Source organism: Jaculus jaculus, chromosome 3 (genome assembly GCF_020740685.1).
Source record: "Jaculus jaculus isolate mJacJac1 chromosome 3, mJacJac1.mat.Y.cur, whole genome shotgun sequence".
Lineage (NCBI taxonomy): Eukaryota > Metazoa > Chordata > Mammalia > Rodentia > Dipodidae > Jaculus > Jaculus jaculus.
Window position 1 is genome coordinate 107,714,174 of NC_059104.1, and position 71,787 is coordinate 107,785,960.

The 71,787-nt window shown below is 42.0% G+C and overlaps 3 protein-coding genes, 1 long non-coding RNA gene, 1 other non-coding gene and 2 pseudogenes across 15 annotated transcripts in view; 3 read left to right on the forward strand and 4 right to left on the reverse strand.

Moving 5' to 3' along the window:
* The first annotated feature begins 3,750 nt into the window (after window positions 1-3,750).
* Window positions 3,751-9,034, forward strand: LOC123459267. The gene is made up of 4 exons (XR_006636167.1): window positions 3,751-3,834; window positions 6,594-6,634; window positions 7,070-7,091; window positions 8,913-9,034. It is a non-coding gene; the product is annotated as an uncharacterized LOC123459267 (long non-coding RNA).
* An 18,882-nt stretch (window positions 9,035-27,916) lies between these two features.
* Window positions 27,917-28,671, reverse strand: LOC123459457 (annotated as a pseudogene).
* Window positions 28,672-28,675: 4 nt separating this feature from the next.
* LOC123459579 (DNA repair and recombination protein RAD54B-like) lies at window positions 28,676-28,988 on the reverse strand. Its single transcript, XM_045146625.1, has one exon. The coding sequence runs from the start codon at window positions 28,976-28,978 to the stop codon at window positions 28,676-28,678; it is 303 nt and encodes a 100-aa protein (XP_045002560.1). The 5' UTR covers window positions 28,979-28,988.
* Window positions 28,989-29,513: 525 nt separating this feature from the next.
* LOC123459458 (cell cycle checkpoint protein RAD1-like) lies at window positions 29,514-31,296 on the forward strand. Its single transcript, XM_045146079.1, has 2 exons — window positions 29,514-29,588; window positions 30,206-31,296. The coding sequence occupies exons 1-2, from the start codon at window positions 29,514-29,516 to the stop codon at window positions 31,139-31,141; spliced, it is 1,011 nt and encodes a 336-aa protein (XP_045002014.1). The 3' UTR covers window positions 31,142-31,296.
* A 1,911-nt stretch (window positions 31,297-33,207) lies between these two features.
* Window positions 33,208-33,351, reverse strand: LOC123459768. The gene has a single exon (XR_006636506.1). It is a non-coding gene; the product is annotated as a small nucleolar RNA SNORD15 (small nucleolar RNA).
* Window positions 33,352-61,847: 28,496 nt separating this feature from the next.
* LOC123459561 (probable ATP-dependent RNA helicase DDX10) overlaps window positions 61,848-71,787 on the reverse strand; it is a 92,983-nt gene continuing 83,043 nt past the window's right edge. For all 11 annotated transcript variants that reach the window (XM_045146541.1, XM_045146535.1, XM_045146542.1 and 8 more), the window contains 2 exons: window positions 71,613-71,787; window positions 61,848-62,026 (listed from right to left, as the gene is read on the reverse strand). The exon at window positions 71,613-71,787 is cut by the window's right edge and continues 418 nt beyond it. In XM_045146541.1, coding sequence (XP_045002476.1) covers window positions 61,863-62,026; window positions 71,613-71,787 — 339 coding nt within the window. In that variant the 3' untranslated portion in view covers window positions 61,848-61,862. The remainder of the gene's footprint in view (window positions 62,027-71,612) is intronic.
* LOC123459562 lies at window positions 64,022-64,630 on the forward strand (annotated as a pseudogene).

Genomic DNA, 71,787 nt, shown 5'->3' on the forward strand with positions numbered 1-71,787 from the left:
GCCCTCAAGCTTACAGTTTTGAGGGAAAGTTTCATCATGGTAGGGAAAGCATCACACAGCAGACACTGGGCATCACAACCCGTCATATCAGCTGGAAGAGAGCAGAAAGAATGATCTAGCTCTGATCACCAAGTGACTAGACTAATAAATCTCAAAATCCAGCCCATAGTTTCACAGTTCCTCTACCAAGTCTCCAACCTCTGAGAGACTCCACCAACTGATCATGGAAGATGAGGCTTAATCACAAACATATGAGGATCTAGTGGGCATTTTACATTCTGATTCCACAGTTGGTGTCTGAATCCTCAGGAAGATTTTCTGTGGACAAAACCCTTCATCTCGACTGGACAAATATATTACATCACTGACATTTCATTCCATAGGTCAAATATGTTTGGGTTTATAAGTATTTGTTATGTTCCTTCACTGATATCATTGGGACCTGGTACTTTCTTTTGGAAATATCATTCAGTTTGCTCAAATATATGGCCTTATTCAGATTTTCCCCTGTGTGAGCCTTGAGGGGATAAGTCCTTCATGTATGTCCATCTCATCTAGGTAAAATTATGGCTACAGCCAGGTGTTGTGGTGCATGTCTTTAATCTCAGCACTTGAGAGGCAGAGGTAGGAGGATATCCATGAGTTCAAACCCACCCTGAGAATATATAGTTAATCCCAGGTCAGCCTGGACCAGAATAAGACCCTACCACAAAAAAAAAACAAAAAAAAATGGTTATAAAACTCTTTAAACTATGCCTTTTTATGCTCTCCATAGTCATGAGATCAGCTGTGATGGCCAGTGTATCTGTGTGGTTGAGGTTTCCTGAGCTCAGGGCTGTCAAGGGTCTGCAGTGTGCTGGCCTTATGTTCCCTGTGACAGTGGGAAAATACATGTTTCTTGCTTCAGTGGCATTTGGAAGTGGGGTTATGTGGCCTGATTTTATTGTATTAATTATGTTTATTTTCTAATTACACACACACAGATATATGTATGTATGTATGTATGTATGTATGTATGTATATTTGGTGTTTTGAGGTAGGGTCCCACCCTAGCCCATGCCAACCTGGTATTCATTTGGTAGTCTCAGAATGGCCTTGAACTTTGTGTTCGTCCTACCTCTTCCTCCTGAGTGCTGATTAAAAGCAAGCACCAACACACTGTCTCAAAACTCATATTTTTTAATTCCTCGTGTTTGAATTACTCTATGGTTTAACATTCCCTTATTAAATCTTTAAATTGTAACTATTTTTAGTGTACATTTTTATGTAAATTAAATTTTAATGTACATTTCAGTTCTAAACACGTATATCTGCAATGTTTTTGTTGCATTCAATTAATTCTAAATTTTTATTTTCTTCAGGTCAATATATTCACAGAGTTTTTTCATCTTTCAACTTGCGTGACTATCCCTTTACACAGTGCACTTCTGTTGGTAAGTGTTTTCAACTCCATCTCTTTGTCAGTTTGTCATTATGACACATATTGGTCTGATACTATAAGCACATGTGGCAGTAATGTACTGGTACACTTGTTTGAGACTGTATTTGTTGTATTGCTTTGAGTTAGGTCTGAAATATTCCAGACATAGAAAGTAGTAGTGAGACATCTATCATTCAGATCCAGTAATGACAGTTCTTCTGGAAATGAGCTCTGAGAAGTACATAACAGTTCTCCTGTGCATGTGTCTTCAAGGTTTGTATTTTTCCACGACAGGGCTGCTACTGTTTAGTCTAATTCTCAACCTAGAGAGTGGAGGATGGCGCAGGAGAGGTTAAGACACCATCAAGCATCTTGATCATGCATCATTCTTCCTACAGTATATAAGAGTTGGTTATTTTCCAGAGTCCCCAAATATCTATGATGTGTTGTGGAGGGGAGACTTTTTGGCAGTCTTTTTTTTTTCACATTCACAGATGTCACTCTGTTGGCTTGAATACTCTTAGATCACAATCTTTGTGAAAATATCCTTTTTTATTAATTAGTTTTGTATTCAGCAAATACAGTTAGTTTGGTACCATTACTAGGCTCATCTGTGACCTACCTCATCCCCTTGGCCCTTCCTTGTTGAGGTATATGGGTCATGCATTGTGGAGTTAGCCCACAATTATGGGTAGGATAAATGTCTCTGCATATCATGACCCAACATGTGGCTCTGACATTCTTTCTGGGCCCCTCTTCCACAAAATTTCCCTGAGCCATGTTGCATTCATTTTTGGTCTGCTTCAGTGGTTCAGAGATGTTGGGGGCCTCTGGGTCTCTGGCTCTCTAATTTGGTAGGAGTTGACTTTTTTCTGTGTTGATCTCCTTCACCTTTGAGCTGGTACCCAGTTCACCAGGAAAACAGCACCCTTGCTTGTTTCGCCAATTTTTCTTAGTTTCAGCTGGGGCCCTTTTGAGGTATGATGGGGTGGCTCTCTCGTTAGGATCTACATCTATCTGAAAAAGAGAAGCACATTCTACAACGGAGAGTAAGTTAGCACCAGGACAAATGAGATAACCCTTACTTTTTATAGCGAATTTAATAGGTGTAGGCCCTCTTGCAGCCCACGATTGAAGGTAGCTTGATAATGGACAGTGGGCTTATGTTTGGATATGGTTCTGACTTGTTTCCCAGCTCCAGCTATGGGTCCTGTACCACTGAGGGGATCAGTTAGCCGAATCAAGAGCAGTTGGTTCCTCACCATGGCTGTGTGCCACTCTTGCACTTGTGTGGGCATCATAAAAGGTTATTTGCTGCTAAGTAGGTTAGACCATTAAATGCTTGGACAGATATTGGTCATTTTCCCCCAGTTGCCCATGTAGCACCTTCTGGCACTAGACGTGCTGACTGTCTGGGGACTGACTCTCTTCCAGCTTCCAGCCACGCCATTCCATTTTACATGTCTACCACATAAGGTGTCTTCAGCAGTAGGGTCTTACCACTAACCTTTGGTGGGTTTGTGACAATATTCTAAGGAGTTTCTGATTAGATGTCACATAGTATGAATTATAATTCGCATATCTTCATGGCTTTAGAATATAACCCATTGGAGCTCAAAACTGATCATTATGAGTGTAGGACATTTACACTAATTTCTGTTATCTTTCCTTTTCAACAGCAGAATGCCAAAGGATAAGTTTCTCATTTCTTTGCTCCTTCTTTTTTAGTGTCTGATTTCACTGACAAGGTTTCTGGATTAACTACTCAATCTAAGCTCTACTGCACAACCATAAACCTCCAAAAGTATTATAAGTAAAATGTGAGCCATTGTGCCAATGACTAAGTTACTCTGTTGTGTTCCTAGATGTAGCAGACAGCTCTACAGAAGTGCAACACTTGGACAAGAAAACCCCAACTGAAGTAAGTGAAAAGGTCAAGCAACATTTCCTTGCCTGAAATTACAATGTTGCTTAATTTCTTGTTTTTGGTTGAGGTTGATATAAAATATGACACCAAGCATTACAGGTACTCAAAGATAGCAGATCAAGTTTTGTGGAATAGGAGACTAATCAATACCAACTATTCTCTTATGCAAATGGACATTTGGAAATGGCAGCATCAGGTTACACACCATACCCTAAGCCTCCTCCTATTTGGAATCTGTGTCTTCTTCTATAATGAAGTATTTCGAATTCATGACATAAAGAGAGTTAGAGATATGTTCTCCATGCAGATATCATAGGTTCCCAATAAAGTATCCTTGTTTTGTAAAGGTTTCACTTTTTCACTGCTTCTTGGATGTCTTCTATATAAGGAAGGGAAGTGATACCATGTGCCCACAAGTCCCATGACTTAATTCTTATGATGTTTTTAATTCTATAATTGCAGATAGACACTGATGAAAATTCAACCGGTAAGTATTATAAAATTGTTTGGAAAAGGAAAACTAGATGTTTGGAATACTTACTGAATTCTCTTTGAAAAGTGATAGTATTTTTCACTTTCTGGATGCTGAAAGGATTGAGGATTTTGGAGAGAAAAACAAACAAGTTCTAGTTCAAGTACAAGTGTCAGGAAGCAGTTGCACACATGCTAGGATTGCTTGGGCTTGTGTACTTGACAATGCTGGGGCCTTGTGTGCTAATATGGCTTTTGATTTTGAATACATGTGTGGTTATGTCTGAGGTTATTTTTCCTCAGTAGATATTTGAAGTTTTAAACACAATTGTCCTCAACAAGTTCCTTAGACAAATCTATGGCAAACAAACTTGAACTCTATGTAAATTATTCATCCAGTCTTCAGTGTATTTATGACTGAAGTTGGCTTGATATAACCCTGATACAGAACCTGAACTCTCATATTTGTATGTAGACAAGTGGAAACATGACTCCAGATGTGTGTACCTATCTGTTCCTCTCTGATTCACACTTGTACTTATGCCTTGTCAGGGAGACACTAGCCTGAGAGCTGAGAGTCTCTAGAGTCTGTGAATTCCTGAGGTACTCCAGGCTCTACTTCATAGATCCTATCTATCCATAGAGTTCCCTCAGTTGTCATATAAACTATACAAGTAACAGAAAGGTGTTTCCACAGACTTTGGAATAATCCTTCATGAGATGAGCCCAAATATAACCTGGTTAAGCCCAGTGCATAGGTTTAGAGATGAAAGCAATCAGCAGGACAACATGAGTTACTTCTGAAAAGTCTTAGGACATGTCATAGAAACTGGCCACAGACATAAAATGTATTCAATAATTTTATGTACTTGACAATTTAACCTTAATATTAAAAATGTCTATTAAAGAACTTACAAGAGGAATAAACAAGAACTGAAAGATTGTTGTCTGCCTGGTTACCATACTGGTTCAGATTCTCTTATGCTTCTGGGTTAGGAGCATCAGTGCCCAAACCCTGCCAACCCCCAGCTGAACATGTCTATGGAGACTGTCTAGTGTGGCCTCTGTAGCCACTTACTCAACAGAAATACAGGGCCTGTGAAATGAAGAATGAAAGGAAAGTTGTGATTATCTTTGTAAGGATTCTTAACACTTTTGTAACTTTTTGTATATTCATGAAACACAGGACATCAGTTAATACAATGGAGTTTCCTAGTATCAGTTCCAGGACCCTGAAAAAAGTTTGTTTAAAGTGCCATGGGGATTATATAGAATGGTGCAGTATAGTAGTAACATAGGCAGATCTGATAGTTTTGGTCCATGTAAAGACCACATGACATTTTTCATTGACTTCCAAATGAGAAGAAGTGACCAGAATGTCACCACATCATAGTATATAGTTAAGGTCTTGTGTGTACTGATCATCTTATACCATCATAATGTGGACTCTGAGCATAAATACAGAGACTTACTTCCACAGTTAAGGCCTGATCCTCTACCCATACTTCTTCCACAAAGGAAGACAGTATAGTCCAGGAAGAAAGAAATGACTACATTCTTCTGGCTATGAGTCTAATGTAGTTACTAATCACCTAGGAAGTCTAAAGGGAGGGCAAAGCTCAGTATGTAGGATGCCCCAAGGCAGCATTCCTTCTGACCTGCTTCTTCATCTACACCCTGCTTTCATAGTAAGTAGTGTGGTGACTGTTTTGTGTGTCCTTTTTAATAAACCAAATAAATGATCTAGAGATGCTTGTTTAGACAGTTGATAAGTAGGCATGAATGTATGTCACACAAACTCAAATCTGTAAAGATTTGGCCATTTTCCATTGCCTAGAAATAAAATGGAAAACTCTATTTGCTACAGCTAAAAATTTAAGTGTTTCTTCCTAGGATAATTTAAATTTTAATTTTATTTCCTGTGCTAAATTTTGTGAATCAGGTCTCTTAGCATCATGTCACATACACAGAAGGCCCTGGGATTTAAGGAAGATGTCACAAAGATCTGCTTCATAGATTGTGACAAAATATCCACTTACTATCCTGATCACAGTGAAACAAAAGAGTGTGCCCACAGTTCATAAAGACAACATGATGTTGAAAATGGTGTGCTAGTATTGAATGGTTGTAGTTTAACTTGAGACTTCTATATTTGAGGATTATGTAGCAAAACTGTAGTATTAGAGATATAATTCATTTGCTAGCATGGAGACCATTTCATCATCAAAAATGCATTTAATCAACTTACATATCCTGTGCAAAATGGCAGCCTATACCAGAATTCTGTATCCAAGTATATTGCAATGGCCTTGTAAATGTCATGAGGACCTTATCAATTTAGATGGTTAAAAACATGAAGGAAGAAAGACAAGAGTTTTCCATTGAATGTCAGTGTACAGTATATGTCATCATGGCTTCATTATTTGTTTTAATTGTGAGACAGGGATTTCATGAAATTCACCATGATTTACCCCAAACCCTTCTGGCTTCACTTTCTGGGTGCTGGAATGACAGACATGTGTCATCCAATTCACTTCACTGTGATTATAGTGTATCATTTATAATGTCTGTAACTGTAAGGCCAAGGTTTCTATGAGTCATTTGTTCCCGCTCCTTTCCCATACTTTTCTAGTCTGGAGGAGAGCCCACCAGCAGCTTAGTCCACAATTGCTAATCATCCACCTCCCTATGCCCTTGTCCATATAACTAAAGCTCCCCAAGTGATCTATAACCACCACTTACCAGCATACTGACAGTTGCTCTGTTTCATCCTAGGTGTGTCATCAGCACAGTCACCAAAGGAACCACAACACGAGGTAAAGCACTTTTCTTCAACTTCTATAGAAATACAGCTCTGTGTTTCAATCAATGAGAATAATTCTTGCACAGACATTTGTAGCTGGTGGTGTGGAGGTAAATTTAACTCTCCAACAAACCAACTCATGACTCTCTAAGACAATTAATGTCACCACATTCTTCTCCATAGAAGGATTTCCCCCAGTAATGATTTTCCTTCTCATAGGAAGGATTTTGCACTGTCTGTGTAAATGGTCTTGAGAAGTACACTGTGCCTGATAAGCATTTTTCCTTTGTAGTGGTGTGTTATGTGACAGTTTTGAGTTGTGTAGCCATTGACTGAGCCTACTGTTCTCCTATCTGTTTGCCTAAGTTATCTAAAGACAGCCAAACCTATGTAAGTAAGTGAGTGGTATATCTTTATCCTCACCTTGTTTCCTTTGCTATACTTGCAGGACTCTAGCAATCTGAAGCCTGGTATGTATTCTAAATTAGTCATGTGTTTAAGAACTATTCTACTGTTTTAGTGCCAAGATCCCTGACCGGAATTCCTGATAGGAATGAGGGTTAGGTGTGGGATTTCATTGAGATGAAATGATTCTTCCATGAAGTCTGTAAGGACAATTAATGTAAAACTAAGGGTGATGTTCAATGAGTCAGTGTTGCCTCACCTGGTGTAGGAAAGATTAGTGATCCACTCTTTCTACTGACTTTCTTGTGGAAGTTAGTAATGCAAATCAATGGAATTTTATAAGTAGTGGGATTGTCAAGTGTGAAGATGGATTAAATGATCATGTTTCTAATTAGATCCAATGAGAGAGAGTACCAGGAATGGTCAGATTATGCCTTCTGCTCTGATGTCAGAGAGTATCTAAAACATGTCAGTGAGCACAAGGAAATACGTGCAGAAGCCTAATGCTTTTATCTTTTCAGAGACATCATTGAGACAGTGGGGTCTTCAAGCTCAGGATTGCCTTGTATGGGCTATTATTTAAATCATTTTTCCCCCAAAGACTTATTCTTCCAGCTCATGCAATTGGAAAACCTCTAAGCCTATCTTATTTCCTCTCAGAAACTGTGGCCATGACATGTTGTGTTGAGTTTTATGCCCTGACCTCTGATACAGGGAATGTGGTGGGTCACAGCTATCACATGACACTGACATGAACCTAGAGATAAGGTCTTCTTGTGTAGGGCCATGGAGAAGCAATGTGTCATGCATTGACTCATGTCCCTCCTCTCTGACCATATCCTGCAAACACTCTTTTCATGATACCTGTTACCCAGAGGTTTCTCCACCATGTTTTTCCTATTTCCTGAGTGACCTGGTAACTTTGGACACTGTGCCTAGCCAGCCACAAAGACTTCAGGATTCCCTCTACCTTCTATTTTTCCTGATCATGGATGCTAGCTAGATATGCCTGAGGAACCTGGCCTAACTGTCTTGCATAGAGTTCCCAAACACAGTTCTCCTGAATGGGCCTTCCTTTAATTACCATTTTCTCTCTTGCTGTCCTTTTTCTCCCACTATATAAGGTATATACCCACCTTCCTCTCTCACAAAACTAACTAGACACACAAATTGAACTGGAAAAAAACAAAACAAAACAAAACAGAACATCCCACATTTTAGGCACAACATGTCCCAAAAGACAATTGTGTCTAAAACTTATTGAATTCAGTGTTTTTACTCAGAGAACAGAGGTAAAAGGCTGCTTTTGACCCATTAAAGCAAGCAGGAGAAATGAACAGAGAGGGAAGACCTCAGTGCCCCAGCATCAGCCAGAAGAGTTATCTCTAGTATGAGACAAGTCCCAGAAAGAGAACCAAAAGTGGCAGAAAATTGTTTCTGACCTTAGGGGCGCCTAGGGTGAAAGGGGAGGAGTCACTCACCTAGCATGGCCAACATAATTCCTCCAGGGACCATTCAGTATTGTGATATAAAATTGAATAAAACTCCTCCATAACTTGACCCTTTCACCCCCCTGTCCCCAATGACAACTGCACTGGAAGATGTCACTGATGAACCACCAACACATACATTAGAGCACAGCAGTGGTGCTGAAAGCTAATCATTCATACCTTCCCCAGAAGCAACTTCTTGACCTGGGGTCCTAGAACATGTATGGAAAGGTTGATTAGAGCCAAGCATCTTATTTATTCAGGTGTTATAAATTTTGCTTATGGATTATATTTATTGTACTCAATTCCTATACTTGTCATGTAAGTGTCACAAGGAAGGAGTTCATTAACCTCTTTTATATGCATCAAATCACTTGAGTGTGCTCTTTTTCCTAGGTCACCACAAGGACTCACCACCTCATGTGGTTGGGGACTCTGGCTTCGCAACCCAAAAATGACACAATTTCAATGCTGGTGGCTCCATCTTCACTGGGATTAAATATTATCCTTGATGGCCACCTCATGTAGATGAAGTCCCTGGTGAAGAGTAAAGCCACCTAAACCAACCCCAAAACCATACTGTGATTATTTTAGGACTAGAGGATGAGTATCACTACTCAGAAAATAAGAAAGATTATGGTAAACCAAACAAATGAAGAGGTTTTAATGAAGACTTTTCTGATAGATAACAATATAAAACAAAACTTACAAGACAACAGGCACCAATTTAACACCTACATTGATTATTTGAAGCTTTCATGGAAGAAAAAAAAAACCATATGTTTAAAGGAAGCTACTTATTGCGAGATCCAACAGTGAAAATGTGACAACAGCATAATAAGCAAAAACACCACCTGAAGAAGGAGGAAGAAAAAAGGAGAAAAAAGCAAAAGTTGAAAAGGAAGACAACCCATGGCCCCCACCACATATGAAGGACAAACTAGGTCCACCGCAACAGAACAACCATGCAGGGCATCCACCCCAGCAGACAGAGCACTCAGGGTTCACACCCTCTCAGGAAGATCACGCAGGGCACCCACCATAGAAGGAAGACTACATGGGGCATGTGCCCCAAGAGGAAGAGCACACAATGCTGCCACCACAAGTGGAAGGCCTTGTTGTCACCCACATTAGGAGTAAGAACTTATGGGGCACCCACCCAAGAAGAAGACCACACCAGAAACAGCACCACAGGTGAAAGACCATGCAGGAACCCCAATCCCAGGAGAAAGTCCTCACAATAGTGCCCACCCTAAGAAGACTGCAGGAGCCCCCATCCCAGGAGGAAAACCTCACAGTAATGCCCACCCTAAGAAAACCATGCAAGAACACCCACCCCAGGAGGAAAACCTCACAGTAAAGCCCACCCTAAGAAGAAGACCATGCAGGAGACTCCACCCCAGGATGAAGGCCTCACAGTAATGTCCACCCTAAGTATATCATGCAAGAACCCCACTCCAGGAAGAAGACCTCATAGTAATGCCCACCCTCAGAAGAAGACCTCAAAGTAATGCCCAACCTAAGAAGAAGACCATGGAGGAGCCCCCACCTCAGGAGGAAAACCTCACAGTAAAGCCCACCCTAAGAACGAGAACATGCAGGAGCCCCCACCCAAGGAGGAAGAACTCACAGTTATGCCCATCCTAAGGTGTTTGTTCATGGATATGTTCTTACAAGTGTGTGAGATTGTGCAATCACTCAGATCCCATATCAAATTGTTAAGGTGAGTTAGCTAGCACACAAGCCCATGGCACAATCTCAGAATTAGGGTCTTGACTTGGAACTCATCCATCCCCTTTGAAAACTACCGGCCCCCTGGGTACTGAGCACATCTCCAAGATGATAAGAAAATCCAATCCAAGTCACCAGGTGGGTTGACCTACTGTTTTCTACTCTCAGAGTAAATATTTTCATATTCTACCCTTTGTGTCTATGCTTGTGAATTTTTTGCTAATTAAAAGTCAAGAGCTTGTGCAGCCTTGGTTGTGGAATTACAGTGCCCAGTGTTCTAACCCCTAAAGTACATCTGTCCAGAGCTGAGGAAAGTTCTGTGGCTCCCAATTCCCATAACACCAAAATACAGACAGATTTACATTTAAAGCACAAATGCTGGCCAGACTATGCTTAGTGCTGTGATATACCCTCTAGCCTTGTTTCCTGAGAAGAGATGGGCATTTGCAATCTCACCCTGCCCCAGGAGCCTATGTCAAGGCTCAGGATCTGTCTCTAAAGTCAGTTGCCGTATCTAACTTTCAAAAACTACTCTCATTTTAAAGAAGTTGTGAGAATTTTATATCCAAGGAATTCCAGAAAGCATTTTTATAATGAGTTTATAGAAACCTTGCTAACAGTTTCAGAATTTCCTGGCTTAGTAGGTAAAGGCACTTGCTTGCAAAGACTGCTGGCCTGAGTTCAATTCCCCAGTACATACAGACAGATACCCAAAGTGTCACAGGCATTTGGAGTTTGTTTGCATAGCAAGAGGCTGTGACTTCATGAACTTTGGCTTCTCAATTAAAACTTGGGGAATCTGGGTAAAAAGATAACAAAATGGGGTGGGTGGAATTCATTCACTTTATCATTAGTAGTCCTTTCCAATGCCTAGATTCCTGTTGGTAAACTCCAACTCAATCACGTGCCAACTATTGTCCTGGAGCTGAAAACTCCAAGAACAGGAACATCCAGCCACTCAGGTCCCAGGTTCCTTTGTGGGACACAGAGTCTTACATAGACCCTGTGTGTGTATGATGGTGAAATAGAAGGGAAGCTTGGGAGCCATGAGGTCACTTAGTAATCTTCCCAGGGTGTCCCAGAAGCAGGGTTGAATGGGAAAGTATTTCCAACTGAACTCTTGGGAGGATGCTGAGCCAGACATTGTAATGATTATGAGATCACAGTATGAAAGGAGGGGCAAGCAGGATTTGGTTGAGGAAGATATCAAATGGCTGTATAATCTTCTCAGTCTTTACCAAAGAGATGTGTTCTCTGGAGAGCAGACTGGCTGACAAATTCCTGAGTCAGCCTGACACTGCCAGGCATCCCTACCCACCTGCTAGGTCTGTGCACATGGAGCTTGCTCATGAATCACCCATGTAGGTCTTTCCTTGGAAGGAGATCTAGGCAACCCAGAAGTATGGTTGCCTCAGTGGAATTTTCATAGAATGAGGAGAATATAAGGCATGACTTGAAAAGCAAGCATCAGGTGGAAAAGTGGAATGTGATGTGTGTTCATATGTAGAACTGTGTATTACATTTCTCATGGCTATGACAAAATACTTGACAAAAGAAATGCAAATACCATCCATCATGGTGGGACAGGCATTGTGGCAGAAGTGAGGCAGGTGGTCATGTTGTGTCTGCAGTCAAGGAGCAGAGAGAAATGAATGTGGGTGCTTAGCTTGCTTTCCTTTTATTCAGTTGGGGACACCAGCCAATGATGGTGCCACCTGTATTCAGGATGAGGCTTTCCTACACAGTAAACAATTCTGAAAACGTCCTCAGAAAACATTCCTGGAAATGTGTCTCCAAAGTGATGTTGACAATCAATATTAACAAATGGAGGACGGGCAGTGGCAGAGGACATTGATGTTAAGGAGTATGGAGGAAGCCACCAGGTTCCTTGTAGGGGCAGAGTATAATGAAAGTGCAAAAATAGAGGGAAGTGGGAAGGGAGGAGGGGCTGGACCTTGCAGGGCCAAATCAAGCAGTTTGCATATGACTCTTCAGGTCTGAATATTAACTTAGGGGTAATTGGAGGGGATATATTGTTGTTGCTACATGAAGGTGGTGCCCTGAGGCATGGAGGCAGAAGACCCAGTTGGCCAACTATTAGCCAAAGAATGTTTTCATTGAAAGATGTCCCCCTAGAACAGTCTCTGATGTCCACATACAGATTGGGATGGCCTAGGATTCCCATTGGCCATAAGGAAGTGGCAATAGACCCCTAGGCCTCAGCAAGGCCTAACAGTGTCTGCCTTTTCACTCCTAGGAGAAGCTAATCATTGCAACAATAGTAACTCCTCCATCCTGCCTCACATCAGTTCCTTATGCACCCCCATCCCCGATCTCCTATCAGTATGAAGCAAATCCCAAATACAATAGCATTTGAGATGTATCCTTCTAAAATGAGAAGACATGTTAAAACATATTACCCAGGCTAGTGAGATGGCTTGGTGGTTAAGGTGCTTGCCTGCAAATCCTAAGGACCTATATTTGACTCTCCAGCTTCCACATTGGCCAGATGCACAAAGGTGAGACAAGGGCAAGGTTGCACATGCCAACTAGATGTCACAAGCATCTGGATTTTGATTGCAATGGCTGAGGCTGTGGAACACCAATTCTCTCTCTCTCTCTCTCTCTCTCTCTCTCTCTCTCTCTCTGTTTCTCTCTGTCTCCCTCCTTTACTAGCTCTAGAATAAAAAATAATAACCCTAGCATTTTGAAGATACCAGGCAATGGCAGTTTTTGGAGGCAGATGTTGTGTGTAGTTGAGAAGAGTACAGAGCTGATCTTGCAGGTTGTGTTCGGGCACTGTTCCTCCCTGAAGCCCTTTGAGCATAAGAATTCTGTTGTTTACTATGTACAAAAGACCTCCATAATAAGAGGAAAAGAGCATGATATCAAAATAAAAGAGAGACTGAAGCCGGGCGTGGTGGCGCACGCCTTTAATCCCAGCACTCGGGAGGCAGAGGTAGGAGGATCGCCATGAGTTCAAGGCCACCCTGAGATGACAGAGTTAATTCCAGGTCAGCCTGGACCAGAGTGAGACCCTACCTCGAAAAACCAAAAAAAAAAAAAAAAAAAAAAGAGAGACTGATTGAGAGAGAGAGAGGGAATATGATGGAGAATGGAGTTTCAAAGGGGAAAGTGGGAGGAGAAAGGGCATTATCATGGGATATTTTTTATAATCTTGGAAGTTGTTAATAAAAAAGTAAAATTAAAAAAAAATTCTGATATTTATTCTGTCTTTCTTGAGTATGATGCAACAGATGAAGAAAATAGTGGGGTTCAGCCTCATTCACTGTTGGTGGGAATATAAGATGGTACAACCACTTTGGAAAGCAATATGAAGACTTCTAAAATGGTTGACAATAGAGTTACCTGTTGGGCCTTGAGAGGCCTGGACGTGAGGCCTAGTGGAACTTCCTGAGCCTAACTGCCTCTGCCCAGCTATGACTCAGCAGGGGGCCAAATGGCCTCTGGCCTGCCACTTCCGCACAGGAAGTTAGAGGCCCCTGCTCATGCGTGCTTACAACCAATCATCTCAAAGGTCACGGTATGCTATTGGCCCTTACATCTCACCCCACCCTAAAGTATCCACCTTTGTTCTCAACATTATATAAACACCCGCCTGTAACAATAAAGTGAGTTCCTGCTTCGAAAGGACTCCCAACTCAGTGTGGTTTTTCTCCTGTGGCCAGGAGAGGTTTCTGGGTCCTCCGACGCTCATCATCCCCTCAACCCCTAGGAAGGAGCGGGAAGGAGCCCAATAGTTACCAACAGACCCAATTATTCCCTTGCTGGGAATTTACCCTAAAAGCTCCACACCTCAGTTCAGAGAGATTTGCTCAACTATGTTTAAAGCTGCTCAATTCATAATTGCTAAGAGCTTGAATCATCCCAGATATCCATCATTAGAGAAATGGATAACTAAGATGTGATACATCTACATGATGGAATTCTACACAGCACTAGGGATAAATGACACAATGAAACTTGAAGAAAAATGGTTGACCTGGAACAGATCATTCTCAGTGAACTCACCAAATAATAGAAAGATAATTGTCACAGGGTCTCACTCATCTGTGACTCCTAACCTCAATCTGCCTGAGATGCTGACATACCTAATAAGTATCCCCGAGGGCTGGACAACAGGAAGGGTGGAGTTGGAGGGGAGGGTAAGTGTTGGGATGAGGGACACGAAACTGGACCCAAATGACAATGGTACCATAAAATTCTCCATCCTATAAGACAGACTAAATGGCTGAACCTTCATCAGGTCCTTAGAGGGAACACCTGAATCACAGGGCTCTGGAGAGGGTATGATGAAGACTAACCTTAGTCTTCTCCTGTTTTTTTTTTTTTCTCTCTCTCTCCCCTCTTCTTTCTCCTTTCTTTGTCACTTTTATATTATTTATCTTTTTCTTTCTTCTCTTCCTTGATGCTGACCTGTAACTCCAGGAATAGCATGTGGTTAACATCCACAATGAGCTACTGAGCAGAGAGACCTACATGGTTTCCCAAAAGACATGTTTATGTCAGAGTACTTGATGACCCACCAAATGTTAGTGGTAAGACTCTACTGCCAAACATGCTACATGCTATTGGTATGGAACATGGAGTGACCTGGCTGGAATCTGGAAAAGAGTCAGTCCTGTGACAGTTAGCTTGTCCAGTGCCAGAAGGTGCTACATGAGCAACTGGGAGAAAATAACCAATATCTGTCCCAATGACTCATGGTCTAAGCTACTCAGCAACAACCAACCTGACATGATTCTCACACAAGTGCAATAGCGGCACACAGCCATGGTGGGTAACCTACTGCTGTTGATTTGGTGAACTGATCTGCTCAATGGAATGGAACCCATAGCTGCAGCTGGGAAACAAGTTAGACACATATCCCCAAACAAGCCTGTTCTCCATTACCAAGCTCCCACCAATCGTGGCTACCACAGGTCCTACACCTATTAAATTCTCTCTAAAATAATAATGGTTATCCCATTTATCTGGTGCTGACGTCACTCTCTATTGCAGAATTTACTTCTCTTCTTCAGGCAGATGGAGAATCTGAGGAGAGAATCAGCACTTTGCACCTCACCAGGACCCCAGCTGAACCCAAGAGTAATTGGCGAAATGAGCTTTACTGATGAACCTGGTACCAACACAAGGGTGAAAGAGATAGACAGAGAGAACACTCACCTCCTACTAAACCAGATATCCAGAGACACAGAGGCTCCCAAGGCCTCATAACTGAAGTAGATCTAAAATGAACCCAACATGGCTCAGGGAAATTTGTGGAAGAGGGGGTGGAAAGATTGTTAGAGCCACAAGTTGGGACATTATGCACAGAGACATTGTGTCTTACCCATAACTGATGGCTAACCCCACAATGCATGATCCACATAACCCAGCAAGGAGGGTCCCTACAGAGCAGGAATGACAGGGAGGAGGCTAACAATGGAACCAATGTTGCTGTATACACACTGTGTACATAACTAGTTTAAAAAAAAGAAAGAAAGAAAGAAAGAAAGAAAAGAAAAAGAAAAAGAAAAAGAAAAAAAGAATGGCGTTCAGGAATGGAGAGGTGGCTCATGGGTTAAGATGCTTGCCTAAAAAGCCTAAAGACCCAGGTTTGATTCCCCAGAAGTACAAGGTGGCGTATGTATTTGGAGTTAGTTTAGAGTGCCTAGAGGCCCTGACATGCCCATTTTTCTTCTCTCTCTCTTTCTCTGGTAAATAATAAAATATTTTTAAAAGAATGTGGTCCAGCCTTCTGATTAAGAAAATATGATCATCTTACCAAAAGCTGAAAATCAGAGGTGGTCTTCAATAAATTCACAAGAAGACAATGCAGAAGAAAAAGATTAAAGACATGACTTGCACCCAGCAGAGAAGGGTGGCAAGAGAGATGATCATGAAAGGACCTCCAGCAATGAAAAGTGGCATGTCTGGCAGCATCTGACCAGGGTACTCAGAACCTCATGGAGGAAGAGAACAGTGCAGAGAGAAAGGGGAACATAAGGTGCTGTGGGGAAGTGGAGATGAGTGAGCCTCCTTTGTGGGCACATGCACCTGGGTGAAGCAAAGTTCCATTGTCTTGGACACAGGAGGCTTTCCTGCTCTGCCTTGGCACTGCACTTAACCCCTTGTCTCTGTGTTCTTCACTGAGTGCAACTAATTTTATATTTGGTGCCATTGTAAGCTTTAACCTGGGTTCGGACATCTTCTTTCCCTTCAGATTGAGACCTCTGACCCATCATTTTGCTTCCCATCCTTGAGTTGCTATAGTGTCTTGATCTAGATCATATTCTACAGTTTGCATTTTGCTGACTGTATCCTCAAAGGGTGTGTTCAATGTGTTTCTATTTTCCTCAGCATAATGTAAGTGGGGTGGGGCAATTTTAAATCATATGAGAGAGATTTGAAGTGGCCTAGGCTTTCTCATTCATGACCACTCAGTGAAACTGTCCCAGCAGCCTGCTAGCAGGTGGCAGAGATGGACCCTGTCCTGCAGGGCTGAAGGCACAGCCAGGAAAACAAAGCCAGAACATGTTTGGGTCTCATACAACTGCTCCTCATTGCCACAGTCTGGGCAGGCCTTGAATTTGTGACCTTCCTGCCTTAGCTCCTAAACAGCTGGGATTACAAGTCTGTATCATTAAGCTGGGTTTTGGCTAACTAATAACAGGAATAACAGAGGGCACAAGTATTCTGGTGTGGTGTTCCAATTCAACTTGGATAGGGTCTCTACCTTCCTCTGATTTCTGCACTGGCTGCCCCATGGTCATGCCCTTGGCAGTTGCTTCCAATGTTGAAAAGTTTTGCATTTCTTATTGACGACAGCTTATTTTCTGCACCAAATACTATGGGTGCTATGGGGGGAGGCTTGCTTTGCTTGGACTTCCTTTGTATGACCCTGCTGAGTGCCGGCCATGGCAAGTTAATGAGCACCATGCTTCATGAACTGAGGAAGAAATGGGATGTCTGAGCAAACAAAAGAAACCAAGATAAGTGTGTTGGCACACACGTTTAATCCCAGTACTCAGAAGGCAGAGGTAGGAGGATCACCAAGAGTTTGAGGCCAACCTGAGACTACATAGGTAATTCCAGGTCAGCCTGAACCAGAGTGAGACCCTACCCCCCTCCATAAAAAGAGGGAGAGAGAGAAAGAAAAGAAAGAGAAATCAAAGGGCAATGTAGCCAAGAGGAAACTACAAAGTAAAAAGTGTCTGCTGTATTTGGCCATCAGGTTGAGGCAGCCCCTGAGGGAAAGCCTCACTGGAGTGGGAGCAAGACACCCAAGTTCTAGGGTTATGGCTAGGGCATGTAAGCACCACTCACTTTCCAGAACCCTTTTTGGCATTTAACAGAATCTTGAGACTGAGTGACTGGTCATAAAGATACATCATTGTATCTTTATGCATTGCATTATTCTATTTTTCTTTGAATAAATGCATAATACTAACTTTATTGTGTTGACTTTAGAAGGGATAGAAAGGATAAGTGGCTATGAAGAACATAAGTTTGAGCAGAGGGCCATTGGTTTTAATCCAAGAGGCTTGAACATGTTTAAATCTTGGTAAGAAGATGTGGATAGGAAGAGAAAGAATTTGAAGAATGATTAAGGGAGAGAAGGATAAAATTACAAATGCACATGGGAGGGTTTGCCTTCATGTGTAGCAAAAACTTTTTTGAGATAGGGTTTAGCTATGTAGCCCAGGCTATGCTTTTACCTGCAATCCTCCTACCTTGGTTTTCCCAAGTCAAGGAAAGACTTTTCTTTGCAGAAAGGAGAACAAAGAGAAGTAAATACATTTGTTTAAAAGGAGGGAAGTGCTGAGCGTGGTAGTACATATAGTGGCCCTAGCACTTTGGAGGTGAGGGCATGAGGAACAAGAGTTCAAGGCCAGCCTTGGGTACATGACACCTTTTGTCAAAACAGTAACAATAAAGCACACAGAGAAATAAAAGCAACAAAAAAGGAGATATGTTTATCCAGGCTGTGGAGCAGAAATCTAAAGAGATCACACATAATGATCTTTCTTTTCTCTATCAAGGAGGCAAGGTGGTTATGAAAAAAGAAAGTTCTGGAACAGCATGTGGAAGTACTAAGAGGCAGAGTAAATAAAGGTGTGTGGTTTTGGACTGCACAAAGATGTCCTTGTCAAGCACTTAGCAGGGGCTAACAATACAGTATCTTGAACTTGGAGCCCAGGGGCTCATTTGTGATGATTCAGTCAGCACATGTATGTCATCCTGTCTCTTGTCATATTTATAAGTCTGGGTGTACAATGAAGTGAAAGCAGGTGTGTTGAAAACCAACCACAGTTGGGATTTGGTCAAGTTGGTGAAAAATTACAATTATGGAGTTGGATGTATTAACAAGAAAGTTAGTGGTGGTTCACTGGATCAGGAAGATGGACTGAAAGGTAAGAAAACAAAGCAGAATGCACAGGGAAATATGTCTAAGAAGATGTGAGGTGTATGTGGTGTCTTGTGCTTGAAATTCCAGTACTCTGGATCCTGTCATAGGAAGATTGTTTGGGCTAGCTGTATGCAGGCACACTGTAAAGCATTATGTCCAATAGAGCTTCCACTCAGAGCCCAGGAAAGAAGATTGTTTAGAGCCAGCCTGGACTTCAGAATGAGATCCTATTGCAAAAAGAGAAGAAAAGAAACAAAAACCAACCAACAAAAGTGTGAATGATGCTGGGCATGGTAGTGCACACCTTTAATCCAAGCACTCAGGAGACAGAGATAGAAGGATTTCCTGCCATGAGTTCAAGGCCACCCTGAGATTGCAGGGTGAATTCCAGGTCAGCCTGAGCTAGAGTAAGACCCTGCCTCGTAAAACAAAATGAACAAACAAAAACAAGAAAGAAAGAAAGAGAAAGAAAGAAAGGAAGAAAGAAAGAAAGAAAGAAAGAAAGAAAGAAAGAAAGAAAGAAAGAAAGAAAGAAAGAAAGAAAGGAAAAGTGTGAAAGATCACAAGTAGAAGAGGAAGAATAGGATCAGGGATCAGAGATTGTCTTGTAGTACCCAGCCCTTAGTATAACTTAATACAATGTGTTCTCATCATGAAGAGTGCAAAGCCAAAATAAATAGCCAAGATCTGAAAGCACAGAAGGTTTATTACCTGTAGCAAGTAAGGAGAGCATGAGAGTTGTCTCCAAAGCCATCCTCTCTCCAAACAAGGGACATACAGTGATTGCATGCAGGAGTTGTATACGGACCAGTCCATTTTTAAGCTTGCTCAGCTAAGGCTATGGAGTCAATCCCTGAGCATCACTTGAATGATGCTGGCTGACAGTCACTTTCCTGGGCTCTGAGTGGAAGCTCCATTGGACACAATGCTTTACAGTGTGCCTGCATACAGCTAGCCCTGGTGACAGGGAGGGCATTCTTGCATGCATAGTAGGTGTCATATTTTCTCTCCTGCCCTGGTATACATGGCAACCACAGTGTCATGCTAGTAACAATAAACTATGACTGAAGAGAAACATGTCTGAGTAGCCTCATTTTCATTGGATTCAAACTGAGAGATATCATCACCTGGAAACTTGCTGCTGGCCTTGGAGGGTTTTGTTGTTAAGGTTTCAAATGAAACTCAGGGCCTTGCACATACACATTCTGCTCTGCAGCCACAACCCCAGCCCCTGCTCTTGGAATATCCTACTCAGCTGGTTTTTCTTGTGGATATTTGAACCCGTCTTTGAACACCAGAAAATTCATAAGGGGGTTGAGACAGAACTCAGCTGTGTGCAATTAAAAAGACACTGTTTCTCTTTGATCCAGATGCATATTGAGTTGTGGTTGGGTGGTGGGAAACATGGAGCTTTTTAAAGAAGGCAAGTCTCAGCCCCACTCCAAGTGCAGTCCCCAAGTCCCCTTCTTCTGCTTCTGGAAACTTCCAGTGCAGGGGAGAGTAGCTCACAGGATGTTTGACATGCCAGTGACAAAAGAGACTAAAACATTGCAAATCCATTTGCTACAAAATTGGGATAAATGCTTAATATGTACTGGGGGGGGGGCAGAAAGAAAGAGGGAGAGAGAGAGAGAGAGAGAGAGAGAGAATCAAATCTTTCTGAACCTCATCCTCTGGTCTGTGGACTTCATTCATCAAATTCATAAGAGAGGAATTCAAAACACCCCAAATTATCAGTGCATTGGGCATATTTTTGTTCAGTGGTCAGGAACCTCCAAATTCCTATACCATTGCTAAGCAAGGCAGGAACCTTCAGGGGAGAATCCTGTGTTAATACACCTTCAAAGTGCTCTTGAGCTAACCTATGCTACAAACAGAAACCCAGAGGAATTCCTGACTATCACTTTTATATATGTGCTTCACAACTTTGAGCTAAACACACCAAAAATAATGTATCTACTACCATTTCTTCTTTTCTCTGTGTGTGTGCGTGTGTGCTTATGTGGTATGGTGTGGGTGTTCTGTCATGCGGCACCTCGCTCACTCACCTGCAGCAGGAGACATTTGCTGCAGTGGCTGGAGTGCAACAGTTCTGCAGCACACTTTTATCCAGTCTATGTTTTGAGCCAGAGTTTCTTGCAGATTCCAAAGCTTGCAGGACTTTGACAATTCTTGGGTCTCCTCTGTGGGAATGGGATACGGGTGTGCATGACTATGTCCAGCTGTTTACATGGGATCTGGAGATTCAAACGCTGGCTGTCTCAGGCATCCTAAGGCCTGCAGGCTTGCACAGAAGTGCAAATAACTGACCTTCATTTTTTTAAATATATGATCTTAAGGACTCATGTTTGGCTCTCCAGGTCTCAGGTACTCCTGATGCATATTGACACAAGCATGCAAGGTTGCACAAGGTCATGCACACATCTGGAGTTTCATTGCAGTGGCTGGAGGCCCTGGCATGCCAACTCTCTTTCTCTCTCCTACTCTGTCGCATAAAAAGGCCATTCAGAGCTTCAGAGATGGCTTAGCAGTTAAGTGCTTGCCTGTGAAGCCTAAGGAACCCAGTTCGAGGCTCGATTCCCCAGGATCCACGTTAGCCAGATGCACAAGGGGGCGCACACATCTGGAGTTCGTTTGCAGTGGCTGGAGGCCTGGCTCGCCCATTCTCTCTCTCTCTACCTCTACCTCTTTCTTTCTCTCTCTCTCTCAGTCACTTTCAAATAAATAAATAAATACAAATACAAAACAAAAAACATTTTTTTTCAGTAGCCAGGTATGGTGGCTCACACCTGTAGTTTTTTTCCTCAATTTTTATTAACATTTTCCATGATTATAAAAAATATCCCATGGTAATACTCTCCCTCCCCTACAAAACAAACAAACAAACATTTTTTTAAAAAAAGGCCATTCATCTGGGCTTGCTTCAAAGGTTTTTTGTTTGTTTGTTTGTTTTTGAAAAACCTTTTGTCTAGCACTCAGGAGGCAGAGGTAGCAGGATTACTGTGAGTTTGAGGCCACCCTGAGAATACAGAGTTAATTCCAGGTCAGCCAGAGCTAGAGTGAGACCCGACCTTGAAAAACCAAAAAACCAAAACACCTTTTGTGCTTCAGTTTTGGAAGGAGTGTGTCAGCCTTCCTGACTAGCCAGAACAGCAGCCTCTTCTGAGCAAGGGTTGCTAGGAAGGTTCACTTTTCACTATTCGTCCTTCCATCTCCTTACCTTGACCCTCCCGCCCATTCTCCCTACACCTCTGCTTGCTTCTTATTTGCTTGTTTCTTTTTTTAACTTTTTATTTTATTTTGTTTGAGCTGCTGCAAAGGAACTCCAGACAGATGTGTCACCTTGTGCATCTGGCTTACATGGGCCTTGGGGAATTGAATAAGTTCTTTGGCTTCACAAGCAAGCACCTTAACTGTTAAGCCATCTCTCCAGTCCTGTTTCTTGTTGGTTATAATCCCTATGTGTTAGGAATAGCAAGTAAAACTTGTAATCCAACACTGAGGATGCACTATTTTCAGCTACATAAAAAATGGTAACTAGTGTGGGCTACATGAGACTCTGTCTCCACAAAGAGCTTCAAACATTCTCTATAGTACCATGAGTAAGATAGAAAGATATTGATCCATCTTGACTCCCTACTTCCATGTGGTGGACACACTCAGTGCTGAGACAGCAGGATCACCTGGAGAGTGTGTGGAGCAGGACAGGGGCCTGCCGAGGCCACACAAGTTCATGCGTCTTATACCCTTGTAGCTCAGGCCAACCTGTTATTCAGTATGGAGTTGCTGTAGTTACATTCTCTGTCCTGGGATAAAGCACCCAACCAAAAGCAGATGGTAGGAGAAAAGGTGGTACTTTGCTTTAAAGATTCAAGGGGAAACTTCGTGATGGCAGGGAAAAGATGGCATGGGCAGAGGCTAGACATCACCTCCTGTGACAGCAGTTGGAAGATAGCACAAAGACAGTGAGCTGAGACAACACTGGCAAGCTGAGGGCCAGCAAAACTCAAGGCCCACCTCCAGGGTCACACCTTCTTCAGCAGTGCTCCACCTCCCAAGTTACCACCAGCTGGAGACTAAGTAACCAGAACATATTAGTCCATGAGGGACATCTAATTCAAGTGACCATAGTAGCCAAGAAGGGGCATCAACTCCTGATACTTTTGCCTTCACCTCCAAGGACTGGATTTATAAGCATTTTCCATGATTCCCAGATCAAGGATCTTTGTTATTCCATGTGGGTTTGCATCAGAATTTCAAGGGTTGGATAGGTGGTGAAAGGGCAACAGGTAGGAAGGGCTGAAGAGGAAGAGACATGAAGAGGGAAAATAGGATAAAAGAAAAACACTTTGGAGTGCTGAAGATAGGGCTCAGTGGGCAAAGGCACTTGCCTGCAAAGCATAATGTCCCAGGTTCCATCTCTAGTATACATGTAAAGCTACATGTACCAAGATGGTGCATGATCTGCAGTGTGTTTGCAATGATAGGAGATCCTATTGCACCAACATATACCCCCTCTCTCACTGCTTGCAAATAAATAAATAAAAGTTTCCTACAAGTCCTCCTTTTGAGCAGGAAGAGCACTTGGCCACTGGTACATCTTTATATTCCACTTAGAGATGTTTAACCAATAAATGCGCATATATTCAAATATATGAAAATATTAATAATTACCTAGTCAAGGGACACAGGACGGTTTGCACCTTTGTTTTTCTAATTGTTTGTAAATGTTATAATAAAAAAGATGGGAAAAAATTCAGGCATGATGTTTCACACCTTTAATCTTAGCACTCGTGAGGCAGAGGTAGGAGGATCACCATGAGTTAGAGGCCACCCTGAAACTACATAGCGAATTCCAGGTCAGCCTGAGATAGGGTGAGACCCTACTTCAAAAAACAAACAAACAAAAAGGTGGAAAGAAGAAAAGAAAGGCACTGGATGACTGTCATGGAAAGTGTCCACATAGGACACTCACACACGGAAGGCAGCAAGTCCTCACTTGTGTGTTCTGGGCAAGGAATAATAAGGAAGCTGTAGTTGAGGTGCGGTCAGCATTACTCTGCTCCCTGGCCCACTGCCCTCAGCCTGACAAGACGGTACTACTCAAATGTGCTGTGACAGTAATAATAGTCAGGGGATCAGTCAAGAGAACTAAATGAGCACTCAATAAATAGGTGACTGTTGTATAAATAATTTAATAAAACTTGTACTGGTTACCAGTGGTGTAACAGTTGTCTGTAAAAACTGGGGACATTAATATGTGGTGTTTGTCCATTTCCATGATGTAAAATTAGCCCTCCATGGATGATTTCAACCTACTGATGACTTACTTATTTAGCTCACACAATTCTTTACTACTTTTGGAGGTGGGGGCAGCTTGAAGTGTTGGGATTATAGGTGTGTGTGCCACCATATCCATCTTACAAAACTCTTGGATGCTTAATAAATAGATAATTATGTGCTGGGTGTTATAACAACATGCCTGAAATCCTACTACTCAGAGGCCTAGGCAGGAAGATAGTGAGTTGAAGATTAGCCTGGGCTACACATGGACACTTGTCTCAAACCAACAAAAACAAACATGAAATATAAGAAAGATATAATTATGAAGGCAATGTGTATTCAGAATACCATGGAGTCTTGCAAATAGCCACTAATGAATAAAAATGAAATAGAACTATACTTGGGACTATTTCTGTGAAGTTCTGTTAAGAACATGATATGCAGAGACATTTCTCCTACCCCTAAATGTAGGCTAACTTCACAATGCACGGCCCATATACCTCAACAAGGAGGGCCCAGAGAGAGGGGATAGGACTTGGGCGAGCCTAACAATGGTACCAACTTGATGGTACTCACTAAGTACAAAACTAATTAATAAAAAATAAATTAATTAAAATAAAAAACAACACTGAGAATAATGACCTGTAATGTCAAATATGCATGCGATGACTAATCGTCACTGTCAGCCTGACTAGATTTGGAATAATCTAGGAGACAACCCTGCATGTGTATTTAGGGAGATTCTAGAGAGGTACAACTGAGGAGAGAGGACTCACCCTGAGTGTGGGCAGCACCGCGCCAGAGGGTAGGATCTTAGTCTGAAGAAAAGGAGAAAGTGAGAGGAGCACCAGCATTTGTCGCTCTCTGTTTCCTGACTGCACTTGCAACATGACCAGGTGCCTCGTGCTTCTGCTGCCCTGTCTTCTTCATCATGGGGGACTGGAGTGTCTGACCATGAACCCAAACAAACCCTTCCTGCAACTGATTTCGTCATTCTGTGTGTGACAGCAATGAGGGAAGTATCCAATCAAAACTTAAAACACTTGAGGGAGGTAATATATACATGTGGAGCAAAACATTGAGGGTATATTTTATGTCACCTACTGGGAGGTTATAAGAGAAGTAGAAGAGAGAAAAAAGAAAAGCATGAATCAAAACCAACGGGAAAACCTGGGTGCCTTACCTGTTTCAGCTATTACTTCAGAATATTATTAACTGACTGACTTATAGACAACTAAAAATTGTTCTCACAGTTCTGGAGGCCATGCAATCAAAGTTCAAAGAATCAGTAGATTCATTGTTGAGCAAGGACCCTCTCCATCCTTAGCTATCTATTTTGATCTATGTTCTCACATGATGGAAGAAGGGTGGCAATTCTCTAGGGATTGTAATAAAGGCCCCAATCTCACTTAAAAGACTCCAGCCTTCCAAAAGTCTCACCTACTAATACCATCTCATTTAGGGTTAGGTTTCGACTCATTTTTCCCACTCTCACACAGACTATAGTGCTTGTGTTTACCCTTTTAAAAGCACACATAGTATTTCAGATATACTTGTGTTTATTTTATCTGAAATTAAGTACATGTACCCAAACAGGCAATAAATGTAAATGTGGTAAGTGGTGAACTGTAACATACAGGCAGCAAGACTTCTGTACAATAATTAAAATATCTGTAAATGGGCTGGAGAGATGGCTTAGCAGTTAAGCACTTGCCTGTGAAGCATAAGGACCCTGGTTTGAGGCTCAATTCACCAGGACCCATGTAAGCCAGTTGCACAAGGCGGCACATGTATCTGGAGTTCGTTTGCAGTGGCTGGAGGCCCTGGCGCACCCATTCTCTCCCTCTCCCTCCGTCTCTCTCTCTCCCTCTCTCTCTCTCTCTCTCTCTCTCTCTCTCTCCCTCTCCTTCTCCCTCCCCCTCTCCCTCCCCCTCCCTCTCTCTCTCCCTCCCTTTCTCCCTCTTTCTCTGTCACTCTCAAATAAATAAAGAAAAATAAACAAAAACATATCTGTAAATGTATCAGTAAAATAGTGAGCTGAAACGAAAGCATTTCTCATGAAGGACAGTATGTCCTTGGGATGGTCTAAATTGGCAACTCGACAGAACGTAGAATCGTCTGGAACATGAGCTTATGGGCATGGCTGTGAGGGGTTGTCTAGACTAGGTAAGCAGCTCCTTCCCTTTTGTGCCTCACTTTGCACTGAATGTGAGCAGGTGCTTCAAGGTTCTGTCCTCTGTCTTCCCTGGCAGGACAGACTATAACCTCAGACTGTAAGCTGAAACAAACCTTTCCTTCATGATGTTTCTTGTCAGGATTTGAATCACAACAATGAGAGAGGAACTAATATGGTCCTGTGTGAGAAATAGGAGGAAGGGGAACCAGGAACTATTAAAAATGCAAACCTATCATCTGATGGAAATTGACTTGGTGTTCCCAGGGGACCACTAAACAGGAAAGGGCTCCACACACAGGTGGGAGCTCTCCACAGGAACCGTGAGACACACCCTGAATTTCTTCGCTATGATTTCTCTGGCAAGAGTCAACCCAGAGTCCGAGAGGCAAGGTTCTCTCCCCCGTCGTCCCATGACAACACAAATTAACCAGGAAATAACTGTAAAGACGTTTGAAAGCAGACTCTCTATGAGTTTAAAATACAGTGAAGCCTCAAGCTGGTGCCCTCTCCATGCTTCAGCGCAGCTGGTCTGGAACATTCGGCACATGGACTGAAGGGGTGGGAAGTGCCTTTGGTTCTTGCTCTCCCTGGCCTGCCCTAGCTACACTAAGGGATTGGGACAACCGAGTGCACAGTCGTCGCTGAAGCTACTCTGCTGCTCACTGACTGCTAAAAGCAAAGACAATGCCTCCACCACAGTCCTTTATTGTCCCTGCTCCCTCTCTCTCTCTCTCTCTCTTTCCGGAATGAATTGTAAGTACTGCTTCATGGCTCTGCATCCTAAATCTCCCTTGATATGGAGAGAGGGGTTGGGAGGAGCCAGGAAGAAACTTCTGAAACACTCATTTCCCAGTTTGGCTGACCCGGGCCCCAGGCTGCGGGGCCCCAGCCACCCCATCCTTCCAAGATCAGAAACAACTGCTACTGTTCCTTTCACTGGCGGGAAAATGATTTCCCTGACAGAGGAAAGCAGCCAAACACTGCAATGGTTCGTACATCTGTCTGGGTTGGGTGCATAGGAATTGTAAGGATCTTTGCAGGAATTGATAAAGTTTTAACACGTACAGACTAAAAACACAGATAATGTATAAGTAGACACCAATAAAGGTTTTTTTAAAAAATGTATTTATTCATTTGCAAGCAGAGAGATAAAAGAAAGACAGACAAAGAATGGGCACAGCAGGGCCTCCCAGCCACTGCAAACAGATGCATGCATCACTTCATGCCTCTGTCTTTACATGAGTACTGGAGAATTGAACTGGGGTCATTAGGCTCTGTAGGCAAGTGCCTTAACTGCTGAGCCATCTCTTCAGCTCATGCGTATTTTCAATCAATAAAAAACAAAAGATCTTTTGTAATGCTAACAACTAAATATCTTAGAAAAAATGTGGAAAGACAATAAAAATATTACCATGCCAATCCTTAAGTTTTAATATCTGAAAAGAAAATTAGAAAAACATGTATAAAATGGATGGGATTATAAAGAAAAGTAAAACATGTCAAAAGTTTTTTTTTTTTCAAATCAGAGTTAATATTTTTATAGGAAGTGTTCGGTTTCAAGATATTCCCAGATTGAGCCGGGCGTGGTGGCGCACGCCTTTAATCCCAGCACTCGGGAGGCAGAGGTAGGAGGATCGCCATGAGTTCAAGGCCACCCTGAGACTACAGAGTTAATTCCAGGTCAACTTGGACCAGAGTGAGACCCTACCTCGAAAAAACAAACAAAAAAAAAGATATTCCCAGATGAAAGTAATTTTGACAAAATTAAAAAGATCAAGTTGATAAACTGAAAAAATCTTAGCAGCTACTATATTCCGGTAAATCATGCCGTAAACGAATTGCTTTAAGCTTCTCCACTTCAATTTTTGCTCTTAGTAGCTCTTCCTCTAGCTGCTGCCTTCTTTTCAATCCATCCCTCTTCTCTTGAACATACAATCCAATTTTTTTTAATTTTTTATTTATTTATTTGAGAGCGACAGACACAGAGAGAAAGACAGATAGAGAGAGAGAGAGAATGGGCGCGCCAGGGCTTCCAGCCTCTGCAAACGAACTCCAGACGCGTGTGCCCCCTTGTGCATCTGGCTAACGTGGGACCTGGGGAACCAAGCCTCGAACCGGGGTCCTTAGGCTTCACAGGCAAACGCTTAACCGCTAAGCCATCTCTCCAGCCCCCAAATTTTTTTTGATTTTCTAAAATTATCTGATGCTCATTTCTTAACATTTGCAGGATCTGAGGGTCATACCCTAGCAGTGACCTAAAATGTTCTCCACTCTCATGGAGAAAAAAAATCATCTCTCCTTGGCACAGAAGATGGAGATGATGTCATTCTCATAACAACAGAAGAAAGTGAGGGTGACAAGGATCTTTCCATAACATGTACTAATTCGTGCTCTTCTTGTGGCTCTACAGTATCACTGTGTTGAGGATTTAAAACCAGTGGAAGAGGTGGTTTAATGTCTTCTTGCTTCACCTCCACTTCAATATCCATGGGATGGTGATCCAGCATTACCTGCAGGGAACTGGTACCAGCTTGTTCAGCCTCATCCAAGTTTGCACTATCTGCAGGGGTTTATTGCCGTCATTGCACGTGCTTGAGAACTAAACTGACCACTGGACTCATCCCCATGGTTAAGTTCCTTACTGCTTTCCTCGGAAGGCAAAACATTTGAACTGCACACACCAGGATCATTTTGGGACTGATGAAAGGCATTACTTGTAGTACCCTGAAATAATTTTATATCTGGATTTGTTCTTGAAATCCCTTCATTCAGATTTGGATTACTTCTTCCTGGAGGTATGAGTTTTGATCTTTTGAAGGAATTCCCCTGCAACTGACTTGGTGCTGCAGATCTTCTCATCTTCAGCAGTACTAACCAAGGGGGAGCTGCGGAGAGCTGGGTGCCTGCGCCGCAGCACCGCAGGGAGAGTCAAGTCTCCCGCCTCCACACAGCCAATGGCCGACCGCGCGCCAGGCGTGCATAGCAGCAGCGGTCCCCCCAATAAAGGGTTTTTATTTATTTCTGAAAAAATAAAAATACAGTGGAGGTTATAGTCACTATCGCATAGTCACAGAGTCACCAAGCACAAGACCTGAGCTTTTGGGAATAAATCTCTTGCATCCCATCATTGTCATTAGGAAACAATAAAGCAGCAATAAAATTTTCTGGTGCCTTAGAACATTGTCCAAAAGTCAAAAGCATACATCCCAGGACCTAGGTATCCAGATTCTTGTACAGGAACCATTGAAGCTCTGGCCAAGCTGAGCCCATGAGTGGGCTGAATGTCCTTATAAATGTATTGTAATGAGGAAAAGTTTCCATAATTTGGCCAAATTATCAGTTTTATTATTTTTTTCATCTGAATCCTCTGTAATTAGGGAGACTTGGAGACTTGATGGGGCTTGTGGACCTAAAAGAGCAGCTTCCATTGAGGGAAAGATCCTGTCTCAGGAAGGAACAGAGAACACAGGTCTCCACACACCCGGACAACATGTACACAAACACATACATATAATGTGCCACACGTACTCTACCAGTATACACACATACAATAAAGTGAAGAAGGGCTGGAGCGGTGCCTTAGTGGTTAAGGTGCTTGCCTATGAAGCCAAAAGACCCAGGCTAGATTCCCCAGGACCCATGTAAGCAAGAAATACAAGGTGGAACATGCGTCTGGAGTCTGTTTGCAGTAGCTGAAGGCCCTGTCATGCCCATTCTCTCCATCTTCCTTTCTCTCCCAAACAAATAAAAGATAAAGTTTAGCCGGGCATGGTGGCGCACGCCTTTAATCCCAGCACTCGGGAGGCAGAGGTAGGAGGATCACCGTGAGTTCGAGGCCACCCTGAGACTACCTAGTGAATTCCAGGTCAGCCTGAGCCAGAGTGAGACCCTACCTCGAAAAACCAAAAAAAAAAAAAAAAAAAAAAAAAGGGATAAAGTTTAAAAAGATACTAAGACCTAAAATGTTCTAAAACGGAATCCCTCTGACCACATTTAAAAAACACATAGCAGGGCGGGAGCGGCCGAGCATGCGCGTCTTGCCGGGGGAGTTACGGGCGCTGAGCCCTCCGGCTTTCCGCCCCGCAGTGCCGGGCTCCTTCACTAGCGGGCTGGCGGGTGTTCAGTGCTCTCTGGGAGGAGCGGGTGTTGGCCTCAGAAGCAGGACCTTCCCTCTGCACCGTGCCTCTGCTAACCCAACAGACCGAAGATGACAGTGATGAGTACAGCTTAGTGGCCAGCCTTGACAACGTCAGCAATCTCTCCACTGTCTTGAAAGCTATCCATTTCAGAGAACATGCCACGTGTTTTGCAACTAAAAATGGACTCAAGGTGACAGTGGAAAATGCAAAATATGTGCAAGCAAATGCTTTTATTCAGGCTGAAGTGTTTCAAGAACTTATGGTTCAGGAAGAGTCTGTTACTTTTCGAATTAATTTAACTATCCTTTTAGACTGTTTATCTATTTTCGGATCAAGTCCTATGCCAGGGACGTTGACTGCACTTCGGATGTGTTACCAAGGTTATGGTCACCCTCTGATGTTGTTTCTCGAGGAAGGAGGAGTGCTGACTGTTTGCAAAACTAACTCTCAAGAGCCTGAGGAGACCCTGGATTTTGATTTCTGCAGCACCAATGTTACCAATAAAATTATCCTGCAGTCAGAGGGACTCCGGGAAGCATTTTCTGAGTTGGACATGACAAGTGAAGTCCTACATATTACCATGTCTCCTAATAAACCCTATTTCAGGTTATCTACTTTTGGAAATGCAGGGAGCTCCCACCTTGACTACCCCAAAGATTCTGATTTGGTGGAAGCATTTCATTGTAATGAGACCCAAGTCAATAGATACAAGATTTCATTACTGAAACCCTCCATGAAGGCATTAGTCTTATCTTGTAAGGTATCTATTCGGACTGATAATCGAGGCTTCCTCTCCCTACAATATATGATCAGAAATGAAGATGGACAAATATGCTTTGTGGAATATTGCTGCTGCCCTGATGAAGACGTTCCTGACTCCTAGTCTTGAGTGAGAGACTTCACTGTGGCCATTTGTGTGCAGTTTATACTGGTTCGAGTACTCATTCTGATCGCAGCACTCTTCACGATTTCTTGTTGGATTGTCTATGGAGCCTGAAGAAGAAAGGAACAAGGTCCCCACAGGCTAGTAGCAGCTGTAGATTGTATAAATAAATGTTTTTATATAGTCCAACCATCACTTACTCGACTGTCCCTGTAGCTCCTTTTGAGCTTATGGGGATTGTTGTGGATCAACATAAATTAAGGTCATTTTGAGAGTCTAAAGATAGAAGGTTGGATGAACTCATGTCTGAAATTTGCTGTTAATTTATATGGCATTGTTAACTTGAATTTTGAACAGGTCGTTAGTGCTGATTCCATCTCTCAGTGTCCCATCCAGACCAATGTCAGATTTACTTGGATACTTTTCAGAAACTTGGAGGTGGCTCAACAATCTTTATTTTAATAAACTTCCCCCAAGAAATTCTAATGTTTGCCAAAGTTTGAGAACCACTGCTCTTGAAGGATAGTCTCGGTTTATAACTTTTAATTGCCCCAAGGTGACTACATGTGACTTCTCCACAAACATTCTGAAGTTGAGGCAATATTAAACCAGTTTGAACAATACTTTCTTTGGTTAAAAAAAAAAAAAAAAACCACACATAGCAAAAATATCACAAATCAACTGATCTTAAATTGATGTGATAAATGCATAAATACACACAAAACACAAAGGTAACTTTTATTTTAAAAAGTAATGAAGCAAAATTTTATAAGATCCATAAACTGCAAGAAACTTTGGGTCACTGTGTTTTTTTTGTCGTTTGTTTGTTTGTTTTTGGTTTTTCGAGGTAGGGTCTCACTCTAGCTCAGGCTGACCAGGAATTCACTATGCAATCTCAGGGTGGCCACAAACTCATGGCCACCCTCCTAGCTCTCCTCCTGAGTTGTGTGATTAAAGGCACACCTGGCTGTTTTTTTAGATTTAAAAAAATTTATTGCAAACAGATGCCTTTCCCCTATATTAAAAAGAAAATGTATGACTGGGAACATTCAGAGACTGGAAAGTAGTTGAGGACCTAGTCCCAAGTTCATTATCAAATGAAGCACCGCTATAGAAAGACGTATTTTTGAAGTTTATTTATATGTTGGGAATAAAAAAATCAAACTGATATTTTGCAGATTTAATTAAGCACATAAAACTGCACTTCTTAATGTATTAATCCATGACCTTTTTGTGAAACTGAGGTGGCAGTGTACCCCTTCCCAAATTCCCAACATCTTGAAACCTACCATTCAGAATACATGAGTTTATGGGGGAACATCTTATTCAAACCATCATATGTTTATTCCTTGTATTATCTTCTCTTGTCCCCTTTCCCCACTCCTGATGGTCTTCCTCTTTCCAAATAGCTACCCATATAATTTCATGCCCCTCTTTAATCTAGATTCTACATGTCAGAGAGATGTTCAGTATGTGTCTTTGTGGGAACTGGTTTATTTTGCTAAACATGATGGTCTCCATCTCTATCCATTTCCCTGTAAACAGTATGGTTTTATTCTTCTTTATAGCTAATAATATTTCATTGTACACAGATAGCAAATTTTCATTATTCATACACCTGTCTTTGGGCACCCAGGGTGATTCCATAATTTGGCTAATATGAATTGTGCTGCAATAAAAATGAGCATACAGCTGGAATCTAAGACTTTCTGATGCTAAAGTTATTTTTCTTTGTGCAAGATTTTATTAAATGTCTTTACAGAGCAATATCCAGCCTCCAGCTGCAGTGGTAAAGACCTTGCTGTGCTGTAGGAACTGGCTGAGACATGGCTGAGAAGGGGGCTGTGGGAAGGATCCCATCTTTGGGTTCCACAATGCTCATGCGGTCAGGCAGGGGCTTCTTATGGCCAATCTTGCCACTTGGGTCCCAGGGCAGCATGATCCTCACTTTGATGCCCAGCACACCTAGTGGACAAAATGATGACCCAGCTGGGTTCCATGGGCCTCCACTACACACCAGGACAGGATGAGCCATAGCTTACTAAGAAGCTCCACTGGAGCTGGAACCTTCTCAGACAAATGCCTCTAACTCAATCAAGGAATAGGCACTTTTGCTAAAGGTGACAATACTCAGCACCCCAGAACATGGCACTGACAAGGACCAAGAGCAGGACATGACCTTTTGACTCATCACCATGTCATCATGGAAGTAAGGTTAATTCTTTAGCCACCAAATGACACTACCTGTCAAAGAACTAGCAAATTATGGAAGTGTGTGTGTGTGTGTGTGTGTGTGTGTGTGTGTGTGTGTACATGTGCTTGTTCACACATGCATTTTGGAGGGGAAGGGTATTGGTTAATTCAGAATTCTCTCTAGAGAGCTATCATTGTGACATGCCACTAATTATAATCACTGATTTGCAAAACATGGGAGGCACTGATCATAGATTTTGTCTATCATCTCAGTCTATCATTCTACTGTTTTGTATCCAAGCCAATATATACCTGGCTAGCTTGGCAAATAAAGGCACTTTTTGTTTTGTTTTATTTTTCAACATGGGGTTTCACTCTAATGCAGGCTGACCTAGAATTCACTATATAGTCTCATGGTAGCCTTGAAGTCACAGTGATCCTCCTACTTCTGCCTCCCAAGTGCTGGGATTAAAGGCATGCAGCACCAACCCTGGCTCGAACAAAGGGACTTTTATGATTAGATGTATAATGAGGTAATACTCTGTAATGTGATGTTCCCATTGCAGGCATGCATGCATAGTAACTCCTGGGTGCCCTCCAGAACTGGAAAAAACTATTGAGCACTATGTATACTTAATAGTTAAAGGCATTTGCTTACAAAGCCTGTTGGCCTGGGTTCAATTTCCTAATGTTCATATAAAGCCAGATACATAGTGGTACATGTCTGGAGTTCACTTGTAGCAGCAGGAGGTCCATTTTCTATCTAAAATGCATGAAAGCAAAGTGTAGTCCAGAGAAAGGGAGATGATAGAGATGAAGGGCTGAGAGGAGGGTTAGTCAAAATTTATAATGTTATTTATTTGAGATAAATTAAACTTCTACCAAATTTTCCCCCATTATGTGAAACATGAAAACTTCCAGATATTTTTGATTCATGGCTAACCAGCAGGTGGCAGTCTAGGATTAAGAGCTGTTTTTCCCTTGGCGTTAGATTGAATTTGCCCTCCAAGTAGTTGGTTTAACTCCCTGTCTAAGTCATTGAGCCCAGCTCAGTTGTTGCTACAGTGTTTGCCCATCATGCACGAAACCTTGAGTTTGGTCCCCAACACTGCATAAAGCCACAAAAAGTTAACTGTGGTCATACACACTTGGCAAGTGGGGTCGGGGGAAGACCAGAAGTTCAAGGTCATCCTGGACCATATAGGATGTTTGAGGCCATCCCAGGTTACATGAGACCCTGTCTTGAGGGAGTGCAAGGAATTAAAAAAAAATAAGCCTATTGGCTGAGAGATTGCTTAGCGGTGAAGGCATTTGCCTGCAAAGCCAAAGGACCTCAGTTTGATTCCCCAGGAACCACAAAAACCAGATGCACATGGAGGTGCATGCCTTTGGAGTTTCTTGGGAGCGGCTTGAGTCCCTGATCCCTCTCTGTGCATCTTTCCCTCTCTCTCTCTCTCAAACAAATGAATAAAAAGAAAAAGTAAAGTTTTAATGAATAAGACTCAAGTGTTACTCATCAAATTCTCTGTAATATTTTTGACTTATTTTTCCACATCCTTTTTAGTAATGATTGTTGAATTTATTGAGTAGGTGAGTTCACTGTACACATTATTTATAATCTGCCCTCAACACATTTTCCAGATGATAAAACTGAATCCAAGAAGGAGTAAATGACTTCCAAGGTGTCACTCATCTGGTAAATGAAGAACAGAAGATACCAGAACCATCAACTGTAGAACATTTCAGTGTCATTTTGATAAATTGCTAAAGGTTGTTTTTGTGTCTTTTTTTGTTTGTTTTTTAAAGAGAACCTGGCATGGTAGCACATGACTATTTTTTTGTTGTTGTTGTTTATTTTTATTTATTTATTTGAGAGTGACAGACAGAGAGAGAAAGAGGCAGAGAGAGAGAGGAGAGTGGGCGCACCAGGGCTGCTTAGCCACTGCAGACGAACTCCAGACGTGTGCACCCCCTTGTGCATCTGGCTAACGCGGGTCCTGGGGAATCGAGCCTCGAACCGGGGTCCTTAGGCTTCACAGGCAAGCACTTAACCGCTAAGCCATCTCTCCAGCCCGTGTCTTTTTTTTAATAGAGGGCAAGAAAGGGAGAAAACATTTTGCAGAAACCCACCCTTCCTTCCTTCCTTCCTTCCTTCCTTCCTTCCTTCCTTCCTTCCTTCCTTCCTTTCTTTCTTTCTTGTCTTTTCTTTTTGAGATAGGGTCTCCCTCTAGCCCAAACTGACCTGGAATTCTAGTTTCATAGTCTCAGGCTAGCCTAAAGCTCATAGGGATCCTCCTACCCCTGCCTCTCCAGTGCTGGGATTAAAGTTTTGTGCTGCCATGGCTGGCTCCTAGAAACCTTTTGAAATGTAATGTGAGAGCTGCCAAAATAATTCCTATGGCTATGCTGAGATGCTTACTTGTGACTCTCCTTTGAAAAGTCCATACCCACACTGGGGCATGTCTTACTTTTGGCAATTCTTTGAAAAAGTTTCTATCCATCTTCTGGGATATGCCTTCCCATCTGAGCACTTTTCTTTCTCTTAAACTCTAGGCTTAAAGTCTACATTAAAATTTTCTTTTATGGGTTGGGGGAGATTGCTTAGTGGTTAAAGACGCTTGCAAAGCCTGTTAAACCAGGTTCTACTTCCCAGTACTTGTGTAAAGCCAGACACAGTGGTACATGTGTCGAAAGTTCATTTATAGCAAGAGGTCCATTTTCTCTCTCAAATAAATGAAAATAAAGTGGAGCCAGAGGAGGGGCTGGAGGAGAGCATGGGGTGGGAGGAGGGCTAATAAAAATTTAAAATGTTCTGAATAAGCCATATGGAAACCTATTTCTTCACTAACTAATAATATGCTTATTAAAAATTAGAGAGTTAGCAGGGCATAGTGGCACATGCCTTTAATCCCAGGCACAGAGGTAGAAGGTCATTGTGACTTTGAGGCCAGGCTGGGAGTACACAGTAAATTCATTTAGTCAAAAAAGAGCAGTAGCTGCCCCAGTTGGGCCTATCACCACTCCAGCCATGGGCTTTTGCCTGCATTTTCAGCACCAGGCATGAATTTTGTCTTGTGAAACAGGCCTCGATTTCAATCAGAAAATCACTTGACTACCTCCATAGCTGACTCCCACTATAAAATCAGTGATACACCTTGCCCCTGGGCAGTGTGTTGCATTCAGTGTTCAGAGCCGATTTCCTCCCAGCAGTCAGTTTAGCACCTCCCAGCACTATGAGAAATAGTCAGTAGGGAGGAAGTTTCTAGCCCACTTTCAGCTTGATTCTCCTGCAACCACAGCATGTGATGTCTTCAGCCAATAAGGTCTACTTGTGATAGGCAGCAGCCCTTGTGGAGGCTTAGCAGTTAAGACACTTGCTTGCAAAACCTAATGACCAGAGTTCAGTTCCTCAGTACCCACATAAAGCCAGATGTAAAGCCAGATGCACAAAATGGCACATGCATCTGGAGTTTGTTTGCAAAGGCTGGAGGCCCTGGCATGCTCATCCTCGGTGTTTTAAAAAAAGCACTGGAAAGTTTCTAAAACAGCCCAGTTTAACAAAGACAAACAATCAGCACAGACATAATATAAAAGGAGACAAACAATTAAAAAAAAACAAAGCACTGGGTTGGAGAGATGGCTCAGTGACTAAGGTGCATGCCTGCAATGCCTATGGACCAAGGTTTGATCCCCCAGTACCCACACGAAGCTAGATGCCTTCACCATATGTGCCTGTGTAGGACAATGATTTATTTAGTTAGTTGAGAAAGAGGGAGAGAGGGGTGAGTACTGCTATTTTAAGACATCATGGAAACCTTAGGAGGTGGGCCTAGCAGGAGCAAGTGGGTTACTTGGGAGTGGGTCTCTGAAAGATACCCGTTTTTTTGCCCATTCCTCCTTTTAAATTTTTCTCATGGGTATTTGTCCCAGTGATAGAAAAACATACTAAAATATGTCAGATAAAATTTTTATGTAATTTTTAATAGGAAAGAACAAACATCCTTATTAAGTTTATTGCTAATTAATCCTATCAAAAGTTTATAAAATGGTATAAAAAATTTTAAGCTGAGTATGGTGGTACACACCTGTAATCCAAGCATTTGAGAGGCAGAAGTAGGAGGATTCAAGGCCACCCTTAATTCCAGGTCAGCCTGGGTGAGTGTGAGACCCTATGTCAAAAGAAAGAGAGAGAGAGAGAGAGAGAGGGAGGGAGATTTTTGAGCATGGCCTAGAAAAACAAAATAGAATATGAAAATATAGAACATTATTTCTGAGCTGGAGAGATGGCTTAGTAGTTAAGGTGCTTGCTTGCAAAGCATGATGTTATGGGTTCAACTTCCCAGATACATAAAGTGGCACATGTATCTGGAGTTCCTCGTATAGCCAGATGCACAAAGTGGAGCATATATTTGGAGTTCCATTGCAGTGGCAGGAGGCCCTGGTTGACCCATTTTTACCTCTTTTCCTCCCCCCTTTCCTTTGAAAAGAAAATAAGAACAAAACATTAAAAATAGGGCTGGCGAGATTGCTCAGTCATTAAGCATAACAACCTGGGTTTGATTCCCCAGGACCCACACAAACCAAATGTACAAGGTAGCACTTAAGAATGGGGTTTGATTGCAGTGGCTGGGGGCTCTGGAATGTCAATTCTCTCCCTCTAAATTGAAAATTGAAAACTGAAGCAAAATCCTTGGGAAATTAGTATAGCATCTTGAATAGTCATAACATTAAATTTCATTGTGGAACATTCTGAAGCACCTTACAAAGTTTTGAAGTTTTAAAAACAACTTATTTATTTACTTAAGAGAGAGAGACACAGAGAGAGAGAGTGAAAGAGAGATAGATAGGTAGAGAGAGAATGGGTGCTTCAGGGCCTCCAGCTACTGCAAACATATTCTAGATTTATGCACCACCTTGTGCATCTGGCTTATGTGGGTCTTGGGGAATTGAACTTGGGTCCTTAGGCTTCTCAGGCAAGCACCATAACTGCTAAACCATCTTTCTAGCCCTGCAGCTTCCAAATTAAAAACACAGCTGAATAAAACACACCTAGTTATTCAATGAGTAGCAACTGAAAATAATATAGCTTATAATCTCAGCATTTGGGTTGTGGAGGCAGGAACATCAGGAATTCAAGGCTAGTTTTAGATATATAGTGAAATCAAGGCCAACCTGGGCTACAAAATGAAACCCTGTCTCAAAAAAGGGAAAGCTTGGGGCTGCAAAGATGGCTTAGCAGTTGAGGAACTTGGCTGCAAAGCCAAAGGACACTGGTCCAATCCCTAGGACTCACATAAGCCAGAAGCATAGGTGGTGTATGCATCTGGAGTTCATTTGCAGTGACTAGAGGCCCCTAATGTGCCTATTCTCTCTCTCTCTCTAATATAAATAAAAAAAAGTACATTCCATCTTTTGGTTACTATCTTACCAAGTGAAAAAAATAAGAATCCTTCCCATATTTGGAATAATGCATATTTAGAATAGAAAGTGAACACAAGCTCATAAAACTGTATAAATTGAGTACACTTTTTGATTGGTTTTCAATATGTAAGTGCTGTGCTTCTGCAAGAACCATTTAGCAAGCTAAGACTTCTTCAGCAAAAAACACAAAATCATTCATATGGTCAAAACAAGACAGCTTGTTCCTATTTGGAAGTTAGAATCTCTGCCAGTCTCAAAGCAGAAAATGGGTTGGAGGGCTGGCTTAGCAGTTAAGGTATTTGACTGTACAGCAAAAGGACCTACATTTGATTTCCAAGGATCCTCAGATGCACAAGATGGCAAATGCATCTGGAATTCGTTTGCAGTGGCTGAAGGCCCTGGCCATCCATTCCCTCTCTCTCCCTCTCTCTCTCTCTCTCCCTTTCTCTGTGTGCCTCTCTCTCTTTCTCTCTCTCAAGTACATAATAAAATATTTTTAATTTTTTTTTATTTATTTATTTGAGAGCGACAGACACAGAGAGAAAGACAGATAGAGGGAGAGAGAGAGAATGGGCGCGCCAGGGCTTCCAGCCTCTGCAAACGAACTCCAGATGCGTGCGCCCCCTTGTGCATCTGGCTAACGTGGGACCTGGGGAACCGAGCCTCGAACCAGGGTCCTTCGGCTTCACAGGCAAGCGCTTAACCGCTAAGCCATCTCTCCAGCCCAATAAAATATTTTTAAAAAGCAGAAAATGTTTTCAAAATTCTATCACTAACAGTAATCTGGTGTGAAGTTTTGAAAAATGTTCAGTGATAGTGATAGATAGCAGAAGAGGTGGTAATGCTATATTTGAAAAGTTTTTAACAATATTTTTAGTCATTTATTTATTTGCAAGGAGAGAGAGAGAATGAGAATGGGCATGCCAGGGCTTGTTGTTGCTGTAAATGAACTCCAAACATATGTGTCACTTTATGTATCTGGCATTTTGTGGGTGTTAGGGAATTGAACCCAGCCTGTCAGGCTTTGCAAACAAGTCCCTTAACCACCAGGCTTTCCCTATATTTATATTTATTATTATTAATATATATTTATTATTTATTATATATATAATATATATATAAAATAAATATATAATATATAAAATATATTATATATATATATATATATCGCTCTAGCCCTATATTTGAAATTCTATTTGTCCTTCATATTATGTTGAAATTTTATCTAGGATTTAATAACGTCTAACAACTCTGATGCCACCAAGAAAAACAATACAGTAGCAAAGGAAGATGATTTCTGGAGACATTCAGTTTTGTTTTTTTTTTAAACTTATGTTTACTTATTTGCAAGCACAGAAAGATATGAGACATGAAAGAGAGAGAGGGGGAATGGGCTTTTTTCCCTGTTTTTTTGATTTTTCGAGGTAGGGTCTTGCTCTAGCACAGGCTGACCTGAAATCACTATGTAGTCTCAGGCTGGCCTCAAACTCATGGCGATCCTTCTACCTCTACCTCAAAATTGCTGGGATTAAAGGCATGTGCCACCATGCCTGGTGTTACACTATTTTTTTTTATATGCTTTTATCATCTGAGAAGAAGTTTGTCCCCTCTGTAGAAGCATGAAGAATGAGCAGAAGCCATGTCCCTTCACATTCTCCATTTCAATAATTTAGTCTTTGGTCATTCATGAGCATGACTCTTCCTTAGAGAAGTAAATCAATAATCCATGAGGACAAAAAAATAAACTGGAGAAAATATTATGCCACATGAAAATATCCAGTCCAAAGATCACATATTATATAACTCCATTCCTATGAAATGCTCAGAATAGGCAGATCTGGATGTATAGCTTGGGAGTAGGGCACTTGACTGCAGAATAGACAAGCCTATGGGCACAGACAGTAGATTAATGGCCTTCCTATGGCCAGGGGTGAGGATACTGGGCTGGGGCAAAGGAAAGGTGAGAACTAATGGATATGGGCTTTCTTTCTTTTTTTTAATAGTCCAGTATATTTTATTATTTATTATTTTAATTATTTTTTTATTAATTAGTTTTGTGCTCAGTGAATACAGTCAAGTTGGTACCATTGTTATGCTCATCCATGTCCTACCTCCTCCCCTTGGCCCCTCTTTGTTGAGGTATATGGGTTATGAATTGCAGAGTTAGCCCACAGTTATGGATAGGAGAAAGGTCTCTGTGTATCATGACCCAACGTGTGGCTCTGACATTCTTTCCGCCCCCCTTCCACAAAATTTCCCTGAGCCATGTTGGGTTCATTTTTGGTCTGCTTCAGTGATGAGGTGTGTTGGGGGCCTCTTGGTCTCTGGATATCTGATTTGGTAGGAGTTGATTGTTCTCTGTGTTGATCTCCTCCACCTTGTGCTGGTATCAGGTTCACCAAGAAAACAGCACCCTTGCTTGGTTCGCCAATTATTCTTAGTTTCAGCTGGGGCCCTTTTGAGGTATGAAGGAGTGGTTCTCTTCTTAGGATCTGCATCTATCTGAAAAAGAGAAGCAGATTATGCAATGGAGAGTAAAGTTAGCACCAGACAAATGGGATAACCCTTATTTTTTAATAGAGAAAAGATGGAAGTCCTCTTGTAGCCCACAATTGATGGTAGCTTGATAATGGAGAGTGGGCTCATGTCTGACTTGTTTCCCAGCTCCAGCTACGGGTCCCATTCCACTGAGGGGATTAGTTAACCAATCCAAGAGCAGTTGGTTCCCCACCATGGCTGTGTGCCACTATTGCACTTGTGTGAGCATCACAACAGGTTATTTGCTGCTAAGTAGGTTAGACCATGAGTTGCTTGGACAGATATTGGTCATCTTCCCCCAGTCTGCCATGTAGCACTTTCTGGCATTAGACGCACTGACTCTCTGGGGACTGACTCTCTTCTAGCTTCTAGCCATGTCATTCCATTTCACATATCAACCACATATGGTGTCTTTAGCAGTAGGGTCTTGCCACTAACCTATGGTGGGTCATCAAGTACTCTGACAGAAATCTGTCTTTTAACAAACCTTGTAGGTCTCTTTGATCGAAAGCTCATTGTGGATGATAGCCACATGCTGATACTAGGAGTTACAGGTCAGGGCCCACTAAGAAAAGGAAGAAAAAAATAACTAATATAAGAGTTAGAGAGAGCAGGGGGAGCTATAGAAGATTAAGGTCAGTATTCTTCATACCTTCTCCAGGGTCTTGTGGCTCAGCTGTTCCCTCAAGGGCCTGGTGAAGGTTCAACCATTTGGCCTGCCTTTTACGATGTAGAATTTATGGTACCATTGCCCTTTGGGTCTAGATTTGTGTCTCCCACCCCCTCCTTTGTTGTCCACTTCCTCCCCACCCACCCTATTGTCTAGTCCTAGAGATGCTTGCTGCGTATGTCGGCATCTTGGGTAGATTCAGGTTAGGTGCTGTAGATGAGTGAGACTATGTAGCAACTTTCTTTCTGTGATTGGGTAAATTCACTGAGAATGATCTGTTCCAGGTTCAACCATTTTTCATCAAATTTCATTGTGTCATCTTAGTTATCCATTCTTCTAGTGATGGACATCTGGGTTGATTCCAGCTCTTAGCTATTATAAATTGAGCCACTATAAACATGGTTGAGCAAATCTCTCTGGATTGTGGTTCAAAGGTTTTAGGGTACATGCCCAGTAAGGGAATAACTGGGTCTGTTGGTAACTCAATATTCAGGAATATTTCAGGAATCTCCATATTTCTTTCCAAAGTGGTTGTACCATCTAACATTTCTGCTAACAGTGGATAAGGATTCCTAATTCTCCACATCCTCACCAGCATTTATTTTCATTTGATTTTTTGATATTTTCTACCCTTACTGGGGTAAGGTGGAATCTCATAGTTGTTTTAATTTGCATTTTCCTGATGATTAGGGATGATGAACATTTTCTTCAGTGTGTTTGCCATTTGTATTTCTTCCTCTGTGAACTGCCTGTCCAGCTCTTTGCCCCATGTTGTGAGTGGGTTGTTCAACTTTTTATTTGTTAGGTTTTTGAGTTCTTTGTAGATTCTACAGATTAGGCCTCTGTCAGTTGGATAATCAGCAAATGTTTTCTCCCATTCTGTGGGTAATCTATTGACTTTGCTTATTGTATGCTTATCTGTAAAGAAACGCTTCAGCTTCATGTGATCCCATTGATTGACTGTTTAAGATTGTGAGCTACTGGGGTTTTGTTTAGGAAGTCTTTTTCCATTCCTATATCATGGAAAGTTCTTATATTTTCTTCCAGTAGTATCTGCGTTTCTGGCCTTATATTGGGGTCTTTGATCCATTAGGATTTGAGTGTAGTGCATGGCGTGATGTGTGGATCAAGTTCTAGTTTCCTGCATATGGTTATCCAGTTTGTCCAGCACCATTTGTTGAAGCTGCTGTCTTTTTTCCAGCCTGTATTGTTAGAGCTTTTGTCAAATATCAAGTAGCTGTAGTTGCTTGACCCAAAGTCCTCAATTCTATTCCATTGGTCTATATTCCTGTTTTTATGCCAGTACCATGCTGTTTTTATTAATATGGCTTTATAATATAGCTTTAGATCAGATATGGTGATTCCTCCAGAGGTATTTCTTTTGCTGAGGACATGCATGGATATCTGAGGCCTTCTGCCTTTCCATATCAATTTTGAGATTTTTTTCTATCTCTGTGAAGAACAATGTTGGGATTTTAATTGGAATTGCACTTAATCTTTATATTGCCTTTGGTAGGATTGCCATCTTCACAATGTTAATTCTGGCCATGCAGGAGCATGGGAGGTCGTTCCATTTTCTCAAGTCCTCTTCAATTTCTTTTTTGAGTGTTTTTATGTTTTTGTTGTATAGATCTTTCATTTCCTTGGTTAACATTATTCTAAGGTATTTTATTTTTTTGTTCCTATTGAAAATGGGACCATGTCCCTTATTTCTTTCTCTGTATCTTTGTCATTTGCATATAGAAAGTTTACTGATTTTTGTCATAACTTCATTTTTCTTTACCGCTGAGTAGAACTCCATTGTATAAATGTACCACATCTTCATTATCCACTCATCTGTTGAGGGACATCTAGGCTGGTTCCATTTCCCAGCTATTATAAATTGAGCAGCAATAAACATGGTTGAGCATGTACTTCTAAGGAAATGAGATGAGTCCTTTGGATATATGCCTAGGAGTGCTATAGCTGGGTCATATGGTAGATCAATCTCTAGCTGCTTTAGGAACCTCCACACTGTTTTCCACAATGGCTGGACCAGATTGCATTCCCACCAGCAGTGCAGAAGGGTTCCTTTTTTTCCACATCCCCGCCAACATTTATGATCATTTGTTTTCATGATGGTGGCCAATCTGACAGGAGTGAGATGGAATCTCAATGTAGTTTTAATCTGCATTTCCCTGATGACTAGTGACGTAGAACATTTTTTTAGGTGCTTATATGCCATACGTATTTCTTCCTTTGAGAACTCTCTATTTAGCTCCTTAGCCCATTTTTTTATTGGCCTGTTTGATTCCTTATTAGTTAACTTTTTGAGTTCTTTGTATATCCTAGATATTAATCCTCTATCAGATATATAGCTGGCGAAGATTTTTTCCCATTCTGTAGGTTGCCTCTTTGCTTTTTTCACTGTGTCCTTTGCGGTGCAAAATCTTTGTAATTTCATTAGGTCCTAATGGTTAATCTGTGGTTTTATTGCCTGAGCAATTGGGGTTGTATTCAGAAACTCTTTGCCAAGACCAATATGTTGGAGGGTTTCCCCTACTTTTTCCTCTAGCAGTTTCAAAGTTTCCGGTCTGATGTTAAGGTCTTTAATCCATTTGGACTTAATTCTTGTGCATGGCGAGAGAGAAGAATCTATTTTCATCCTTCTGCAGATATTTATCCAGTTTTCAAAACACCATTTGCTGAAGAGGCTGTCTCTTCTCCAATGAGTATTTTTGGCATTTTTATCGAATATCAGGTGGCTATAGCTACTTGGGCTTACATCTGGGTCCTCTATTCTGTTCCACTGATCTACATGTCTGTTTTTGTGCCAGTACCATGCTGTTTTTGTTACTATGGCTCTGTAGTATAGGTTAAAATCAGGTATGGTGATACCACCAGCCTCTTTTTTGTTGCTCAGTATTATTTTAGATATTCGAGGTTTTTTATGATTCCAAATGAATTTTTGGATTGTTTTTTCTATTTCCATGAAGAAAGCCTTTGGAATTTTGATAGGGATTGCATTAAATGTGTAGATTGCTTTAGGTAAGATTACCATTTTCATGATATTGATTCTCCCAAGCCAGGAACAAGGGATGTTTCTCCACTTTCTAGTGTCTTCTGCAATTTCTCGCTTGAGTGTCTTAAAGTTCTCATTGTATAGATTCTTTGCTTCCTTAGTTAGGTTTATTCCAAGGTATTTTATTTTTTTTGATGCAATTGTGAATGGGAGTGATTCTCTGATTTCATCCTCTGTGTGTTTGTTGTTAGCATATATGAAGGCTACTGATTTCTGTGTATTTATTTTGTATCCTGCTACATTGCTGTAGGTTTTGATTAGCTCTAACAGCTTGCTAGTAGAGTCTTTAGGGTCCTTTATGTATAGAATCATGTCATCTGCAAATAATGATAACTTGATTTCTTCCTTTCCAATTTGTATCCCTTTTATGTGTGTCTCTTGCCTTATTGCTATGGCTAAGACTTCCAAAACTATATTAAATAGAAGTGGAGACAGTGGACACCCTTGTCTTGTTCCTGATTTTAGTGGAAAAGCTTCCAGTTTTTCCCCATTTAGTAATATGTTGGCTGTAGGCTTGTCATAAATAGCCTTTATTATATTGAGATATGTTCCTTCTATTCCCAGTCTCTGTAGGACTTTTATCATGAAGGGATGTTGGATTTTGTCAAAAGCTTTCTCTGCATCTAATGAGATGATCATGTGATTTTTGTCCTTCAACCCATTTATGTAATGTATTACATTTATAGATTTGCGTATGTTGAACCATCCCTGCATCTCTGGGATAAAGCCTACTTGGTCAGGGTGAATGATCTTTTTGATATACTCTTGTATTCTGTTTGCCAATATTTTGTTGAGAATTTTTGCATCTATGTTCATGAGGGAGATTGGTCTGTAATTTTCTTTTTTTGTTCTATCTTTGCCTGGTTTTGGTATCAGGGTGATGCTGGCCTCATAGAAGGAGTTTGGTAGGATTCCTTCTTTTTCTATTTCCTGGAAAAGCTTAAGAAGCAATGGTGTTAGCTCTTCCTTAAAAGTCTGGTAAAATTCAGCAGTGAATCCATCCGGGCCTGGGCTTTTTTTAGTTGGGAGATTATTGATAACTGCTCGGATCTCCATGTTTGTTATAGGTCTATTTAAGTGATTAATCTCATTTTGATTTAATTTAGGTAGGTCATATAGATCAAGGAAATCATCCATTTCTTTCAGATTTTCATACTTTGTGGAGTATATGCTTTTATAGTATGTCCCTATAATTTTTTGAATTTCTCTGGAATCTGTTGTGATGTTACCTTGTTCATCTCTGATTTTATTAATTTGTGTCTCTTCTCTCTTTCTTTTGGTCAGATTTGCTAAGGGTTTATCAATCTTGTTTATCCTTTCAAAGAACCAACTCTTTGTTTCATTAATTCTTTGGATTGTTCTTTTTGTTTCTATTTCATTAATTTCTGCCCTAATCTTTATTATTTCTTCCCGTCTACTACTTTTTGGTTTGCCTTGTTCTTCTTTTTCCAAGGCTTTAAGGCGAAGCATTAGGTCGTTTACTTGCGACCTTTCTAATTTCTTAATATAGGCACTTAAGGCTATAAATTTACCTCTTAGAACTGCCTTCATTGTGTCCCAGAGATTTTGGTATGTTGTGTTCTCATTATCATTTGACTCTATAAATTTTTTGATTTCCTTTTTGATTTCTTCATTGACCCACTCATCATTTAGTAGTGTATTGTTTAGCTTCCATGATTTTGTGTATGCTCTGTAGCCTTTCTTGCTACTGATTTGTAGTTTAATTCCATTGTGGTCAGATAGAATGCAAGGAATTATTTCAATTTTCCTGAATTTGTTAAGATTTGCTTTGTGTCCTAATATATGGTCTATTTTAGAGAATGTTCAATGTGCTGCTGAAAAGAATGTATATTCTGCAGCCTTTGGATGAAATGTCCTGTATATATCTGTTAGGTCCATTCCTTCTATGACCTCATTTAGTCCAGATGCCTCTCTGTTTATTCTTTCCCTGGATGACCTGTCAATTGATGAGAGTGGGGTGTTAAAGTCACCCACCACCACCGTGTTTGGTGTGATCTGTGACCTTAGTTCTAATAGTGTTTGTTTGACGAATTTGGGAGCCCCCATGTTAGGTGCATATATGTTTAGGATTGTAATGTCCTCCTGTTGTAGTGTGCCCTTAATCAATATAAAGTGACCTTCCTTATCTTTTTTGACTAACTTCGGACTAAAGTCCACCCTGTCTGATATTAGGATAGCAACCCCTGCTTGTTTTCTAGGCCCATTTGCTTGAAACACCGTCTTCCAACCTTTCACCCTAAGATAATGTCTATCCTTTGTAGAAAGGTGAGTTTCTTGAAGACAACAAATTGTAGGATCCTGCTTTTTAACCCAGTCTGCAAATCTATGTCTTTTTGTTGGGGCATTGAGACCGTTGATATTAAGAGATATTATTGAAAGGTGTGTATTTATGTTTGCCATTTGTGTGTGTGTGTGTGTGTGTTACTTGTTCTACCTGTGCTCTCTTCTGTTAACTGGTATTTGAGTATGGCTGGTTTTTTCTAGGTTCCTTATATGTGTGCTTTTCCTTTTGTTCAGCATGGAGGATTCTATCAAGTATTTTCTGTAGAGCTGGTTTTGTCTTCAGATATTCCTTTAACCTGCTTTTGTCATGGAATGTCTTTATTTCTCCATCTATTTGGATGGATAACTTTGCAGGATAAAGTAACCTTGGTTGACAGTTGTTATCTTTCAGAACTTGGAATATATCACTCCAGGCCCTTCTGGCTTTAAAAGTTTGTGTTGAATAATCTGCTGTAATCCTGATGGGCTTGCTTTTGTAGGTAACTTGATTTTTCTCTCTAACTGCTTTCAATATTTTTTTCTTTGGTTTGTGTGTTTGGAAGTTTGAGTATAATGTGGCGAGGAGAGTTTCTTTCTGGGTTTTGTCTGGCTGGGGTTCTAAAGGCTTCCTGTATCTGTATTGGCACCTCTTTCCCAATTTGGGGAAAATTTTCCTCTATGATTTTGTTGAAGATGCCTACTATGCCTCTGGAGTGGAATTCTTCTCCTTCTACTATGCCCTGAATTCTTATATTGGATCTTTTCATAGTGTCCCGAATATCTTGAAATTCCCACTCATACTTTTCTATAAGTTTGTCTTTCTCTTTGTTGGACTGCATTAGGTCTGCCACCTGATCTTCTAGCTTAGATATTCTGTCCTCTCCCTCATCCATCCTACTGGTGAGATTTTCTACAGAGTTTTTTATTTCATTAAATGTGTTCTTCATTGCTAGTAATTCTGACTGGTTTTTCTTTATTATTTCTATTTCTCTATTTATGTCTTGTATTGCCTTCTTTATTTCATTAAATTGGTGTCCTGCCTCTTCTTTGATTCCTTTGATTTCCTCTTTGATTTCCTCTTTGATTTCTTCTTTGATTGTTTTCATGTGTTCTTTGACCTCTTTGAACATATTTATAATTATTCTTTTGAACTCTTTCTCAGGCATTTCCTCTAACTCTTTCTCACTGGAGGACATTTCTGATGCATTAATACTTTTAGGTGGATTTATATCGTCTTGCTTTTTAGTGTTTCTTGTGTTATAATGTATATATTTTTGCATCTTGGATTAAGTTAATGCTTGGATTTTCTAGCTAGCTGTGTATTCTTAGCTGTATCAATTGATTTGATGTAATATATTTTCAGGGTAGGACCTTAAGGTATTAGGTGTGGCTCTTAAGACTCTCAGAGTATCTACAAAGATGTTCTTAGGGGTTGAGTTTCCCTGCTATAGGAGTATTCAAGCAGGCTGAGTGGAATAATATACTGGTAGATTCTAAAATTTAGCTAAACACTGTACCCATTCCATCAAAAACAGCCCCGAGTATGTATGCAAGAGTAGTTATTATAATGACCAGATCCTCTATCAACAAAGAGGTTTAGATTTCTGGTCTGTTGAGGTATCCAAGTCAGCTTGTGACCAAGTGAGACCCTTCCCTGGTGCAATCCCAGTTACCTTGGGTGATTGTGGTCTCAGTCAAGTTGCTGCCTGGGTCGTCGGGCTGCTGTTCTGATTTCTGGAGTTGGGCACTTGCTTTTCCTACGGGGCAAACTGAGCCGCTGCTGCCGCCTCTGCAGCTGTTGTAGGTGCCACCCCCCGGAGCCCCCCACCGCTGCTGAAGCTGCCGTTGCTGTGTCCACCGCTGCTGCTCACCCCGAAGCCGCTGCTGCGGGATCTGTCACCGCTGCCGCTCCTGGGTCCACTGCTGCTGGGGCCACTGGTACCGGCGCTGGAGCCGCTGAAGTTGCTGCCGAATTCTGCTCCTGCTTGGGTCCCGCCGTCAGCCCAAGTTGGCGTGGCCGGGTCCCGGGCCGCTGCTGTGTTCGCTGGAGCTGGGTTCAGGCAGCGGGGGAGGGGAGGGAGCCGCGGCTGTTCTGGTTGTATCGTTTCTCCACGTGTGCTTTTACCTCGCGGTCTGCTCCTCCCTCCGTTGCTCGCTGCCGCTCTCCCCTCACGTTTCCCGAGTTGCGGAGAGCGCGGTGTGAGGGGAAAATCCCGCACCTGGCTTGTCCTGCGGCTCGACCCGAGAGTCCGGCGGTTTTCTGCCGCTCCGCGGTTGCGGCGGGTAGCCGAGCCGCCCCGGACCCGCTGTTCCCGCCTGTGCAGGCTCTGGATGCTCTATAACTCTTCCACTGCTCCGCTGCCGCCTCAACTTCCTATACACCTCACTTTTTAGTAAAAGTGTGTATTTTGCTGAGCATTGATTTTATATTCTGCTACTTTGCTATAGAAGTTATTCACCTTCAGTAGTTTTGGGATGGAGACTCTCAGGTCTCTTACATATACAATCATGTCATCAGCGAATAGAGTTAACTTCATCCTTTCTAAACTGTAGCCCTTTTATTTCTTTCTCCTGTCTTATTGCTTGAGCTAGGACTTCCAGTACTATGTTGAAGAGCAGAGGTGACAGTGGACATCCCTGTCTTGTTCCTGATCTCAATGGGAATTCATCCAGTCTCTCTCCATTAAGTATTATTTGAGCCTTAGGAGCTTTGTATGTTGCCTTTATTATGTTAAGATATGAACCAACCATGCCAATTCTCTCCACTGTTTTGATCATGAAGTAATGTTGTATTTTGTCAAAGGCCTTTTCTGCATCTATCAAAATGTTCATGTCATTTTTGTGCTTAACCTTGTTTATGTGGTATATTACATTGACAGATTTCCATATGTTGAACCACTCCTGTGTTCCTGGAATGAATTTCACTTGATCAAGGTGGCTAATTCTTTTGATGTGTTGTTGGATTCGGTTTGTGAGGATTTTGTTCAGGATCTTTGCATCTAAGTTCATCAGGCAAATAGGCCGGTAGTTTTCTTTTCTTGTGGCATCTCTACCTGGTTTGGGAATTAGGATGATACTAGCTTCATAAAAAGAGTTGGGTAACTTTCCCTGTTCTCCAATTGTGTGGCACAGTTTGAGGAAGATTGGTTTGAGTTCTTCCATGAAGGTTTGATAGAATTCAGCTGAGAATCCATCTGGTCCTGGACTCTTCTTTTGGGGGAGGTTATTACTTTTTCAATCTCCATGAGTGTGATGGGTTCATTGAGGTGATTAATCTGCTCTGAATTTACCTACTTCTACCTCCTGAGTGCTAGGATTAAAGGCCTGCACCACCACTCCCAGCTGAAACCTCTGTTTTGAATTAAGATGAACAAAATATAAATGCAGTACTGAACTGTCTTTAAACTGTATGGTAAAGAAAAACTGGCTTAATTGGAGCTACATTTGACTACATGTAAGTCGTATATTAATTGCAATGATCCGGTCAATTAGAGGTTGGAAAGCGACTGTTGCATATCAGTGGCTAAGGAAAGGAAAATGTAACTTTCAATCTTGTACACTGCATGTGCACACACACAGGGTATGGGAATACACAAAGAGACATACACATCACACAAGGAAAGATCTTTAGGGTATTATTCAAATATGAAAATTCTTCAGTTAGTAGGATAATAATGTTTTTCTTTTGCTCTGGTGATTTTCAGTTTAACTTAATTTCAATCCTATGTCACAAATGATTTGAGTGAGTGTTGAAGTATAAGTTCTTGCTGATGGGATGCTAGGAGAGAAGATACTGTCTAGCTATTCTTGCTCATCACATATGCTGGCCAGATGTGAAGAGAATGAGATGGGGAGATCAATGGAGCAGGGTAGAGCTGACCATCTGACTTGGGAATCATCTCCTTCATCCTACCTCCTTCCCCTTCTCCTCTTGCTCTTTCCCTCTTCTGCCTTGTTCTCCCCAACCTCTTCTTCTCACCCCCAGCCCTGTTTGCTAAGTGCTTCACATACATATCAGATTTCTTCTGAGGTGGGCACTAGAATTTTCTTGGTACCCCTACCTTGCAGATGAGGAGGTGAGAGTACCGCCATAGTCACATATCTAATCAGTAGTGTACACAGTTTGAAACCAGGACTTCTGACTTTTAGACCATACCCTTAGGATAAACTCTGACTTTGGGTGCCTACCTTATCAGGCCCATGCAAACTTTCCTATTCTTCTTTGGTGTCTGTCTTCCTGAATTTAATGTGGTCCATGGATATCAGCCCAGAGCATGCCAACCTCTCCTCTGCATAGGTGGCTGGGTGCTCCCTTCTTAAAGAAAGTTCTTCTCCTGGCTGCTCAAGGTCAGATCCTTGACACCCTTCAATTCACCACTTATTTGGCAATGAAGGCTGACCTTAATGTAATCACCTCCTTCCAGGACTTACTCTCTGTTGTGGTTACCACCTCATTGCTGGGACAAAGAACCTGACCAGAAGCAGCTGATGGGAGGAAAGCGTTATTTTGGCTTACAGTCTCAAGGGGAAACTTCATGATGGCAGGGGAAAGCATGGTACGAGCAGTGGCTAGATATCATCTCTGCCACAGAAGGTGGAAAACAGCAGCAGGAGAGTGAGGCAAGTCACACTTGACAAGCTAGGGATTAATAAACCTCAAGGTTCAGATTCAGCAACACACCTCTAGCAAGCCTTCACCTCCAAAGTTGCCATCAGCTGGGAACCAAGCCTTCAAGGCACGTGAGTTTCTGGGGGACATCTGACTCAAACCACACACTCTGTCATTTCACCTTGTTAGTTTTCTTCATGGCCCTAACCACACTTGGTCAACAGTTCATTTATTACATATGTAGTCTGTCTCTTCTTCCAGGAATACACTGTCTATGAGGAGTTTGTTTTTGTACCTCTGCATTTCTAGCAGCTGGCACAGGACCTGATGTATGGCAATTGAACAAACACTAAATATCTTAGCCCCTGAGCCTCACTGTCTGGGGCCGGCAGGCCAGTGGATTACTTCTTGCATTCAGGTGACATAGATTTCTAAATAGTACCTATGTCTACTCTTTACCCTCATTTTATGCAAACCCAAGTCACTTTGAGGACATGTGTATATCTGCTGTCTTCATAAGCCTGGCTTCTTTTCCTTCAGGTTTCTACTTCAATGACTTCTTGTCACTGTCTTACTGCCTGACCACTTAAGAGCGTCCTCTGGCCACCCTTCCTGCCCATTACCCTGTTTATTTGGATCATAGTACTTACCATACTCTAAAATAATGGTCATCTCTCATTCTTTAGCTCTCCCCATTAGAGAGTAATGTTCTTAAGTACGGCAATATCTCCCCTACAGAGAACATTTCTCAATATGGTAGAAATTTCATAAATATCTCTTCAATGATCCAGTATAATGACTATTTATACATATTATCCTCTTCTAATAGCTTTTTGTTTTGTTCTGTTTGAGATAGAGTTTCAGATAGCCCTCAGGTTGGACTGGGCCTCACTATTTAGCCAGTGCTGCCCTTGAATTCCTGATTTTCCTGCCTCAGCCTCCCAAGTGCTGGGATAGCAAGCATGTACCTGGCTAGTTCTAAAGTTTTAAAATGAATTTGAGTTTTTCCTAAATACATAACCATTATTTATGATCATTTTTTTCCTTTTCTGAGAGTTATATCCTATTACCTTTTCTTTTTAAAGTATTAACTAATAGTACCAGAACAATGTGAGAAAATATAAGGTCTTTGATTTATTTTTAATTGTTTGTCATTATATTATGCTATTGGAATTATCTGAGACAAACTATTCCTTACCATACACAGCAAACGGCTCTCTAATTCAATGTTACTAAGGACTTCAAGCAAATATCATCTATTTGTTTGAGAGAGAGATATACTGGGTACACTCTTGCTACTACAAATGAACTCCAGACAAATGTGCCACTTTGTGCATATGGCTTCACATGGGTACTAGGGAACTGAACCCAGACCAGCAGGCTTTGAAAGCAAGTGCTTTTAACCACTGAGTTATCTCCAAGCCTTTCTTTTCTTTGAGTCAAGAACTTACCATGTAGCCTAGGATAGGATAGCCTCAAACTCATAATCCTACTGCCTTAGCCTTTCAAGTGCTTGGATACAGAAATGTGCCACCATTCCTAGTACTAAGGATGTTATATTTAGTCTAAGGGATTTTAGTTCTGACAAAAGACTATCTTGAATTTTACTAAAAAAATAAAATAAAATAAAATAATATATATATACACATATATATGTATGTATATGTATATACATATACATACATACATATATACATGTATATATATGTATGTGTATGTATGTATGTGTGTGTGTATGTATGTGTGTGTGTGTGTATATATATATATATATATATGGTGAGAGAGATGGCTTAGTAGTTAAGGAACTTGCCAGCAAAGCCAAAGGACCCAGATTCGATTCCCCAGGACCCACATAAGCCAGATGCACAAGGTGGCACATGCATCTGGAGTTCGTTCCCAGCTACTGGAGGCCCTGATGTGCCCATTATCTCTTTCTTTCTCTTTTTATCTCCCAGAAAGTAAATAAAAATATTTTAAATTAAAAAATATTTTTATTTATTTATTCATTTATTTAGTTCAAAGAGAGTGAAAGAAGCAGAGAGAGAGCATGAGTGTGGGTGCACAAATGTCTCCTGCACTGCAAACAGACTCCAGATGTATGTACCATGTTGTGTATCTGACTTTACATGGTCACTGGGTAATTGAACCTAGGCCATCAGGCTTTGTAAGGAAGCACCTTTAACCACTGAGCAATCTTGTCAGCCCTAAAATTTTTTTTTTTTTTTGATCATGTCGTTTTCTTCCTCTGACTTCCTTATATGAGAAATTCAGGAATTGTGTTAACATTAAAATATTCTTTTGTGTAGTGGAGAAGGCATTGACACAGCATCTCATGTAGCCCACCCTAAGTGTAGGTAGTGCCATCCCATGGCCTAGGGGGCCGCTGCCTTAATCAAAGGTAAAAAAGGAGGAAGACAACTGAGCCCTAGCAATCATCCTCTGCTTCCTCACTGTGAGTGCAAAATTGCTTCACACTCCTGCTATCACAACCAGATCACTGTCACCTCCATGTCTCCCCCACCATGAAGGACTGTATCCTCAGACAATGAGCCAAAATATAACCATCCTTAAGCTGTACTTGTCAGATATTTTTTTCCTGTTTTTTTTATTACTATTTTATTAACAACTTCCATGATTGTAAAGAATATCCCAAGGTAATGCCCTCCCTTCCTCGACTTTCCCCTTTGAATCTCCATTCTCGTGTTATAATGTATATATTTTTGCATCTTGGATTAAGTTAATGCTTGGATTTTCTAGCTAGCTGTGTATTCTTAGCTGTATCAATTAATTTGATGTAATATATTTTCAGGGTAGGACCTTAAGGTGTTAGGTGTGGCTCTTAAGACTCTCAGAGTATCTACAAAGATGTTCTTAGGGGTTGAGTTTCCCTGCTATAGGAGTATTCAAGCAGGCTGAGTGGAATAAAATACAGGTAGATTCTAAAATTTAACTAAACACTGTACACATTCAATCAAAAACAGCCCCGAGTATGTATGCAAGAGTAGTTATTATAACGACCAGATCCTCTATCAACAAAGAGGTTAAGATTTCTGGTCTGTTGAGGGATCCAAGTCAGCTTGCAACCAAGTGAGACCCTTCCCTGGTGCAATCCCAGTTACCTTGGGTGATTTTGGTCTCAGTCAAGTTGCTGCCTGGGTCGTCGGGCTGCTGTTCTGATTTCTGGAGCTGGGCACTTGCTTTTCCTACGGGGCAAACTGAGCCGCTGCTGCTGCCTCTGCTGCTGCTGTAGCTGCCACTGCTGGAGCCACCACTGCTGCTGAAGCTGCTGCTGCTGTGTCCACTGCTGCTGCTCCCCCTGAAGCTGCTGTTACCGGTGCTGGAGCCGCTGATGTTGCTGCCGAACTCTGCTCCTGCTTGGGTCCCGCTGTCGGCTCAAGTTGGCGTGGCCGGGTCCCGGGACTGCTGCTCTGTTCGCCGGAGCTGGGCTCAGGCGGTGGGGGAGGGGAGGGAGCCGCAGCTGCTCTGGTTCTCTCGCTGCTCCACGTGTTCTTCTACCTCCCGGTCTGCTCCTCCGCTGCTCGCTGCCGCTCTCCCCTCACTTTTCCCGAGTTGCGGAGAGCGCCGGTGTGAGGGAAGCTCCCGCACCTGGCTTTTCCTGCGGCTCGAGCCGAGTCTGGCAGCTTTCTGGTGCACCGCGGCCGCGGTGGTTGGCCGAGCTGCCAGAGCCGCTTTTCCTGCCTGTGCAGGCTCTGGATGCTCTGGAACTCTTCTACTTCTCCGCTGCCACTTCAATTTCCTATACACCTCACTTTTTAGTAAAAGTGTGTATTTTGCTGAGTTTTTTTTGGTCTTTTTCCCCCCTAGGCTGCTTTGGCGTGGTACCTACGCCGCCATCCTAACCGGAAGTCTGAATCTCCATTCTCCATAATATATCCCCCCGGCCACCAATCAGTTTCTGTTTTACTTTGATGTCATGATCTTTTCCTCCTATTATTATGGCCTTGTGTAGGTGGTGCGAGGCACTGTGAGGTCATGGATATCCAGGTCATTCTGTGTCTGGAGGGAGCAAGTTTTAAGGAGTTCTCCACTTCTGTTGGCTCTTTTCTTTCTGCCACCTCTTCCACCATGGACCCTCAGCTTTGGAAGGTGTGATAGAAATATTGCAGTGCTGAGCACTCCTGTCACTTCTTCCCAGCACCCTGATGCCTTCTGATTTTCTATCAAGATTTGCAAAGCTAGTCACTGCCATCTGAAAAGAGAAGGCTCTCTACCAAAAGTGAGAGTAGATTAATATAAGAGTATGAGCATTAGGAGAAGTGCTTACTGGGCAATTTAATGAGCAGAGTATATACATTTAGCCAGACAGCAGCAGTTACACCCCTAGGGCTCATCACTACCCCTGCTGTAGGTTTTCAGTATCAGGGATGTATTCCCTGCCATGGAGCAGGCCTCTAGTCCAATTAGCAGTCAGTCGGTTTCCACCATGATAGACATGCCACTATTACACCCCTCAGCTCATTTGGCCTGGCTGGCCAAATATTAGGCTTGCAGTGTCTACAGTTGAGTATCTTCACTGGTGATTTCTCTCTCCCATTGAAATGCACGCACAATGGCTTCTTCCAGCTTTCTGTCAGCTAGGCTACATGGAAGTGTTCAGATCCAGCAGGATTTCTCAGTAGCCTTGCCACCCAAGTATGAGGAGTCATCAGCAATAGGGTCTTACCATCTATTCCTGGTGAGAAACCAAGGGCCTAGGCAATGGCCTGTAATGTTTTGGGGGGCATCAGGGACTGCCCTGGCTGACAACTCACTGGAAGGTATCCCATCCCTGGTAATGAAAATTTTCTACTAACAATCTATGGCTCCTGAGTGTTCCATTGTATGAAAAAGTAGGTTTCCATATGATTTATTTATATCCTCTCAGATTTTGGTTAGCCCTCCCTCCACCTTTCCTCTGCTCAGTCTCTTCCCCTGACCTCATTTAGGCCTTTTCACCCCCATTAATCTATTCTTCTACTTACATATATACAATACCATCCTATAAAGTACCTCCTCCCCTCCTTTCTCTTCCCTTTATATCTCTTTTCTAGCTTACTGGCCTTTGCCATTGAGTTTTCTTCCAACTCACACGAAAGTCCAAGGAGACAGTAACTAACACACCATCTGTTTGGATTCATGCATACTAGGCAAGCCTTTTACCAACTGAGCTACATCCTCAATCCCCAGATATTATTTGCATAGTCAAGAAAATCATACTTTTAAAACTGTAAGCCTCTCTGTGTCCAAAGACTATTAGAAGTAGGTGCCATTTATAGAGCATCAAATATGTGATAACTTCATTAGTTGTTTTATTTGTATCTCATTGATTTGTTACAATGCTCTTATGTGTTTGATTCTGTTACAATTTTCAGTTTAGAAGTTAAAAAAAAAAGGAGCAAAAGTTCTGGAATTATATGAGGTGCTGTTTTTCAAGGAATCTTTACTCTAAAATTTTGGATATAAAACTGAAACCTCAGGAAAAACTGAAAACAATTTTCTATCAAGATTTGCAAAGCTAGTCACTGAAGTTAAAACAATGAAAACTGAAGTAAACAACTGTGAAAACTTTCTTATATCTCTTGATTACTAATAAGAGCCTGGTATTTTTGAAAAATACATTCATTTTTTTATTTGAAAGAGAGAGAGATTGAGCACAATGGGGACTGTAGCCACCACAAATGAACTCTAGACACATGTGCCAGCTTGGCATCTGGCTTATGTGGGCACTGGGGAGTTGAACCTTGGTCCTTAGCCTTCACAGGTAAGTACTTTAACCGCTAAGCCATCTCTCCAGCCATTTTGTGGGCTTTTAAAAACAGCTATAAGAACTTGAGAAGGTGTATTTACCAAGAACAGATTGCATCTGTAGAAGTACATTCTAAATGATAGTGAGCATCACCAGCATATAAGAAATGACCAGAACATGTAGGTCCATCTGACAATGATTTTGTGTGCATGTTGGAAGTAAAGCTAAGAGATGTATATTTTCTGAAAAGGCTTCTATAATTTTAAAACATGCATGAACACATGTCTTCGGAAATTCCTGTGACACTTTGTTACATGATGGAATAACTGCCTTTCTAGGAAAAGCATCTGTGGTAGTTCTAAGGTGTAGTTTGCAGGTGTAGTCACAGGGGCTTTCCAACATCTTTGCTTTGGGGCTGTCTTCTACTAGACCATATACGAGTTTTTGTTTGTTAATTTTCCAAAATGTCTAAGAACTAGTGACAAAATGTTAGGGTGGGAGATGGGAATTTTGGCAAATAATTCGTTTCTAAGATTCAGAAATGCAGAGGCTCCTAAGAACCCATCACTGAAGTAGACCTCAAACAAACCCAACATGGCTCAAGGAATTTCACAGAAGAGGGGGAGGAAAGATTGCCAGAACCACAGTTGGGACATTATACACAGAGACATTGCCTCTTCCCAAGAAATGATAGCTACCCCCACATGAACCACAATCCCCATGGGGATGACCTGCATCCCCAAGGAGGAGGCTCCCTTTGGAGGTGGGGGGCAGGGATGAGGGTAAAGATGTTACCAACATGTGCTGTTTACATACTGGGTATGCCCACAACTAATAAAAAAAAAATGTTTTAAAGAAAAGAATACACTAGCTTCAGCCCTTCTGTCAAAGAGCTTTTTAATGAGTTTAGTGTCCCCTGCTCTTCCAAACAGGGTAACCCTCTGCCAGTTCTAAACTCCTACCTGCAATCCCACTTCCTAGGGGCTCTTAAATTATGGATCTTTCCTTTTCACTCTTTCTACCAGCCAAGCTCAAGTTCTTATAGCAAATAGCAACCGCCAAAGCAAATACTTTGGAGACAACACTTAGACTGGCCCTCACTTCCAGGCTGAATTCTATAGGCCTTTACTTAACAAGTCACGCAGGGCAGGGAGGAGAGAAGGTACGGCCCGCCTTACTCAAAATGCGATTGGTTCCATCTCCCCACTTAGTCGTTTATTTTGCATCTCAGTAGGACAGGTTATAGAAACTTGCCATTAAAGGTGTTGTCAAAAACAAAACACAACAAAAAAACAAAACAAAAAAACAAAACAAAAAAACTAGCTCTGTATGTGTGGGACATTCCTGTGCTTGTGGTTTTAGCTTTTCCAAAGAGGTGGAACTTATTCTGGGGTATGGGATCAAGTTCATGCAAAGTAGACTTTTATTTTGAGAAACAGCAGTGACAAGAGGTGCCAAGGAGCTTAAATGTGTGGAACTAACAGGCAAGAGAAAAAATGACCAAAGTTCCCCAGGGATTTGATTTCAGTTTCTTAAATGAGGAGGAAGCCAGGGAGATTCTCCAGGTACTGTAAAGAAACGAGGAACTCCAGAGGGAAGAGGACAGGATCAGGTATGGAGCGAGTCTATTTCTCATGGCTCCCGGGCTGGCAGCGCTTTCCCCCGGGGACCTAGCGGCCCACACGTGGTAGGGGCAGGGTGGAGAAAGGGGAAGCTGTGCTCAGGCTCTCTCTGAAGGACTCTGGGATGCCTGGGTGGTGCCCTCTCCAGATTCTGCATACGAGATGATGGGCTCTGCTGGTAGTCCTGGACACAGGGAGATTGCATTCATCAGTGCACGTGGGTCCCTGGTACAGGACTCATTTGTGAGGTCCAGTGGCTGTGGAGCTCAGGTACCTCCTAGACCACTGGGCACGTGGGTCATTTCATCCAAGCCTTGGTTCCCCCTGAGAGAGAGATGGTAAGACCTTATTGCTGAAGACTTCACATGCCTAAGCAGCAAAGTCACTGAGAAATCAAGGTGGTGCTGAGCAGAAAACCTCCCTGAAGCCCAGCCATCTGAAAGCTTGAAAAAGCTGCACTGTATGGAATCTTAAGGGAGACAGAAGTCATCAGTGGTGAAAACAGTGGACACTGGAAACCTCAACTTTGGCCAGACAAGTGAAATGACTGAATGAGTGCAATAGTGCCATGTCTCTTCTGGGGGGAAACAGCAGATCTCTAATTGGACTGAAAGCCCATTCTATGGGAGGGAATACATGCCTGGTACTGAAAACCTAATCAAAAGCCTATGGGAGGGCTGGAGAGATGGCTTAGTGGTTAAGCGCTTGCCTATGAAGCCTAAGGACTCCGGTTCAAGGCTCGGTTCCCCAGGACCCATGTTAGCCAGATACACAAGGGGGCGAACGCTTCTGGAGTTCGTTTACAATGGCTGGAGGCCCTGGTGTGCCAATTCTCTCTATCTGCTTCTTTCTCTGTCACTCTCAAATAAATAAACAAAAAAATTAAAAGAAAAAGCCTATGGCAGGGGAGGTCATGAGCTGTAAGGTTATAAAGCCTGCTCTTGTCTGGATAAATGCATTTCAGGTACCTGGAACTGCTGCCCTGAACCCCAGGGTAAAATCCCAAGAACCTGCTCCATACTTGCATGGGTGAACTGGACTTGGATGCACGGTGAGGCTGGCTGAAGTAAGTGGGTCTTCTCCCTGTGCGCTGCAGTAGGCAGAAAGTTTTTAGGCAGAAAGTTTTACAGAATTTCACCGCTAACCTTAGGATACCTTGTGATGGTGAGGGATGCGTTGCCAGTGAATAAAATTCAAAGATAATTTCCTGCGGTGTAAATTCACCAGTTTTTCTGCTCAGGTGGGCCTGATAGACCCACTCAAGGACATCTCTAGTAGACTGTGGCAGAAAATTCAGGCTATCACTTTCAGGCAGCAAGGTACTGGAATTCCAGCATCAACTGGAACTTTGAGAGCCAGCTTGTTATCCACTGCTTGCTGATGTCAGCTTGTGAGTTCCGGGTTCCCATTCCTCACAGTCCCCTCACTCCCACACTGCTCCCCAAGAGAGAAAAACGCCATTCAAGGACACTCTTCAAACAGGGAAATCCTAGTTCATCTGTAGAAATAATTACAATTCCTTGGGCCCAAAACCCTACTTCTAATTCTTCTCTGGAGACAGGGCTCTGGGGTAGGAATGATGTGTGGTTTGTAAGGATGTGGATTTCATGCCATCATATCCTGCTTTTGAGAAACAGGGTCATCATCCGGTCAAACAGTGTAAAAACTGTCTACTGCTGAGAACACTGTATCCACACCCACGTGCGTGTGTATATCCACAAGTTCACCACGTTCACAAGGGTACATGACACTCAGAGCTAAACTTGAGAACTGCATGGCGGTACCAAGGCTGCGCTTGCTCTCAGCCTGACCCTGAACATGCTCCTGCTCCCCCAAGAGGAGTAGCCTCCTTAGGGACCCATTGCATATGTAGAGAAAGTGAGAGCAAAATAGAGTAACAAGAGGGAGGGAAGTTTCCATTTAGATATCATTAACTACACCTTTCACAACCTACAGACTTAGAAATAGTGACATAGTTTATATTCATTTTCATTCGAAGGCATTTTCTACTCAACCCAGTTTGTCAGCTAATGATTCCCTCATCAGTTGACTTTAAAGGGAATTGGATCTACACATGGGTAGCAAAGGTTGCTAGGCTAGATGTTGGAAGAAGGGAACACATCTTCTGATTTCATATGCTTATGCCTGAAATTAAGTATCAACAGAAAGGGCCACAAGGTTAAGATGAAAAAAATCAGGGGCTGGAGAGATGGCTTAGCGGTCAAGCGCTTGCCTGTGAAGCCTAAGGACCCGGTTCAAGGCTCGATTCCCCAGAACCCACATTAGCCAGATGCACAAGGGCGTGCACGCATCTGGAGTTCATTTGCAGAGGCTGGAAGCCCTGGCGCACCCATTCCCTCTCTCTCCCTCTATCTGTCTTTCTCTCTGTGTCTGTTGCTCTCAAATAAATAAATAAAAATTTTAAAAAATCAGTATGGTAGCTACTACAGTTATTGTCTAAACAATTTGAAAAGAAGTCACAATTAAAATATGAAAATAAGTATATGATTGGACTAACTGCTCCGAGCAATCGTTTCCAGTACTTTCTGTTTCGCTGGCTAGTCCCTGGCTCCCACTGTCATGTCACATCTGCGTGGCAGTCTCCCTGGGACTGTTCTGCTTCGCTGCTCCTGGCTCCCTTCATCAGCCACAGGAGCAGATAGTGGCCTGCAGAAAGGGCCGAGATGACACATGAGCTTGACTGCTTCTTCTGCCCGTCTTCTTGGTATGTATGGTTATTTCCTAAATCAAAAGTTGAGACATGTGACTTATTATTTTTGGTTTTTCGAGGTAGGGTCTCACTCTGGTCCAGGCTGACATGGAATTAACTCTGTCATCTCAGGGTGGCCTTGAACTCATGGCAATCCTCCTACCTCTGCCTCCCGAGTGCTGGAATTAAAGGTGTGCGCCACCACACCCAGCTGAGACATGTGACTTATAATTGAAGACTGAAATTCCAGAGATAGTTCCAAGGCCCTGTTTGAGTGACTCTTGACACTGATATTTGTCCCCTACTGAGAAACAGCTTCAAGAGCCTTTGGCTCAGACAAAGAGCTCAATAGGGTAGTTGTTTGGAAAGTCAACTGGTAGGGAGACATCTGATGAATTCAGTTGTACTTATAATAGATTTGAGATGCCTACAAAACAACTAAGAAAACAGATCCTATAATCAGAAACATAGGGCAACATTGCTATGTAGGATCAGCGATGGATGTCAAAGCTGTGAGAGCAGCTGAGTTCCTCATGCAAGAGACAGAACCCTCTTCTTACCCTTCCCCACCAAAAGCCATTCCTGCACACACAAAACTGTCTGCTTGTGGGTTCCTGTGTCCTCTGGGGCCGGGATGTGGTCCCCCCAAAGGTGTCCAATCAATCGTGGTTAGTCAGGTCAGTTGTGTCCTCCTTTAAGTAATAGGGTATTGCAATCTTTTTTTAATTATTTTAAAATACCTGACAAACTATAAGTCTTCAGAGAGAATTCTGTTGTTTTCAATAATCCTCTATATAATTTGAAGTTGACCTAGAACATAAACTCAGTAATTATATTTATGATTGTAAAAAAGTACAGCATTGTTTAAGTAAAACTTCAGTTCACCATAGGCTTTAGTTAAACGTGAACTCTTTCAATTTTTTTTTGCCACTTTTTGGTGCCTTGGTGCTGGCAATGTGGCGGCTGGGCAGGGCTTGCATATGTATACCTTAGATAAGCTGCCCAGCTCCTGGGCACTCACTCCCAGGGTCAGGTCTAGCACATGTGGAGGTAATGGCCGAGACTGGCCAAGATGACTTCTGGAGCCTGAGTCCAGCTATCCCAAGGGAGGGGGCATCCCCAGGACCACCGGGGAGCTGCTGGGAAAGGAGGGGCCCATGGAGGAGGGGCTGAGGGAGGGGATCCTGGAACAACCTGGACCACTGGAGAGAGGTAGAGACATGGCACCTGCACAGGCCAAGGCACCATTGTCTGGGCATGTGTGAGCCCGCCACCTGACTGTGACTCAAGCTGCTTCGGAGTGCTTGCAAAGCTAGCTTGCAGTTTTGCCACTTAAAGGGAGTGAGGGGAAATTTCCTTCCTGAACTTTTTGTTTCCTAGCCAGATAAACTATGTGGGTCCACATGTCTGGGCTACATGGATGCCCAGAAATCATCCAGGGGTTGACCTGGAGAACTTCCCAAAAGAAGCCGACCTCCCTCTGGGAGAGCTTAATTTCCTTAACTTTCAGAAATCTGTGATTCCTTTTGGTGGAAGACAATATTAAAGTAAAGGAGGAAAAAGAAATAGAGGGTTTTTGCCAACACCCAATGGACTGTCAGTGTCCAGGCAGAGGACAGCTGGCCTTCAGTCAATACCAAAGAGTGGCCTCAGCCAAGAGACATCAGTTGCCAGTGGTCGTGTCTGGCCACATGTGATGGCACAAACCCCAAAATAAAGGAGGAAAAAGAGAAACCTGGCAGCCCTCAAAAACGTCCAGGCAGCTGGTGAGGTCTGCACTGCAGGAGGGTCAGAGCGCGGGCAGCTAATCGTGGCCCACGCTGCTACTTACCCAGCAGAATGGGCTGTAGTTTAGAGACCTCGGAAAGCTGAAAGTGCTGTGGAGTGAGTGCCCTAAAAAGGAAAAGTTTGTCAAGACGCCATGGCTCCACTCAGCGGGGCTGGTGGGTAGGGGTCAGCTGCAGTGCAGGACAGGACCAGATGGTGTGGCAACCAGCCCTGCGCCCATTGTTTATTTTCTTCTAAACATGGCAAAGGTTCAGGTGAACAAAGAGGTGGTGCTGAACAACCCTTCTCCCTTCTACAACCCCTTCCAGTTTGAGATCACCTACAAGTGCATCGAGGACTTGTCTGAAGGCTTGGAATGGAAAATTACCTATATGGGCTCGGCAGAAAGCGAAGAATATAACCAAGCTTTAGACTGTTTTGGTGGGCCCTGTACCTGTCAGGAGTCACATGTTTGTGTTTCAGGCTGATGTACCTAACCCAGGACTCATTCCAGATGCAGATGCAGTAGGTTTAACAGTTGTGCTAATACCTTGAACCTATCAAGGTCAAGAATTTATTAGAGTTGGCTATTATGTAAATAATGAATATAACACAATTAAGGGAAAAATCCACTAGTAAAACCAGACTTGTCTAAGCTTCAAAGGAACATTTTGGAATCTAATCCCAGAGTCACAAGGCTCCACATTAACTGGGAAGATAACAAAGAAAAGCTGGAAGATGCAGAGAGCAATAATCCAAATCTACAGTCCCTTCTTTCCACAGATGCATTATCTTCAGCATCAAAGGGATGGTCCACATCAGAAAATTCACTAAAAGTCACATTAGAATCCCACATGGACTGCATGTGACTATCTACCATCCCATTAGTACAAATTAAACTATTAAAAACAGAACTATTTCCCCAAAGTGCACAGTAAAGACACAATGTGAAGAATTTGTTAAAAACATCCTGTAGAATCAAAGTCTAAAAGGATGCAAATAAATCATATGGAATCCTCCAGTTTTGGACAATGGAGCCATAGATCATTGTTAGATAATTTTCAGTGCCAGGTATGGGATATCTCCAGTGAGTTGTTGGCCGGGGAGGTCCCTGATGCCCCCAAAACATTACAGGCCATTGCTGACGCCCTTGGTTTCCCACCAGGAATCAATGGTAAGACCCTATGGCTGAAGACTCCACATACTTGGGCTGCAAGGCCAAGAAATCTTGCTGGAACTGAGCTGATAACCTCCTCCATGTAGACCAGCTGACAGAAAGCTGGAAGAAACCATACTACATGTAGTTCAATGGGAGAAAGATATACCACCACTGAAGATAATCAACAGTGGACACTGCAAGCCTTATAATTGACCAGCCAGGCCAAATGAGCCAACGGGTGCAGCAGTGGCATGTCTGTCATGGTGGAAACCAACAGCCCTCCAATTGGACTGGAGGCCCACTCCATGGGGGGGATGCAACCCTGATACTGAAAACTTAAAACAGGGGTAGTCATGGCACCTAGGGGTGTAACATCTGCTGATGTCTGGATAAGTGTATATACTATGCTTATCAGAATGCCCAGTAAGCACTTCTCTTAATATTTATACCCTTATATTAACGCTACTCTCACTTTGGGTACAGAATCTTCTCTTTTCAGATGGCAGTAACCTTGGAATGACTCAGAAAGTATCATAGTGCTGGAAAGAAGTGACTAGAGTACTAAGTAACATCTCGATCACACCTTATAAGGCTCAGGGTCTAATGCAGAAGAGGTGATGGAAAGAATGTTAAGAGCCAAAGGAAGGTTAGGACTCCTTATAACATGCTCCTCCAGACACAAAATGGCCTGCATATCCATGACCTCACTGTGCCTGACACTACCTACACAAGACCATCATAAGAGGAGGAAAAGATCATGACATCAAAATAAAAGAGAAAGTGATTGAGATGGGGAGGGAATATGATGGAGAATGGAATTTCAAAGGGGAAAGTGTGGGGAGGGAGGGTATTACCATGGGATATTTTCCCCCATGGGATATTTTCTATAATCATGGAAAATGTTAATAAAAATTGAGAAAAAAGGGCTGGAGAGATAGCTTAGTGGTTAAATGCTTGCCTGTGAAGCCTAAGGACCCCGGTTCGAGGCTCAACTCCCCAGGACCCACGTTAGCCAGATGCACAAGAGGGCGCACGTGTCTGGAGTTTGTTTGCAGTGGCTGGAGGCCCTGGCATGCCCATTCTCTCTATCTGCCTCTTTCTCTCTCTGTCTGTCGCTCTCAAATAAATATAACAAAAGAAAATTTAAAAAAAATTGAGAAAAAAATTTAAAAAACATCCTGTAGAAAGTTTATAAGAAAGAAGTTTTTGAGCAAACTGTGGAATATAAATACAACTGTTTTTAAGTATAACAAAATAAAACAAAAATGTGGAGGCAAGGACACATGGGCCAATGTCTTCCAAATCCCTCTGGGAGAACACTCACCTACCCTGTCCATCTTGGTCTTTTTTCAGGCATCAGCTGTGGGTTCCTGCAATGGGGCCGGTCATGGTCCCCCAATGATGCCCAGCCAACCAGGGTGGGTGAAATTGTGAAAGTAAAAGACTTTCAGGAGGAGTTTTGGTGTGAACAGCTCTCTCAGTTTAATGTCAGTGAAATAGGTTTCTAAGCATCTGAGGGTGGGGAGAAGGGTCTTATGGTTCATTTCTGATGCCTAATTATCATATAGATCATTCATTCCAGCATGTAGGCAATGGCAGGAGTGGGGTTGTTAGGTGTTCTAGGGTCTTAGGGGGATGGGCTGTGTGAAGGCTGATAAGGAGTTTCCTAGGCAACTGGCCAAAAGTTACAGGGCTATGGGCAGAGCCTAAGTTCAGGTGTAGAAGGCTTGCAGAGGGAGTGGCCTCCTGCAGCCCAGCAGTCCTTAGCTGTGCTTGGAAGCGCCCAACATGTGCTAATCTCCATTATCTGCAACAGTCTTCTCTGGCTCCAGCTTACTGAGAATGTATTTGCATTGAATGTAATAGTGTTTATAATATATAAAATGGTTATTCAAATTTTTAAGAAAGCCAGCAAGATTCAAGTTGATAAATAGGCAACAGATAGAAAAGATAGACACTGTAAGCCTTATAATTGACCAGCCAGGCCAAATGAGCCAATGGGTGCAATAGTGGCACGTCTGTCATGGTGGAAACCAACTATCCTCTAATTGGACTGGAGGCCCACTTCATGGGAGGGAATACATCCCTGATACTGAAAACTTACAACAGGTGTAATCATGAGCCCTTGGTGTATAATGTCTGCTGCTGTTGGGCTAAATGTATACACTATGCTCATCAAATTGCCCAGTAAGCACTTCTCTTAATGTTCATACCCATATATTAATGCTACTCCTACTTCTAATAGAGAACCTTCTCTTTTCAGATGGTAGTGGCCTTGGGATGACTCAGAAGGCATCATCGTGCTGGGAAGAAGTGACAGAGGAGTGCTCAGCACTGCAATATTGCTATCACACCTTCCAAGGCTTAGGGCCCATTGTGGAAGAGGTGGAGGAAAGAATGTAAGAACCAAAAGAAGGGTAGGGCTCCTTACAACGTGCTTCTCCAGACACAAAATGGCCTAGATATCCATGACCCCACAGTGCCTGACACTACCTACACAAGACCATCATAATAGGAGGAAAAGATGATGACATCAAAATAAGACAGAGACTGATTGGGGCGGGGGGATATGAAGGAGAGGGGAGTTTTAAAGGGGAAGGTGGGGAGAGGGAGGGCATTACCATGGAATATTGTTAACAATCATAGAAGTTGTTAATTAAAAAATTAATTTAAAAAAGAGTGCTTGCTGTGCAATCATGAAGACCTTTAGTTCAATTCCCAGCACCCACTTAAAAAGACATGTGTCCACACATACCTTTAACCCCAGCACTGAAGGGGCAGAGACAGGAGGATTGCTGGTGCACCCTGGTCAGTCTAGCTGAAAAACAATACCTCCAACTTTCGTGAGAGACTCAGATCAGAGAAATAGAACATAAGAATCATGGGTGAGGACACTGATATCTTTCACTACTCTCTGTACACAAGCACACAGGCGCACACATCTATACATACTCATGCATACAACATGCACACACATAACACACGCTAAGCATTCACATATCAAAAAGCAAATGTAGGTATATATTTATGCGCACACACACTCACACACACATATATATGTACACATTAGACATATATGTACTATAATGCTTTGTAAATCTTCGTAAATTATTATTATATGATTGCTCCACCATGGCACCACTTCTGTCACTGTGTCTCATGAATGGAACTCTACAACAGAGAATGCCAAAAGTTTGTGTCACCACATCAGCTCAGAATAGACATCAATTCATCAGAAATGTGTGCTATTCCTGTTGCAGAAAATGTATAAAGTATAAGTTATTACAGTGCTGGAGTAATCACATTGATAAATGACATGTCTAGATGTAGACTATCTTGGCTCACTGGCAGTAGTGCAGCCCAGAAAGGGTTTCCAGAAAGTACTACTTTCTGATTGACTTGCACCAGAGTTCTTGAACACACAGAACTGAAGGTGTCAAGGTTGAGGATCTGTCAGTAGCTGGTGGGAGCAGTGGCATCCTGCAGAGGTTAAAAGCAACATGACCCTCCTAGACTTTCTACCTGCTAACTGCTTGTGACATTTCCTCTAGTTAAAGAGAGAAGCATTTCCAGACAGTGGGTACTGCTTATTAAGTATCTACCCTGCATTAAGGTCTGGGCCTTGAGAATATATCAGTAAAACTAGACTCTACTCTCAATGTCTCAGTCTAGGAAGGGTTTTCAGTGGTGGTAGAACTGTAAGAAGAAACGCTCATATCAGTGTGCTGAATCTTCATATAAATATATTCCCTTCAGCAGCCCTCTGTGGCCTAGAGGAGAGGCCATGAGAACCAGACCTGGAAGTCACAGCCATACACAGCTGGGTGCTGATACAGAAGTATCAAATTTCTATCATGGATTTCTCAGGTATTTATGCTTTCCAGCAGCATGCAATTAGTTAATTCATTTGAGCAGAAGGAAGGACCTTCTTGCAGATATATTCCTTCATCTAGTGACTCCACTGATTTGGTCTCATGGACAATACACACAGAATTACTATAATCACACAGCTCTACAGCTCAAGATCAGAGAGCTGAGTGGTTTTAGGTTTTACATCTCCTTTACCTTTGAAAATCTGTCAGAATTGTCTTTGTTTTCATCCTGCTCCCGATAAAGCAGGAATTTTTATTTTCTTTCTTCAAAGCTAATAATAATCATTGTAAAAGTCTACATTTGTTGAAAAGTTGCTCTGTGCTAAGCTTTGTATGTATATTTTCACAGGCTTTTTTAAGAAAATATAAATAAGTTGCTTAACAAATTGCCTGCCTACTTAAGAGTTGCTATTTCCTTGTTATTATCACCACAACCATGGCAACAACAAAACAGGGTATGTCAAAATGTAGCAGCATCAATGCCTAAGTCACAGACTGGCAAAAGGCCAGAAGCTTTATCTTATCTTAACTCATCTAACCATTAGTGTCATTTAGCATTGACCCTCTGACTGACCATTGACCTGTGTACTCTCTCTTTCTGTCATGATACTGTTGTCACCTTATATACTTCTTGTGACCCTCATTGGACATGTATCAAAAACTTAATAATTTCATGCTACTGGGATCAGGACAAGGGACCTTTCAGAAGCAACAGGAATTACATTAGGTCATGAGACATTTTTTGTTAGAGGAGTAAGAATAATGCTACCAATATCATATTGAGACCATTGACATTTCATCATGGATGAGGGTGGTCAAATGGGGAATGTGCAGAAAAGGCCCAGCATTAAAGGCACTTGCTTGCAAAGCCTAATAATGAGCTGGGTTTGATTCTCTAGTACCCATGTAAAGCCAGATGCACAAGGAGGCACAGGTGTCTAGAGTTTGGGGTGTCAAAAGGAAGGATTCATTGGAAAGAAGAGATTCAGTGTAATGGGATCAAAGGAAGGGAACAAAGAAGATATAATGAGAGAAGATGGTGATCAATATATACTACACACTTGTATAGAAATTGTTGACAAAAAGGTCTTAAAAATATGTACTTGTGCTGCAGATAGGGCTTAGCAGTTAAGGTGCTTGTCTATGAAGTGTAAGGACCCAGGTTTAAATCTCTAGTACCCAGGTTCAAATCTTGAGGACCCATGTAATCTAGATACACAAGGTGGCATGTGCATCTAGATCGTTTGCAGTGGGTAGAGGCCTTGGAGTGCCCATTCTCTCTCTGAAATAAATTAATTCATTAAAAATACATGTATTCTGCAATTTTATGACACAATAAGTCCTTCACCCAGTGCCAGCAACACACTGTTATATAGCTGTGTGATTGTGAGCCAAATAAACCCTTATAGATTAGCTAATCTCAAGTTTACCGTCATAGGAACAAAAAACAAAAACATAACCTTTATAGATTAGCTAATCTCAAAGTCTGTTGGTCTAGGTTCAGTTCCCCAGTACTCACATAAAGCTGGATATACAAGGTATCATATCCATTTGGACTTTGCAACAGGAAAAAGCTCTGGTGTGCCCATATACTTACTATCTATCTCTACCTCTTTCTGCTCACAAATTTAAAAAAATGTGTATTTTAAAGTTACGGGAAAAAAGATGCCAAAGTAAGTCACACTACTAGATTTAAGATTTACTATAAGGTTATTCTAACCTTATTAGTGGAAGGAAACCACATAGATTTGAACTGAGTCCGTAATAAAACCAATAGATACAGAGTCAACTGACTTTCAACAAAGAATCAGGGTAATTCAATGGAAAAAGCATAATCTTTTCAATGAAAGTACTAGATCAACTGGATACCCATATGCAAAAAAAGTGAATTTTAACCCTAAAAACATATATAAAAATGTCTAGAACAAAACAAGACAACTTTGCTTTCAGTACAACACAATATATTTAGAAATTAAAAAGAAAAGGTAATACATATTTCAACATTTAATATTGCTGCTCTTTGCAAAACACAACTAAAAGTAAGAAAACAGTAGCAAAGTACATCTAACAAGGGATACTGTATCGATTTCCTTCTTGTTGCTAGGACAAAACACTTGACCAGAAGCAGGTTTTTGTCATAACCACCAAAAAATGTCAGAAACTACCAATGAATGCAGGAAAAAAAAAAAAAGAGAGACCTACATTTTATGAATCAGAACACCCCAATAGAGGGAACAAGCTATGGATTCATCCAGGATCTCACCCTAGCTCAGAATGTCCTAGAATTCACTATGTGGTCTCAGGGTGGCCTTAAACTCCTCCCACTTCTACCTAAAGAGTGCTGGGGTTAAAGGTGTGTGCCACCATGCACAGCTGTTTTGTTTTTTTTTTTAATTTGTATTTATTTATTTGAAAGTGATAAGACAGAGAAAGAGGCAGATAGAGAGAGAGAGACAGAGAATGTGTGTGCCAGGGCCTCCAGCCATTGCAAACGAACTCTAGATGCATGCACCCCTTTGTGCATCTGGCTAACGTGGGCCCTGGGGAATCGAGCTTTGAATCAGGGTCCTTAGGCTTCGCAGGCAAGTGCTTAACCGCTAAGCCATCTCTCTAGCCCCCAGCTGTTTATAATAATACTTTAAAAAAAATTATTTGAGAGGGATGAGAGGGACAGACAAAGAGATACAAAGAAAGTGACTATGGACTGGGCTTCTTGCCAGTATTAATGAATTCCAAATGAATGTGCCACTGTCTGCATCTGTTATTACCTGGGTAGTGGAGAATCAACCCCAGGCCAAGAAAGTGCCATTAACCACTCACCACTCAGCCATCTCTCCAGGTCCACTTGTTTTTGTTTCTGTTTTTTTTGAGTTCCCCAAAGACAAGCACTATGAAGAAAGGACAACACAAGTCTCATCATTGGGAACAAACTTACATGTAATGCTTTATTCTCTTTAAGATACAAACCAAACATGTCACACTGCTTCACCATCAC

Coding starts and splice junctions, on each gene's coding strand:
- LOC123459579 (XM_045146625.1), bottom strand. CDS start 28,978: ATGAGAAGATCTGCAGCACCAAGTCAGTTGCAGGGGAATTCCTTCAAA.
- LOC123459458 (XM_045146079.1), top strand. CDS start 29,514: ATGGGGCTTGTGGACCTAAAAGAGCAGCTTCCATTGAGGGAAAGATCC. Junction 29,589..30,205: donor GGAAGGAACAGAGAACACAG/GTCTCCACACAC, acceptor TCCGCCCCGCAG/TGCCGGGCTCCTTCACTAGC.